The sequence below is a fragment of the Pinus tabuliformis genome, chromosome 8 (genome assembly GCF_031772625.1).
Source record: "Pinus tabuliformis cultivar Carrire ecotype Pingquan chromosome 8, CPIR1, whole genome shotgun sequence".
Classification (NCBI taxonomy): domain Eukaryota; kingdom Viridiplantae; phylum Streptophyta; class Pinopsida; order Pinales; family Pinaceae; genus Pinus; species Pinus tabuliformis.
The window spans coordinates 2,017,698,763-2,017,770,851 of record NC_142294.1 but is presented as its reverse complement, the minus strand read 5'-3'; the positions used below and the strand labels follow the sequence as shown (position 1 = coordinate 2,017,770,851).

Genomic DNA, 72,089 nt, shown 5'->3' with positions numbered 1-72,089 from the left:
AGTACTCTCAACATGCGAAAATTGAGAACATAATCAAGGTGTCTACACTCAATGGTTATTTTGCTGTGAAAAAAAAATTATTGCGTAATGTGTGGATCGTGCAAGTCACTATATGTGAAATGGGCAAACAAAAAGGACCTGCAATTCACTGTAAACTTAGTTCATAAATATCTCCTCATCAAATAAGAGAATTTTGTTGGACCAAACTCTCATCGAGTGTGCCCCCCTCTACTATAGTTTGGACTATGATTATATGACAAAGAATGGGAGCTGTATAGATGGTTAGTCATTATGATGGATTAATAGTGATGCAACCCATATCTATAGAAAGTATTTGAGAGTATTCAAAGATAACAGATTGAGTAGCAATCTGAGATCCATATGCATAAGGGCACCAAAGGGAGGTCATGAAGCAAACAAATATATATATGGATGTAAAACAATGTGGATCTGCATCAAATGATAGAAACAAAACTTGCCAAAGTACTAATATATACAACAAAAATAGTTAAACAACAAAATGGAATAGTAAAATAAGCGCAAATAACTCCAATAATCCAATGGAAACCAGATGTAAAGAATAGGTTTTATTAGATGACACCTATGAAGGGAACAAACAATGCTAACATTCCCCCTCCGTGGGATGGGTTCTTATCTATCCTCAATGTCTTCAGCTTTGTAGAGTCTCTCTCTTCTCCACAATGTGTAACCCCAGCAAAAACAATGTTTGAGCTCAATGGGAACTCAAAAGAAAAAGGAAAATTGTGAGAGATAGTGATAATAATAAGAGATGCAACAGTGAGTGTGTTAGGTTATGGTATGTTCTATGCTTATAACAGTTTACTTCCTTTTCTTATTATATTCCACAGATTAGCAATCACATGTACATAAAGTAAAGTGCAGATAGAACATTAAATGATTGACAGAAAACAAGCCAAGACAAGAGACACAAGATGTGGCGGCTAGCCAGGGACAAACCCTACAATGTGCGGGGAAACCCTTTGATCAAATATTATTTTATCTTCAATAATTTAGCAGAGAGAAATAGTACAATAAATCTGATTTATATCAGCAGTAACAAACCCTAGATTAGCAACATCAACATTAGCAGCTTCGTCATCAAAACTAGGGCAATCGATATCTCACAAACCGTCTGGCGGATCGGCTTGATTCCACCACCAAACGTTGCAGCCTTTAGAGGAGGTTCAGATGAACCTACAATGCAGTTCAGATGAGGAGATCTTCTGGTCCACGCAAGTCAAACTTCACTTCTACAGTTGCGGCTTTAGTTTCAGTAGCTTCCTTCAAACTAGGGCAGTCGATATCTTGTAAAACATCCCTCGGATCGACTTGATTCCACCACCAAAAGTTGCAGCCTTCAGAGGAGGTTCAGATGAACCTACAACACAGATCAGAAGAGGAGGTTTGATGGTCCACGCTGGTCAAAGTTTGGATCTATAGTTGCAGCTTCAATTTCAGTAGCTTCCTACTTCACATGTGTGAGAGAGAGACCCTTTTCTGCGCAGTAGAGAAGAGACTCTTTTTTGCGCAGTAGAGAGAGAGAGAGAGAGATGTGATGAGATTAGTGAGTGCAAATGAGGAAAAGTCCTCTTGTATTTATACACAATTGATCTGATGTTTGAATAGATGCGACTGTTGGGCTTTTGAGCCTACATGAGTTATAGGTCGGCTTGATAATAATTCCATAATCAAAATAAATTCATATCTCCATAAATACTTATCGGAATCGGATGATCTTTAGATCAATCCTACACCTCTCGATGAGAGGAATCTAATAAAATATTATTAGCCATGAATAAGATAACCCACATGAATTTTGGCCCTAGTTTCCAATTTAACACTCCCTCTCGACTAGGGAGAACTTCATCTGCAATCTGTCTATGAGTCGCTACTATTCATCCATCAAATGCACTACCTTGTACAGCCTGACCCTTTCCCTGCTCTGCTCTATTCTGCCTATTCTGCTTTGTCTTGTTCTGCCCTGTATTGATCTGTATTTCTCTACTTTGTTCTGCTCTGCTCTGCTTTGTTTTGTTCTACTCTGCTTTTGTTTTTTCTGCTCTGCTTTTGTTTTGTTTTGCTCTGATTTTGTTTTGTTCTGCTTTGCTTTTGTCTGAATTATGAAGAAGAAGAAATGATAGAGGATGTATCATACTGACTTAAAGTCAGCCTCAGAGTATGTACCACTGGTCCCAGACCAGTCTCAACCGACCCAAAGTTAGTGTCATAGTATGTACAATTCCTACCACTGGTCACAGACCAGTAACATCCTCCACTAACTCAATTAAGTCTGTCTCAGAGTGTGTACCACTGGTCCCAAACCAGTAACAACCGACTCGAAGTCAGTGTCATAGAAGTACCACTCCTACCACTGGTCCCAGACCATATCATTGATCCCAGATCAATGGAGGTCATCCTAGCGTAGGGAGTATGGTAGATACAACGATGCGTCCATAAGTACTACTATGGTCCCTAACTTCATTTCCCTGCTCATTGATCAGATGAGAGGTACTTCCCATGAGTCCCAGACTGCATGGGTAGGATGCCTTGTCAGGAGAACTTAATCAATCTCGTCCTCACAGGAGAACACATCAATCCTGCTACAATTGCCATGGAGAACATATCAATCCAGGCCTCACAGGAGAACACATCAATCCTGCTACAATCGCCATGGATAACACATCAATCGCCACGGAGAACACATCAATCCAGGCCTCACAAGAGAACACATCAATCCTACTATAATCACCATGGAGAACACATCAATCCAGGCCTCACAGGAGAACTAATCATATTGCTACACAGGAGATCAAATCATCCTGTTCCACAAGGGAGTGAATCATCTTGTCCCATAAGATAGCGAATCATCTTGTTCGAGTGCGCACCACCAGGGGAGGGTGAGTCACCCTGTGGTCGTATGTTGCTCCAATAAGAACCGCAAGCCCTCAGAGCTCCTAGAGCTCAATTTATGCAACATGCAGGACCCTTGTACAAGGGTTTCTTGACAACTCCAAGTCGTTTGGGAAAATCACATATTATATCTTTCCTCGGGGCTTTGAGAAGGTGTATCAACCTGTACATCATCTTAATGTGATGGAGCCTCCTTGCTCATTGACTTACCATATCCCAGATGATGTCTATTTGTTGGGGAAATTGACGAATATGGGATTCCTCAATAATCGAATCCCACCTCTGGTTGTTACAGAGAATCATAGTGGTATGTGTTCAAACAGCTCACTGAAGAGCTTCCCCAACTAGGAAGCTTTATAGGAGATTGTACTCGTAGATATGTATCTGGTCTCGGCGGTGCTTATGGCAACCAATTTCTGCTTCCTACTCATCCATTATATCAAAGCAGAATCCAAAGAGAAACAACACTAAAATGTGCTCCAGTGACCCTCCACACTACCTGCCTAATCAACATCCGAATAATCATGCAGTTTCATATTTCCAGTAGTGTATTTCAATCCATGAGAGATTGTGTCCTGAAGACATCTCAGAAGATTCTTGGCACCAATCTAGTGAGGCTCAAACAAATATGAGCTCACAATGCTAACTGCAAAACATATGTTCGAACGGAGGTTCACCAAGAACATCAACACGAATGAGTTTTTGAAACTTAGAAGCATTTCCCAAATCTAGTTCGACATCACTACCATATAACTTCTGAAAGTTAAGATCCTCGAGGTAGTCACAGGCTTACAGTCCACCATACCAAATCTTTTCATAATCTTCACCTCATATTTTCCTTAAGATAGGAAAATTTCCCTTGGCTTCTGTCACACTTCAAGTCCTTAGTTCTTCATTTCAAATTCAAAAGTCAACTCCCTGTTACATTTGTGAGTGAGAGGGTATGCACTTGTTAGAAAGAGGTCATCCACATACAACACCAGTATGAGAGGCTTGTCATCTTCAACCTTAAAGTAAAGGTTAGGATTGGCTTCACTCCTAGTGAAGCCCAACTTCATCAAGTAGCTATCGATCCTCTCATACCATGCTCAGGGTGCTTGCTTCAGCCCATAGAGAGCCTTCTTCAACTTGAATACATGAGATTTTCAATCATAAATCTCAAATCCTTCGGGTTTCTCCACATAGACCTCTTCTTTGATTGAACCGTGCAAGAACGCGGTCTTGACATCCATCTGATGTAGGTTCCGTCCTTGTGAAGCCACAAGGGCTATGATCAAGTGGATGGTTGTATATCTAGAAACAGGTGCAAATATCACATCATAGTCTATACCTTCCTTCTGGGAGAAACCACGAACAACAAAACGACCCTTATACTATTGTGTACTTGCATCTGCTATAGCTTTATCTTATAAGGCCATTTTGAAGTAACAATTGTCTTGTCCTGGGGTCTTGGAACTACTTCCTAGACATCATTCTCCATAATGGTCATATCATCCTTCCATACTTGATGCTTGACGGCATCTGAGAATGATGAAGGCTCATTTTGTATGATTGTGCTCATATTAGTCAGGTATCCCTGATACCTGTTGGGTTTCTTACTTTTACGGAAGGTTCCTCAGGGTGTAGCATGTCTTTTAGCATCATCAAGTATCCCCCTAAGTCATGAAGGCCTCTTCCTAGAAGAGGAAGGCTCAGGTGGATAAATAGGATCCATGGGTTCCTCCACATCAGGCATTGTTACATCATCTACCCATAGAGTCAGCTTCCACAATCGTACAGTTCTTCCTTTCCACCACACCATTCTGCTCAAGAGCATGTGGTGTAGTAGTCTCCCTCTTAATGCCAGCCTCAAATATGCTTGAGTGAACCAACAGTAATATATCGGAGGTCTTGCTTTGGCTTGAGGGGAATGGTCCCCTTTTGAGCTTTCCTTCGGCACATCCTGGACATACACCTTCTTTCTCTACTCGGAATTCGGGCATCCCTGTCACCATTTGTCTTACACCAAGTAGAGCTTTATAATGAAGGGGGGAAACCTCTGATGCCAAAGTTCGGACTGAAGAGATGTGTCATAAGACATGACACCTAGCAGACTTCCATCGACCTGATATAATGAATCAACACGAAACCCAAGAGTAAAGGAATCTTTAACGTTATTTTTCAATGTACATACCTTACCATCGCTGAAGGTTACCTTGTAGCCTTTGTCTTCCATTACCAAGATGGACACCAGGTTCTTTTTTAGGTCAGGTGCATTTAATACATCCTGGAATTTCTAGCCTTCTTGAATGGTTGTCCTCTTCCTTGATTCCCAGCTCTCCTCTTACCTTTGCTATTGAATTTGTCATTCCTTTTATTGCCATCAGAGGGATTTTGATCATCTTCCCGGTGTGAGTCCTTTCTATCAAGGCACTCCCTTTCATAGTGACCTGCTTTATCGCAGATGTAACATCGTCCTTTTCTGCCACCGTTAGGTCCAGCCTTTCCTTTTGATTTAGTCCCAGAATTATTTCTTTTCTTAGCATGAGAAGAAAAGGTAGCAGGAGGACCTTTAGGCATGGTCATTTCTTGCTCTTCTACACTTGTTTCTGTTATGAAACGAGCTCAAGAAAAGATAGAAAAGATAGATCAACGCCTTAGAATTCAGCCTCTTCGAGGGGGCAACCTCCTTTACATTACATAAATGAACAATTCTTTGATGATTCAAATGACAAAACCTCCTTTCTATATATAGGAGTCTAAGGAGTCACAATATAATCAAGCCGACCTAACAATAATAATATAAAGCCACAAAAATAACAATAGAGGGATTCTATGGGGCACAGTAATAACAATATGGGGGCAATAGGGGCACAACAATATTAATAAGGGGTATAACTACAATAGTAATGGGGTAATCACTAGTATTATAGGGACCCAACATGCCCCTCTCCTTCAAAAAAGTGTTGTCCTCAACGCTTGAGTAGTTTTGGATACTTCTGCATAAAATTCTCATCCTCCCATGTGGAATCTTCAGCGGATAAGTTCTTCCACTTGATAAGATACTCTGAAATTGATCGATTTCGTAGCTGTCGAGTTCTTGTTTCTGTGACTGCTTCCGGTTCCAATATAATTTTTCCTTCCTCGTCAAGTTCTGGCAATATTGTTTGAATTGGGAGCTTGTCGCCTATAACCTTCTTTAAACATGAAACATGGAAAACTGGGTGCAATCGAGAAGCTGCAGGAAGCTCCAATTTGTATGCCATAGTACCAATCTTTTGCAACACCTTGTACGGACCATAATACTTTGGTGATAATTTATTATCCTTCTTAGCTTGCTTGGGGACATTTTCTTATATGGTTGTAGCCGTAGGAATACCCAATCACCTACATCAAAACTTCTTTCACTGCGATGTTGATCTGCCTGTTGTTTCATTCTATTTTGTGCCAACACGAGGTTATCCTTTAAGAGTTGGAGGACTTGTTGTTGATGTTCGATGTGATGTTCCACTGCCTGAACCTTAGAATTTTCTCTTAAATATGATGTGATGGATGGTGGTTGATACCCATAAAGTGCCATAAATGGGGTCATTTTTGTTGTTGTATGGAAGGAAGTGTTATACCACCATTCAGCCAGAGGCAACCATTTGACCCATTGTGTCTGTTTATCAGATACAAAGCAACGAAGATATCCTTCCAAACATTTGTTTACTATCTCAGTTTGCCCATCAGATTGAGGATGATAAGATGAGCTATGAGCTAACTGAGTACCAAGACAAGAAAATAATTCTGTCCAAAAATTTCCAGTGAAAATGGGATCTCTGTCACTTACAATAATCTTTGGGTTTCCATGTAGCTTTTGAAATGTTTCCATAAATGCAGTAGAAACTGTACTGGCTTTAAATGGATGTGATAATGCACAAAAGTGTGCATACTTGGTAAGTCTGTCAACTACCACCATGATGACACTCTTTCCCTCAGACTTGGGTAAACCTGTGATAAAATCCATTGAAACCTCCTCCCAACGTTGGCTTGGAATGGATAAAGGTTGTAATAGACCCGGTGTCTTAATTGTTTCAACTTTATTTTGTTGGCAAACCAAACATTCCGCCACAAACTTTTGAATATCTGATTTAAGGCCATCCCAAAAAAATTCCTTCTTAACCCTGTGGTAAGTTTTTAAAAATCCTGAGTGCCCTCCTAAGGGAGAAGTGTGCAATTCCATAAGAATCTTTTGTTTTAGCTGGGAATTCTTACAGAGGTATAAGCGATCTTTGTACCATAACGAATCATTTTTCCAGCTAAATGTATCAGACGTACTGGAATCTTGTTGTAACTTTCGAATAAGTGCCCACACTTCTTCGTCATTCTTCCATTCCTCCCTTGCTTCGTTTATCCAATCTGGTTGGATAATAGAAATGGCGCACAACAATGCTTCCACATCCTCATCCTTTCTTGAGAGTGCATCTGCCACCACATTTTGCTTCCCTTTTTTGTAGATGATTTCAAAGTCATAACCCAACATCTTTGTGACCCACTTTTGTTGCTCTTCAGAGGATAATCTTTGTTCTAAAAAGTATTTAAGGCTATCATGATCCGTTTTTACCTTGAAGTGTCTTCCCATTAGGTAGGGTCGCCATTTCTTAAGTGCATGGAGTATTGCCAACATTTCCTTCTCATAAATAGCTTTGCTTAAAAACTTTCCCTTGATTGGACGACTTTCAAAAGCAATGGGTCTTTCATCTTGCATTAGAACAACACCAATTCCATTTCCTGAAGCATCACATTCCACAATAAAGGTTTTTGTGAAGTCCGGTGTAGCTAAGACCGGTGCTTGGCACATTGCCTCTTTAAGATGTTCAAAGGCCTTTGTTGCTTCCGGAGTCCATGAAAATGCATCTTTCTTCAATAATGTTGTTAGAGGTGCTGCTATTCTCCCATAATTCTTAACAAACTTGCGATAATACCCTGTCAACCCGAGAAATCCTCGCAGATGCTTTATGGATGTGGGGATTTTCCATTCCTTAATGGCTTTAATTTTGCTAGGGTCTACCTTAACTCCTTCATGAGATACAATATGACCAAATATTCCACCTCCTGGACTCCAAAGAAACATTTGGATCTTTTTGCATATAATTGTTTCTCCTCCAATAGTTGTAGCACCCTGTCAACATGTTCAACATGATCCTTCCAAGACTTGTTGTAGATTAGTATATCATCAAAAAATACTAACACAAATTTTCTAAGGAATGGTTTGAAAATTGAATTCATCAAACCTTGAAATGTTGAAGGTGCATTGGTAAGGCCAAAAGGCATGACCAAAAATTCATAATGACCCTCATGAGTTCTAAATGTTGTTTTCGGAATGTCTTCAATCTTCATTCTGATTTGATGATATCCTGAACGAAGATCCAACTTGGTGAAGTAAATTGATCCATGCAATTCATCCAGTAATTCATCAATGACAGGAATGGGGAACTTATCTTTAATAGTGAGCTTGTTGAGCTCCCTATAATCGGACACATGCGCCATGATCCATCCTTCTTGTGCACCAATACTACTGGAGTAGAGAAAGAACTTTGACTCGGTTGAATTATACCAGCCTCTAGCATTTCTGCAACCATACGTTCAATTTCACTCTTTTGGACATAGGGATATCTGTACGGCCTGATGTTTGGAGGAACACTTCCTGGAATCAGATGAATAGCATGATCATGATCACGCATAGGTGGGAGACCTTTGGGAGTCTCAAATACCTTGGAATGATTGTCCAAGACTTTTTGGAGATCTGGAGAAATAGATGATTCCGATGTGGAAACATCTAGCGAACATAATTGTGCAATTACACCTCTTTGCTCCTTTTTTAGAAGCTTTGTCATACCATTAGAGCTGATTATCTTTCCTGGTTTCCCTGCAATACCCCTTAATTCAACTTCCTTTCCTTCCATAGAAAATTTGATGAAAAGTTCTTGAAAATTAAAAGCTATTGTACCCAAGGATTGTAGCCATTGGACTCCTAGTACAACATCAGCACCTCCCATTGGAATGGAAAGCATTGGGCTAGTCAATACATATTCTCCCATGGATAGCTTGATATTATGGCACTTTCCAGAGCAATTTATTGTTCCTCCATTTGCAATCATCACTTGACACTCTGGTGCTGGATATAGGAAGCAATTCAATTCTTTTGCTACCTTACAATGAATAAAATTGTGGGTGCTTCCTGAATCAATCAACACTATTACCTTTTTCTTCTTGATTTGTCCTTCTATCTTGATGGTTTGAGTGGTAATTCCCGCCAATGCATTACAAGATATGGTCGGATTTATTTGTTCTTCATCTAGGCTTTGTTCCTGGAGTATATCCTCTTCTTTTGACCTTTCTTGCTCCTTTTCTTCTTCCTCTTCACAATCTATGTAGAATAATTTCTTCTCAGCACACTTATGACCTTTAGTGTATTTGCTATCACAACTGTAACAAAGCCCTTTTGCTCTTTTTTCTTCCAATTGTTGTGGTGTCAACCTTATAGGTTGTGGAAGACTAGGGGCAACAACACTTCCGTCTTTATAGTTGTGAGTGGTATGCTTCCTGGTTGCCATAATTTTGCTTTCCATTTTTCTTGCTAACCTGAATGCCTTCTCTAATGAATCAGGTTCCCAAAGGCAAACATCATGTTGGATATTATCCTTTAAAGACCCTATGAACACATCAATCCTATGCTCCTCTGGAATATCTTTTACCCTTATGTTCAATTTTTGGAACTCCTCAATGTGCTCCATTATTGAACCCTTTTGTTTGAGACTTATCAATTGGCTAAAAAAAGTGTTGCTTTTTGTATCCTCATAATGTGCTATCAATTCTTCCGTAAAAATTGCCCAAGTGATAAATTGTTTACGAGAGCAAAGCCATTGATACCATACAAACTGATTTGGTTCCAAATATAAAGTTGCCATACGTACCTTTTGTGTGTTTTGCACATTATTGAGATCGAAGAATTGCTCCATCTGTAATATCCATGTTGCGGAATCCTTGCCATCAAACTTCCTCATATCGATTTTTGGAATATGGTGGGTCTTCGATCCAACATTAGAGTCTATGGAATCATGATTAACATTTCTTTTGTTCTCATCATGAGTTTTCTTTACTACCCTTTCACCATTAGTGACCCTTTCTTGTAGCAACTTCTTCAATTCTTCCATGTCTGTCTTCAAATCTATCTTCAAATCATCCATCTTAGCTTCTACGCCTTTCTTTAAACCATCCATCTTAGCTTCTACATCTTTGTTTAAACCATCCATCTTAGATTTTGTTCCTTCTTGTGCAAGTGACACTTGTTGCACTTGGTCTCGTAATTTTGCTATATCATGTTGCATTTCTTCCTCTTCTTCATAAGTCATGCTAGAGCTTTCAGGTTGCTTACAAGGTGTTTGCATTTTCTTTCCTCGGGGCATCAATTACCAATAATAATGTTGTACTATGCCCTTTGAATTCCTTCAAACCAAGCTTACGCAAAAATTAAAAAAAAAAAATACACACCTTTTTTCACTTTGTAGAAGCCTGATATTGAATCTGATGTATCTCTGTAATTTCGAATCATCTAGTTCTGAAATTGTGACCTGCAGTAGCCTTCTATGTCCTCTTTCCAATGCCACTAGTCTGATCCAAATTGGATTCTCCAAGAAAGAGTTATGCATAATCTCCCACAGTGACCTGATTGTAGACTAGTTCAGTAGAGCGAACTTGTATGAAGTGCCACGTGTCACTGTTTCGACCTTTTGTGTCACTGTTTCAACCTTTGACTCTAAAAAACATATACAAGAAAACTACAGTCCATCCTCTTTCTGTACCTTCTTGCGAAATTTCAATCCGATGCTCAGAAAGAAAGTTATGACGATTTTCCCCAGGTCACCTGTTTGGAATGTAATTCAGGAGTCTGCAAAAGACCAACTTCCTCAGATCATATCTCCGCAAATATAGCGTGAAAAGCCCTGAAATTTGGACCCAAGGTTCAGCGCGATTTTTTCTCAAATGGGTTTTTTTTGCAACTTCTGAAATGTCGCAGAAAAAAAAGTTATAGTGAAAATGCCACGATGACCTGTTTGGAGCAGCGAAACCCTAGAATCCAAAGCTCTGATACCAAATGTTATGAAACCAGCTCAAGAAAAGATAGAAAAGATAGATCAATGCCTTAGAATTTAGCCTCTTCGAGGGGGAAACCTCCTTTAAATTACATAAATGAACAATTCTTTGATGATTCAAATGACAAAACCTCCTTTCTATATAGGAGTCTAAGGAGTCACAATATAATCCAGCTGACCTAACAATAATAATATAAAGCCACAAAAATAACAATAGAGGGATTCTATGGGGCACAGTAATAACAATATGGCGGCAATAGGGGTACAACAATATTAGTAAGAGGTATAACTACAATAGTAATGGGGTAATCACTAGTATTATGGGGACCCAACAGTTTCTTCTTGAATGCATCTAGCCATTAATTCCTCAAAACCAAGAATTATACTATTATTCAGAAGAGTAGTCCTGAACACATACCATTCAGATGGTAATCCTCCAAGAGTTGTGAGTTCCATTTCTTTGTCAGTAATAGTCTCCCCAATAGGTAGGAGATCGTTCTTGATCTCGGTGATTCTTAAGAAGTATGCTTGCATACTCTCATCTTTACCCTTCTTAATTTCCCTCAGTTTATTTCTAAGAAACAAAACTTGATCTGCATCATTAACTTTAAATATACTCACCAGTCTATCATATATTTCCTTGGAGGTGTCTAGTTCAGAGATGTAGGCCACCAACTGCTTGTCGATAGAGTCCCAAATGATCTTCTTTGTTTTGACTTCTCCATTTTTCCATTTGTTCCAGGCAGTAGCGGATGCATTTGATGGAGGCTCAACAATATTGCCTCTTACATGGTCCAGCACTCCTTGATCTTCTAGGGTTAGATCGATAGACATCTTCCATCCATGATAGTCATCTTCCTCAAGGATCTTGTCTTTGGCAGGAAAAAGTGTTGAGGACCCCATAGTTCTTTTAGGATAGCCTTGCCAATATTTTCTTCAGTGATTGCTCTTGCTCTTGCTCGGGCTTTGTCTTCACCTCAGCTCAGATACCATGTTAGGTTATGGTATGTTCTATGCTTATAACAATTTACTTCTTTTTCTTATTATATTCCACAGATTAGCAATCACATGTACATAAAGTAAAGTGCAGATAGAACATTAAACGATGGACAGAAAACAAGCCAAGACAAGAGACACAAGATGTGGTGGCTAGCCAGGGACAAACCCCACAATGTGTGGGGAAACCCTTTGATCAAATCTTCTTTTATCTTCAATAATTCAGCAGAGAGAAATAGTACAATAAATCTGATTTATATCAGCAGTAGCAAACCCTATATCAACAACATCAGCATTAGCGGCTTCATCATCAAAACTAGGGCAGTGGATATCTCACAAACCATCCCTCTGATCGGCTTTATTCCACCACCAAAAGTTGCAGCTTTTAGAGGAGGTTCAGATGAACCTGCAGTGCAGTTTAGATGAGGAGATCTTCCAATCCACGTAGGTCAAACTTCACTTCTGCAGTTGCATCTTTAGTTTCAACAGCTTCCTTCAAACTAGGGCAGTCGATATCTTGCAAATCGTTCGTCGAATCGACTTGATTCCACCACCAAAAGTTGTAACCTTCAGAGGAGGTTCAAATGAACCTACAACACAGATTAGAAGAGGAGGTTTGATGGTCCACGCTGGTCAAAATTTGGATCTGCAGTTGCAGCAACTTCCGGCTTCACATGTGTGAGAGAGAGACCCTTTTCTGCACAGTAGAGAAGAGACTCTTTTCTGCATAGTAGAGAGAGAGATGTGACGAGATGAGTGAGTGCAAATGAGGAAAATTCCTCTTGTATGTATACACAACTGATGATGTTTGAATAGATGTGACTGTTGGGCTTCTGAGCCTACATGAGTTGTAGGTCGGCTTGATAATAATTCCATAATCAAAATAAATTCATATCTCCATAAATATTTATCGGAATCAGATAATATTTATATAAATCCTACACCTGTCGGCTAGAGGAATCTAATAAAAATATTATTAGCCATGAATAAGATGACCCACATGAAGTTTGTCCCTAGTTGCCAATTTAACAGAGTGCAACAATGAAAATGATCAAAAGTGAAGAATGGATGTAAAACCCTCCAATTTATAACAAAATATTGGGTTATTCTCGAATAATGGAAAATAATATAATATTATTAACCAAAATCTAAAATTAACCATTTGGAATCTTTTATTATATTTGGTTGGAGGGAAAAAATAATTAAATTGGTTAAATACTTTTATTTAGAAATAATAAATAAATAAATGATTTCTTTATTATCTCAAGGAATATGGTTAAGGAATATTAAAAAACTAATTATTTGTTTAAGTATTCCTAGAGGATTTAGTCAAACTTGACAAGGAATCATAACTAAATAATGATTAATTAATTATTCATAGAGAAAGATAAGATAAATAATGATTTATCTAATTATTTCTCATGATTGGGTCAAATATGACAAGGAATATTACTTAAACAATGGTTTAATTAATTATTCCTAGAATATAATTAAATAGATAATGATTTATTTAATTATTTTTCATGAGTTTAACCAGAAATAACATAAAAAAGTGGTTTATTAAGTAATTTCTTAAAGTGAAAGTAATTTTACTATGGTAAAATGGGGCCGACATGGTGTACTTCGATCCATGTAGTAAGTTATGGCTAGATGATCAATTTTTGGTGATAACAACATTTGTGTACCAATGTTGAATGCTCTTTATATCAATCATATAATACCCATATGGATATCTTCATTGTAGACCATTCTGTAAGGATGAATGCTCACACTCATTCATATTCATTGAGCACATTTGCTTGTTCAATCATGCCTACAATTATACCGGCACTCGAATGGCATATGGATTCCAACGGCAAGGGAAAAATTGTTTCCCCTCTTGCTTAAGTCTGGGAGGATAGAAAATAGTGTTTACAAATTAGCAAATGATAAAAGACCTATTAATTGGGTCCAGTTACTAGATTTTCCTGGAGGTCCAGAAGCATTTGAACTTGCTGCAAAATTTTGTTATGGAGATAAGGTGGACTTTACACCTTCCAACATTGGAATTGTGCTATGTGCAGCAGAATATCTCCAAATGACTAAAGAATATGAAGAAGTTAATATTATTGCTTCGAATAGTGACAAGATGTGTGAATGCTTTAGATACTATGTCTTGTACAAACTTATTTGGATGGCCTATGAAGGCACGAGATCCTCTGCAGAGCCCTGGAGGAAGTATCTTGTGAAATGGGATCAGCAATAGTGAAAGAGATAGATGCTCTTTTTCAGATTGGTGGTATAAGGATATCTCAGTCCTCTGCCTTGCTATGTTTGAAAAGGTCATAAAATGAATGGAAGCTAATGACATGCTGACAAATATTGTTGTTGGGGCTATAATGAATTTTTGAAAAGAAAGGAGAGGCACCTTCCTAGCTTGAGTGGACAATGTTGGTGTCAGTGTGCAAGAAGAAAACATCGTGGAAGAGTTAATTACAGTGATAAAAAAGAGATTGGAAGTAAAGAATGGTCACCAAGAGCAAACCCGCTGGAAGTGTTGGGCCTGCAGGATGAAGACTACACGGAGGACAAAATCAAGGAGGCATTTCAAGCCAAGGTTAAGGAATTTCACCTAGACATTTATAAAGGTCCTGGTAATGCAAGTAGCATTGTTCAACGTGTGATAAAAGAACATGAGAACGTGGATGAAATCATGATTATAGTGGCATTACCAGCATTATGATGGCATTGATAGTTTTGGGCAGCATTGAATATGCTCATTTCCATTAATAGAGGATCATAACGTTGGATTTAACACTTCTCTTAAAATGAGCACAAAACAGACATAGAGAAATGATAGGGATTGGTGTAGGGGTATGTGATTCAGAGGATATTTAATTTTGTAAGGGTCATGTGACCAAGTCGACAGAGAAATGCTCAATGATATGATGGCATTGATATATTTGGAAAATACATTATTGATTCATCATGGAATAGAATATGGTAATGTGCAAATATTGTTGCCATTGGTAGCATTCAATTACTGTGGTATCCGTTATCCTTTCCAAAACAGGGGTATGCATTAATGCCAAAATGAATTTTAGGTTTAGAAGATATGAAGAAACAACAGGGTTTATATTACAACTCTCGTTGCAAAAAAAAATAAAAATAAAAATTGAACGTTATGATAGACCTGGACCAACAAATCCTAGATTAGACTATGGATTAAAGTTATGCAAGAATAAGAATGGTAATTTCACTGTGTGTTATTAGTGGGTAGGTTATTACAATGGAAGAGTCAGAGAATCAGTATGGCATTATCACAACGGGCAACTGAGCATGGAATACCTCCAATTATTGGGTGGTATCATCACAATGTTGCATACATTATTATTTCCAACATTTAGATGGCGTTGATTTTATATGATGTGCTAGCATTGATATTGGTAAACTTTGAGGGCATCCAACAACATAATGGCGAGCGACGTTGATATGTGGTGGCAATGTTACAAATGAAAAGTGTTATACTATGGGATTTATACGAATAAAGATGGAAACATCATTCTTCTCCCGCTACAAATCATTGTTAGTGTGATGCGTTATACTACGGCTTGGCATGGGATTGAGAGAATTATTTTTATGAAAACATTCATTTCTGTATATGACACCCACTATTGCAACGTTAGATACTCCAAAGGAGAATTACAACTAAAGTTTCATTATTCCTCTAAGGTCGAAAGGTTGATTTGTCTCAAGCCTCCTTACATGTTAAGAAAAAAATATGGTGCATTTATAATATGTGAAGTACAAAAATCAGAGGTGCACTGTTATTATTGGTGATGGAGGAGAAGATACTTGGGATTGAATCCCATTCCATTCCAATGCTCTCCGCGAATAAACCAAATCCAAAGCAAGGCATTGGCCTGCTAGCGTGGAGTCGAGATAGCCAATATTTGTTCACTCACCTTGAGCTTGTTGTACTTATGATACAGAAAGGGCTTCTCACATATTGAAACCATCGTTTTACGGATCCCTTCAGAGTTCCACTAAGAATAAAATGGCAATCATATCCATGGCGGCTTCCAATGTGGCGATGCTCCACGCAGCAAATAAAGCAATGATTAGTAAGCTTATTCCTCCTGTTCACGAGCTAGCATTTGGGAACTCTCTGTGCCAATGTCAATGCCCTTCCCCTTCGTGTTTCCTCCACCTTACAATTGAGATAGAGATCACTATGCCATGTACGAGGTGTCAAGGCTTAAGTTGCATCAATTGAACAAGCAACTGTTGAAACTCCTAAAAATGTTGAAGCCCCAGTGGCTATTGTAACTGGAGCTTCGAGAGGAATTGATAAACCATTGCTCTGTCACTAGGTAGAGTAGGCTATAAGGTTCTTGTGAACTATGCTCCGTTGATAAATGAGGTTGAAGATGTTTCTAGACAGATTGAAATTTCTGGTGGCTCAACCATTATTTATGAAGGGGATATGTCAAAGGAGGCTAATGTTGAGGTTATGTTTAAAACGGTAATTGACTCATGGGGAACAATTGACATCTTGGTAAACAATGCAGGAAACAACTAAAGTTATGATGAAAGAAAAATTGATCTACCTCACTTGCAAACTTAGGTTTTTACTGGAGAAACTCATTGTTTCAGATATTGTGGACTAGATATTCAACTTGAAATGAACTTTGGTTTCCTGTAATCCAAAAAAAAATCAATTATCATCTCCAAAATCTTCAAAAGCAGTGACTATGTTTGAAGCATCTAACAAACTAAAATGATAATCGAGATGGATTGGCATTTTTGATTATCTTGCTATCATTAGGAAAATAAAATTTCCCTTGCATCACGTGCGAATTCCACAGCCGCTTCAACATTTGCATGAAAGTAAAAACCTATAGTATCAGAGGAACCTTCACTGCCTGAAGTTATTCCATGAAGTTGGTTTATGGTGACACATAATTTTTTTGCAAACGTATTATCTCTTGGGTTTGTCGGTACATTGCTTATTCTAGTATATCGGTTGGCTATTAATGTTGCATTCAACGAAATCATTATATCATATTCTAGTATGTTATATTATGTGGGACATATGCATATAAATATTTGTGTTTGTGATTGCATTGGAGAAAAGAAAACCGACTATTCTAATGTTTATAAACTTCATAGAGTGTAGTTTTCTTTTGGTTGTTATTAATCCACTGATGACAGGTTAATTCAGTGAAATTTGAAGGTGTATATTCACATCCCTTGAGAGCTGGAACTGATGATCAACAATGCCATGCAACTCAAAATTGTTATGCTGCAACAAAAGAGCCTTTCCTACAAGTTATTATTTCCCTGGTGTTGTGTTGTAAAACAACTCCCATTTGGTGAAAATCCTTTAGATAATAAATGGGGACCCTTTAGAAAATAATTTGGTTTAAATTCATTAAAATCCAAATAAAAAAAATTCATTTACTTCACTCCAAAGTGAAATCGCATTTCGCATTTTGTAAAATGTCTTGCACAAAACTTGACATTACCATTTGAACATCGTCGATTTGTGATATGTAGAGAATCCAGGAATATTCCTTTTTGGTCAAATCCTGTTAGAATTTTCGCATCGCAAGAAAGAAACAAAACTTGTTAAAGTCTTCCTTTTATGAATTGCGATATGACGATGGCTCTAACAAACAAACTAACTGTAATATCAAAACATTTTCGCATCCGTCAGATCACAATCTCTCAAATCGCAAAATCGTAAAATTGGCAATCAAACTATTTGTGTGACGTTGTGAATTGCCGATTTGTGAGAAAATCCACGACCACCAATGTGACACATCATTAAATCATAAAATCACATTTCACATTCTAAGGATGACATTTTAACAACTTTTTAATGATCTGCTCCAAAAAGATCGTTTGCGATATACTACATTAATGAGAGTTAATCTGAATCTTACACAGTTATCATTTCAAGTTATGGATATTTATGACTCCGCGGCTCAAAAAATTTGATGTCTTCTCACCATTATGGGTGCATTTAAGTTTTTCAGTTTCATTAATTTGAAAAAGGTTTTCATATCTTCATGCCATTATATTTCCATTTTTCATCCTTTGCACTATCACTCTCATCTTCTTTGTGGTTACAAGACTATCATAGAGACTCAATTACTTAGCTTAATATTCAAGATGAATAAAGGAAATGCTACACAGTCCCCAGCTGAAGATGTGCTAGAATCATCACCTCTATTTTCTGATACAACTTGTTCACCAGAGTGTGGCGTCAGCTCCTAGGAGAATGTTTATAATATATTCAAGAAGGGAAGACAGAAGGAAGCGATGATAGATGATATTGAATCCTCAGATGCTTCCTATTCTGAGGTTGCAAGCTCTGTTTTTCATAAGGTAAAATCCATACCAAAAATATTACCCTACACCGATATGGTGAAATGGGTTATTGAAAATGTGAACATCGAAGACAGAGAATTTGTAACCTCAAGACAAGTGGTCATCAGCTCTTTTAAACTCGAGGATATCAAGAAGATGTATCATTTACCATAGCCACATAACAATTATGATAAAGCATTTGTTGAGAAATTTGTTGTTGAAAATGAAGAACCATCCCAAGTTATAAAGTAATGGAGGTCAAATCCTAACAAACACAAAATGGAAAGAACTAGTATGTATATGGTAGCCTATCTTGCCACTCCTTATTCATACGTTTCCGAAATGCTATGTAGATTATTTGGATATGCAAACGCTACCAAGTTATCCTTTGAATGGATAACTCTTATTGATACCACTTCTAATTCTATAATAATGGATTGATCCACAATATTGTCAAATAATTTAGCCCACCATGACATAGAATATAGGAAGAACTGTTCCTTTGTTTTTTATGTGTGCCTACATCATGGATGATGTGTGTTTCATCTTTCCCTTTCCGATTATGGGATGGAAGTGTATGCCTCAGGATCCCACACCAATTCATGCATATCATAAAGCCCTTTGGAATTCTTGTTTGAATGAACAAATTTGTCAGATTTTTCAGGGGGTTATGCTCCCTATCCATCAGGTTGTCTTAGATAAGAAAGCCCCAAGATTATCTAAAGAAGCCAAGTTCGATATTCAACCTGTGGCGAGATGGTTTGGAGAGGAATTATTCACATATATTAGAGTTTTTGGGAGCACCACTCCACCACATGTACTTTCGTGGTATGTCCTTGATAAATTATTAGCCGGAGAAATTTCATACCAGACAGTTAGCAGAGGTGTAACCAGGTCTCTCAAAGAATTTAAAAAATCTCTATGGCCCACTTTTTTGCTTTGGTGTGGTGTTTATTGTTTACAGGATTTCAAACATGCACAAGTTGAAGTCAAACACATTTACAGTTTAAATCTTGTTGAGTTTCGCGAAAGGCAGTATGACCCTAACCAGGTCGTGTATAATTTTACCTCATCTATTAAAGTCAAGGTGTTTATTCATCTGTTGTGGCCACAACAACCACCCTATTAAAATTTTCCTTGGTAGCAATTTTTAATGGGTCCCCTAGAAGTTGATCTTGCACCCCTCCAAATGATCTATTTTATCCCAGGGATTTTAATTCTTTTCCAAGTCAAATCTTCAATTTTAAATGGTTAAGTCCCCCTTAATAAATCCCTGCCACATGATTGTTGGAAATAATACTGAGAGGGGGGGTGAATCAGTATTATCTAGCAATAATAATAAATCTTCCTTATTTGATCTTTGAATTATTTTTGCATGTTAGTACCATAAAATAATGAGCATGAAAAACAGATAGTCACATCAAAGAACACAAGATGTAAGGTGGAAACCCAATGTGGGTGAAAACCACCTGCTGCAATATGTCTCTATCTTCTTTCAATTTAGAAACTTCTTTTACAATGATTTTGTACTGGTGCAGTCCTTTACCAGTACGCAGGCTGCAACCTGCAGAGAGCTACAACTCTCTCTCTCGTTTTCCAGTCTACTCCTGGAAGGGAGCTACAACCCCCTACTTCTTTTCATAAAGCATCAGATGATCAACAAGTACATAACAGTTACAGATTACTACAGATATCAGATCAGCAATAACAGAATTAACCCAGAACACCTTATCAACAGAGAAATATAATCAACAGAACAGAGACGCAGTTTTCCCTTCTGTGGCCTGCGACCAGACGCAGTTAACCTTCTGCTGCCCTGCGTGCCCACGCACTGTTCCTTCAACTGTGCTGCGTCTTTTTCTACAGGGACGCACCCAAAAACACTATCGCGCCGCGTCCTGTTAACCCAAGGACGCACCCAGAGATACTATCGCGCCGCGCCTTTTAACTCAGGGACGCACCTGAACCTTGTCTGTCCTGCGTCCCCACACAGATCTCCCGTTACTGAGCTGCATCCCAGACGCACCTGAGCCACGTCTGCCCTGCGTCCCCACGCAGGTCTCTCTCTGCTGCGCTGCGTCCCGGCGCACTTGCCCTTCACTGAACCTGCGTCCTTTCAGATATAAATGATATGAAGACTTCAGGACTAACCCAAACAGTCAGATCTACAGATCTGATCATGCGCCGTGGAGATCACAGTCCATTAGAAGATTCGCCCTCTTAGATTTGGACTAGATCTCACCAAATAAGATATTCAACCAAAGACAATGAATCATCCAAATGAACTCCTTTGCTTTATATAGGCAAGCTCCTCCTCAAAACATGGAACAATACCACGAGCCGACACCATAGAAACACAAAACCGTCGGCTAGATACCACACAAGAAGCCCCCACGTGCTTTTTCTCTGCCTTGAAATGTGTGCACTGGGTGGACGCACCCCCTGAACGGTTGGCCTGCGTCCTTGGACGCGGGTTCTGCATGGTATACCTGCGGGGACGCACTTTCTGAACCGATTGCCTGCGTCCTTCTTAATTTTCATCAAACTGAGAGCTTTACCACTGGAGTTGCCATCAAGTACAACATCTGTAACATACAGTCATACCAGAAAACATAATGCCAACAATCTCCCCCTTTGGACTTGATGGCAACCTCACAAACTTCAGCTTCATTCTCCCCCTTTGACATCAAGGGCAAAGGGTATGCTCCCCCTAAGCTCATGCTCCCCCTGAATATGAACCAGATCTGCAGCAACACACCACCATGAAAGAGATAGAGACATATTGCAGCTATTTCCAAGATCTCCTTCTCCATAATGCCAACAATGCATTATGTGCTCCCCCTGAGCCTGTACCACCAATAAGAAGAGGTTCAACAAGATGATGCATCAACAACCCCCAGCTTATCCCTGAGGTATTCAAACGTGTCCCTGGGCAATGGTTTGGTAAGAATATCAGCAACTTGTTCCTTGGAAGGAACATACTCCAACTTGACTTTTTGTTCAAGCACTTGTTCCCGGAGAAAATGGTACTTGATTGGTATGTGCTTGGTTTTTGAATGCATAACCGGATTCTTTGATATGCTGATTGCACTTGTGTTATCACATAAGATGGGAATAGGTGGTGTACAAGTGATTTGAAAATCCTGCAAAGTCTACATCATCCAAAGGAGTTGAGTGCAACAAGATGCAGCAGCAACATATTCCGCTTCAGCTGTAGACAAGGCAATCGAACTCTGTTTCTTGCTGAACCAAGATACCAGTCTGGAACCCATAAAGAATGCACCTCCACTTGTGCTTTTCCTGTCATCCACGCTTCCGGCCCAATCTGCATCTGTATAAGCATGAAGAGTAAGATTTGTATCTCTAGGATACCATAAGCCATAATTTTGAGTCCCTTGAAGATATTTGAAAATTCTCTTTACTGCCTGAAGATGAGTCTCCTTCGGATTTGCCTGAAATCTTCCAACTATTCCAACTGCATGCATGATGTCCGGTCGGGTACCTATCAAATATAGTAAACTTCCAATCATAGATCTGTAGGTTGGTTGATGTATTGTTGCAGATTCATCATTTGCACTGAGACTACATCCTGTGACCATGGGTGTACATACTGGTTTTGCATCTTCCATGCCATATTTCTTCAAAATCTGCTTGAGATACTTGGTTTGAGATAAAAAGATTCCTCCTTCCTTTTGTTGGATTTGTAAACCAAGGAAATATGTCAGTTCTCCTAGCAAGGACATTTCAAATTCTTTCTGCATGACCGAGGCAAAGCTTTGACTCATAGCTTCTTCATTGCTGCCAAAAATAATGTCATCTACATACACAACAAGTATTAGCAATTTGTCATTTTCAACTTTTATATACAGATTGCTATCTGCTGAACCTTTTGAGAAACCTTGTTGATGAAGATATTTGTCCAACCGGTAGTACCAAGCCCTTGGAGCTTGTTTGAGACCATACAGAGCCTTTTTCAATCGGCATACAAGATTTGGATCATTTCCAAGAATGAACCCATCTGGCTGTTCAATGTACACTTCTTCTTCCAAGTCTCCATTCAGAAAGGCTGATTTCACGTCCATTTGAAATACTTTGAAGTTTTGAAAACTTGAGAGAGCAAGGAACATTCGAATGGCCTCAAGTCTTGCAACAGGAGCAAAAGTTTCTTCAAAGTCTATTCCTTCTTGCTGCGCATACCCTTTACAAACAAGTCTGGCTTTGTTTCTAATTACTTCTCCATTTTCATTCAATTTATTTTTGAAGACCCATTTTGTTCCGATAACATTCTTATCCTTTGGTCTAGGAACCAGCTCCCAAGTGTTGTTCTTTTCGATTTGCTCAAGTTCTTCATTCATTGCTTTCACCCAACATTCATCTTTGCATGCTTCTTTCACATTTTGTGGTTCAGTAGAGGAGAGTAATGCCAAATAGCTTGAGGCTTCTGCAACTGTTCTTCTTGTTTGTACACCTGCTTCTTTCTGCCCCACAATCTGAGATTCTGGATGATTCTTCTGAACATATCTGGATGGAGTTTTCTCTTCTATTCTTGTCTGCTCCTCTGGTTCTTCTTGAGGTTCTCCTTGGGGTTCTTCTTCTTCATCATTCTGTCTTTGAGGGTAGCCTTCATCTTCTTCTATATCTTCATGATGTACTTGTCTAGGAATATATCCCTTCTCATCAACCACTACATCAATGCTGTCAACAATTCTGCCAAGTCTTTTATTGTAGCATTTGTATGCTTTGCTATGTGGAGAATAGCCAAGAAGAATGCCTTCATCTGCTCTAGGTTCAAGTTTGCCAAGCTGCTCATCAGTATTCTTGATATAGCATTTGCTCCCAAAGATTTTGAAGTGCTTTACCGAAGGAGTTTTACCACTCCAGAGCTCATGAGGAGTTTGAGTGCTGTTCACCCGGACATTTGTCTTGTTGAGAATAATAACCGCAGCATGTGCAGCTTCACCCCAGAAAGTTGCGGGAGTTCCTGATTCATCAAGCATAGCACGAGCCATTTGTTGGATTGTTCTGTTCATTCTTTCAACAACTCCATTTTGCTGAGGAGTTCTAGCTGTAGAGAATTCTCTCCTTATCCCATGTTCATCACAGAAATCGAAAAATTCATTTGAAGTAAATTCCCCACCTCTGTCGGATCTGAGGCACTTAATTTTGTGACCTGATTCATTTTCAACCAAGGCTTTGAAGGACTTGAATTTTTCGAATGCTTCATCTTTGTGCTTCATAAGTCCTAACCAGACAAACCTGGAGAAATCGTCAATAAATAATATCAAGTATTCCTCTCCTCTAGGTGTTCTTTTCCTGAATGGACCACATGTATCTGTATGTACTAGCTCAAGAGGCATGCTAGCTGATCCTTCTTTCTCTGGAAAGTTAGTCCTGGTTTGTTTTCCAAACTGACATGATCTGCATATGGTGTTGTCAGGAATTTTGATATCTGGAAGATCGCGAACTGCCTGATATTTGCATGCTTTCCTTATTTGTGAGAAGCTTAGATGTCCCAACCTTCGATGCCATAACCAGTGCTCTTCATCCTTGCTTAGATAGCATTGTTGTTGTCCTTCTTCAAATATGTACAGATTATTTGGAGTTCTTTTGCCTTTGAGTACTATTTTACCTGTATCAAGATTACGAACGAGACATCCATCTGATCTGAAAATAACCTCGGTTCTTTGATCACACATCTGGCTGACACTTAGTAGATTATGCTTCAATCCATCAACATACAAAACATTTCCAGCCTTGACCTTTTCTTTTAAAGGAGCAATACCTTTTCCTTTTATAGTTGCAGGAGTATCATTTCCAAAAGAAACTTTCTTTCCTTTTTCTAAAGTAGAATAAGATTCAAGTTTTTCTTTATCACCTGTCATATGTTTCGAACATCCACTGTCAATGTACCATAGATTTTCCTGTCCTTCTGCATAAAATGCTATCCCACATCTTTCTGTTTGAGGTTCCTTTATTCTCCATGTTTTGGTGCTTGTGGCTTGTTCCTTTTTCCCTTCTTGTTCCTTTTTCTCCTGAAACCTGCTCCTGCATTCAGAGTCTTCATGACCAAAATTATTGCAAATAGAACATTCAACTTCATTTTCAAGAGCCGAAAAGTTGTTATAGGTCCTTTTTGTAATCATACTTCTTTGTTTTTGAGCTTCCCTAGTCATGATTGTTTTATATGCAACACATTGAGCTGCTTTGTGACCAAAGTTATGGCAAGAAAAGCATTGTCCATTGAAGAAGTTTCTGCGGTTATTGAATCTACTAGCCAACTGATTGTAATTTCTATTTTCATCTATTCTTGAACCAAACTGAGAAGATTTTACCTGTGGCTGGTTGTAGCTTTTGTTCACCCTTAAGATGGATTGCCCTTGATAGTTTCTGTTTGTAATTCGTCCCTGCTTTACCTGATTATCTTCATTGTTCTTTTGTTCATTTCTTCTTGCTGCATCAAGATAACTTTTTGAGGTGGATGCTTGAGAGGTTTCTCCTTTATAGCCCAAACCTGTCTTGTTTAGAGGAGACCGCTGCACATTGATAATCTCATCCAAAGTTTCAGATCCTTTGACAAACTTAAGATTAATAGCTTTTTTTTTCTCAATTTCTTTTCTGAGACCGACAATTTCACCTTCTAGTTTTTCAAGATGTTTTTCCTTTTCATCAATTTGAAATTGTAGAGTATCAATGATCACATTATTTTCTTCTATACATCTCTTGAGTCTAGTAATTTCATCATAGAGATTATCCACATCTACAGCATCCTCATAATCATCATCTTCAAAAGCCATTAACAGCGTATATTTATTACCTTGTTCATCTTCATCACTGTTTGATAAGCCATCACTATCTTCATGGGTGTAGTAGCTTTTCTTATTTGCACTTTGTTTCTTGTTCCATCTAGCAGGTTCCTTTCCTTTATCCTTATAAGGACATTTTGCAGCATAATGACCTACTCTTCCACAAGCAAAGCATTTGAAAGGTAGCTTACCTCTGAACCTTCCAGAACCCCTTTGAAGATTTCTGACAAAATTTGATTCTTCTTCCTCTTCTTCTGGAACATGTCTTGCTTCATAGTAATCTTCTTTGCCTGATGCCTTAAAAGCAGCTTCCCTTCTGTCTGATGAACCTCCCTTTCTCATTTCATAAGCAGTTAGAATTCCATGTAGCTGAGACATAGTGAGAACACGGAGATTTTCCTTTTCTTCTATTGCAGATACTTTAGATTCAAACTTGGGGGATAATGATCTTAGAATCTTTTGAACTACTATAGCCTCTTTTATTTCTTCACCCAAATTTTTCATACAATTAACAATCTCATCTACCCGAAGAAAATAATTAGCCACACTTTCATCATTATACATCTTGAGAGTCTCATATTGAATCCTGAGAGTTTGAAGTTTAGCTTGTTTTACCTGTTCATCTCCTTCATAGCTCGTGACCATTTTGTCCCAAATCTCTTTTGCTGATTTGAAGTGCATTACCTTCATGAATTCTGTTTGGGATATACTTCCTAATAGAGTACTGACTGCTTTTTCATTTGTTTCATACTTCTTTTTCTCAGCTGGATCTGTAGGAGTAGCTGAAGGAAAAGCATAGCCTGTTTCTACAATGTCCCAAACTTCTGTACCAAGAGATTGAAGATATGCAGTAACTCTTACCTTCCAATAATTGAAGTTTGTCCCATCAAAAATCAGTGGCCTGATTGATGCTTCTCTCTCGTAGTTGCTCATGATGAACGATCTACCTTCAAGCGATCAAGCTTCTCTGAAGGACCTGCTCTGATACCAATTGTTGGAAATAATACTGAGAGGGGGGGTGAATCAGTATTATCTAGCAATAATAATAAATCTTCCTTATTTGATCTTTGAATTATTTTTGCATGTTAGTACCATAAAATAATGAGCATGAAAAACAGATAGTCACATCAAAGAACACAAGATGTAAGGTGGAAACCCAATGTGGGTGAAAACCACCTGCTGCAATATGTCTCTATCTTCTTTCAATTTAGAAACTTCTTTTACAATGATTTTGTACTGGTGCAGTCCTTTACCAGTACGCAGGCTGCAACCTGCAGAGAGCTACAACTCTCTCTCTCGTTTTCCAGTCTACTCCTGGAAGGGAGCTACAACCCCCTACTTCTTTTCATAAAGCATCAGATGATCAACAAGTACATAACAGTTACAGATTACTACAGATATCAGATCAGCAATAACAGAATTAACCCAGAACACCTTATCAACAGAGAAATATAATCAACAGAACAGAGACGCAGTTTTCCCTTCTGTGGCCTGCGACCAGACGCAGTTAACCTTCTGCTGCCCTGCGTGCCCACGCACTGTTCCTTCAACTGTGCTGTGTCTTTTTCTACAAGGACGCACCCAAAAACACTATCGCGCCGCGTCCTGTTAACCCAAGGACGCACCCAGAGATACTATCGCGCCGCACCTTTTAACTCAGGGACGCACCTGAACCTTTTCTGTCCTGCGTCCCCACGCAGATCTCCCGTTACTGAGCTGCGTCCCGGACGCACCTGAGCCACGTCTGCCCTGCGTCCCCACGCAGGTCTCTCTCTGCTGCGCTGCGTCCCGGCGCACTTGCCCTTCACTGAACCTGCGTCCTTTCAGATATAAATGATATGAAGACTTCAGGACTAACCCAAACAGTCAGATCTACAGATCTGATCATGCGCCGTGGAGATCACAGTCCATTAGAAGATTCGCCCTCTTAGATTTGGACTAGATCTCACCAAATAAGATATTCAACCAAAGACAATGAATCATCCAAATGAACTCCTTTGCTTTATATAGGCAAGCTCCTCCTCAAAACATGGAACAATACCACGAGCCGACACCATAGAAACACAAAACCGTCGGCTAGATACCACACAAGAAGCCCCCACGTGCTTTTTCTCTGCCTTGAAATGTGTGCACTGGGTGGACGCACCCCCTGAACGGTTGGCCTGCATCCTTGGACGCGGGTTCTGCATGGTATACCTGCGGGGACGCACTTACTGAACCGATTGCCTGCGTCCTTCTTAATTTTCATCAAACTGAGAGCTTTACCACTGGAGTTGCCATCAAGTACAACATCTGTAACATACAGTCATACCAGAAAACATAATGCCAACAATGATTTGTCTATAATCCTCTCTAAGCCCTTCATTCATATCCTCATCGAGACTTTTTCGACCCATGAAACCTTCTATCGCTTCCTTATTCCCATTATAACTCTCTATAGTGGAAATGCTTCACAAACATGCCTAAATCACCCTTTTTCCGCCTATCGCAATCAACTCAACGCATACCATAAGGAACCGAACCCGACGGCATTATTAACCACATTATATATATTTTGGGTCTGGAGCCCCATCGCATATCGCAATCGACCAGCTCCAAGGCTATGTATATGGCGCGCCACTGTCTACCGGACCCGATGGCTTTATTAACTGCAATATATATATATATATATATATATATATATATATATATATATATATATATTTCAAGTCTGGCCTTATGGCCAGATGTGGGTTTTCCGTGTATCCCTGTGTATTCGATAAAGTATTGAGGCCCGGGGTTTTTCAAAGGGAAGTCATCCATTGCAGACCCACCGATAGTATATATATATACATATACATATACATATACATATACATATATATATATATATATCGTGTCCGCTAGCCCCAATCGCTTATCGTAATCGGTGACGCCCAGGGGATTGTGTAATAGGCAAAGGAGTGATATGGCAGACCCAGTGATAATTATATGCCCGTGTCCATAATTTTTCAAGTCCAGCTATATGGCCGTCCGTAGGTTTTCCCATGTTTTCCTCTGTATTCGATAAGATGTTGTGGTCTCAACTTTTAAAAGAAAATTAGGTAAAGTGAATGGTCTACCTATTGAAGCGTTGTCAAGGGATTCTTGAATAATAATGAATATTATGGGAAATGGGAATAGAGGTTATAACAGGTTCAACGACCTAATAATCATGATTGCTCTGCATTGTGAGATTAATAGAAATGGTGGCTGAAGGCAAGGTTTGTGTTTTTAAGCATTTCTGTTATATTTTTTATATCCATAGCTAATGATTAAATATCTTTGCAGGTGAGGATCAAGAGATGAGAGGTGAAATTGAAGCACTCATGGCAACGCTGATCCATCAAGATGTCATTTCCTCCAGATACACCTCAAAGCATGCCAGATGTGGGATGATGAGTGCAACATCTTCAGTTTCCTTTAGGAAATGATAGGGAATGATAGCCACTCCACACAGGTGCAAAGAAATGATACGCAGTCATTCTCTATTCCATCGGCATCCATTCATTCCCCTAGGAAGTAGAATGCTCCAACAAAGGTGACCTCGACGTGTCAGTAGTTTCATCGACCATTCTCATATGTATATTTTGATTTGTGTAATGAAAAGATGGGAGGTGAAGAGAGGGAAGACGAAGGGTCATGGCCTGAGGCATAAGTATTACTTCTAGATAGGAGAGGGGGGCTTTTTGTTTAGAAAGAACAACTTTGATTTATTATGAATAAAGAAGATTGTTTGGTTGAATGAGGAGCCTTTGGTTTTAGATTTAAGGTCCTTTGCTTTTATATGTTTTGAAACAGGGTGTTGTTGCTGGCATAAATACAAATGTGTTTTGTTTTTGTGCATATTGATAACAATACAACTTATGATTAGCCTTGGTTGTTTGAATGTAATTCTTCATCATAGTTAATTCATAAGTAGTCCTGGATTTGAAACTATGCTAGACATCAATTGCAAGATTTATTTGTATAAAAGGGAATGTGTATTCCTGTATGACTAATTGGATTGCAATTTAGATTTGATGCAACCTTGTTCTTATGTGAGCCATTAATTGATTCGTTTGGACTTGGAATTTACCAATGATGTTTAACCTCTCTTTTGTTATGCTCCTGTAGGATAGATTAGGATAGTTAGGATAATTAGGACTAGATTAGAGTAGTTAACAGTAGTGTAGATAGGATTTGATGCATATAGGTTAGCTGTTTCTTTTGTTGATTTAATTGAAGTCTTCCTCCAGGAAGCAATGTCTCAACACCTATAACAGTTCACAGGGTCCTTTAAAATCTATTGGAACTAGCCACTCCAAACGAAAGAATATCTAATTGGGGTCTGTGATTGGGTTAGTTGCCCTTGTTGGTATAGCGAAAATTCGCATGTCAACAAATTGGCGCTAGAAGGAGGGCCTGAACTTCCGTCCACAACTTTTTATGATTTCATTTGTAAATTTCATGGATTCGAAAAGATTAATGCATGGATTGCAAAGGTCAAAAAGATTCTTCCTCCTATTTCGAAAAGCCTCATTTTGAAGAAGAGACACTGTGGGAGTATCCTGTCACTCAGGAACAACCAGTCAGAGTAATTACTTGGGATTATGCTCATTCCCTTTCTTAGCTCCCCATCTTTCACTCTTTACCTCTGAAAACTAAAAGAAAGCCAAGGATCTGTTCCATAAATGAAGAGACCTCTGCAGCCCCGTCTCTTGAAGATATTGTACTAGAGTCCTTGCAAAGTATAGACACTCCCTAGGAAGAAATTCCTGAAGATCCACTCTCTGAAGGTAATCCCTGGCCCAATTTAGGAAATCCTAATAAAGAAAGCCTCGAAGAAACCTTCAACTAGAACATCCCTATCCACAATATGGCTAACGTTCCTCTTCCAGGTGGGAACTAGCTTCAGCTGGGTGGGAACCAACTCCCACCTCCTCCAGGAGCACTCCTTCCTAGCTCGCTCAGGATGCCGTAGCGGTACCTGGGCAACAACATCCCTTACCCAAGAATGTAGAAAGAGTACTACCTAAATTCAACCCTGAGAAGGGAGACACCATTGATAACCATATTCACTCTTTCTTCCTGGTCGTGCACATGTTGGGGTAGCTGATGAAGATATAGTATGTCGTCTATTCCCTTTTACCCTGATTGGTGCAGCTTCCACATGGTACTTTAGCTTGAGAACCGGATCGATCACCTCGTGGGCTACCTTTCAACATGACTTTTTAGACAAGTGTGGCGATGACAAAACACCTGCGACCTTAGTTTTAGAACTATCCCATTTGAAAATGGAAACCAAAGAAAAGGTCAAGGATTTTAACATCTGGTTCAACACTTTATTCAATAGAATTCCAAAGAATACCAGACCTACTGAGGAGGTGCTCATGGAATTATACATCACTGCTCTCCCTGTCCCTACTGCAATTTGGGTCAAAAGGAGTAATGCACAAACCTTACAGGGAGCTATCGATGAAGCAGTAAAAGTCGAGAATGAAATGATCAGTCTCACAGCATGTCATCATACAACTGGAGAAAAGAAAGCCTCTCAAGCATCCAAGAAGAATAATGGGAGTGATAACAAAGGGATTGAAATCAAGGAAAATGATACCACAGATGTGGAAGTTTTTCATTGGATCATCAAGAAGTTGACAAACAAAGTCATCGATATGAAAAGGAATTCTTGCGAGAGTACAAGTGGGAGTGGAGGAGAGTATAACAATAGAAAATCTTTCAAACCTTTCTATCGTAAGAAGACAGAAGGTGGTCATGGTCAACTTGCACTGCCCACTCCACCCAATGAAGGGAATTTAAATACAGAGGAGACGGATCTTATTGCATCAATCCTTAACCAAGAAGAACCTATAGTGGATCTAGAGCTAGAACAAGAAAATAAGGAAGAATACCAAGTAGAATAGCCCTTGGACTAAGAATCTCAAATCAATGTACTGTTGGATTTCTACACAAATGAGAATGATGACGATGAAGGAGATAGTATGGCAGAAATCCACACTAATGAAATCCACACACGAAGTAAGGGGCCACTTGCGGGTGTGATGAAGCCTGTAGACCAGACCAAGAAATATGTTCGCCCTGTGAAGGCATCTGCTCCCAAAGTTCTTGTCGAGAAGGGTAGACCTAGTAGTGAGTCCAAGAATACCCCTGTTGCAAACTATTCAGAGAAAGCGAATACATCTCCAACTGCAACGAAGGTGACACAAAATGGTAAAACCCCACCTACGAATAGAAAAACCATTATGTTTACTCTGCCCTACCCTGTTTATAACATTGATTACAACATTGTGGATGATCTTAAGAAATCTAGGGCTAATATCACATACTTTGATTTGCTAAAATTAACGTAGTAAAGAGATTTTCTCTTGAAAGCTATGAATGAGCGGAACTACAGAACTCCCACCATCCCAAGCAGCCAAACTTGTTAGTACTCCCAGTACAACCCAAAGGCCAGCAACCATGGAAGCCACTCTGTCTAAAATGAATCAAAACCCCCAAGATGACAGTGCATCCATGATAGGGAGGAAATCAAAATCCATGACTCCACCCTTCCTTATCACATTTGATCCTCAACATGAACGTACACAATTGCCTTGTAGATTTTGGTGCCTCGTCCACTGTGATGCCTTACGTTGTTGCTAAAAGACTACATGTGATACCCGAGAAAACTCAGATTTGAATTATGCAATTGGACAAGACAAATGTAAAATTAATTGGGGAATTGAAAGATGTGCTAATTCGAATGGCTGCTAAACCACAATACACACAAGTCATTGATATAGTGGTAGTTGATATACCTGAGGCTTATGGAATGCTGCTTAGTAGGGATTGGTCAGCAAAAATGAATGGATATTTCTCAACTGATTGGTCCCATCTCTTGCTGCCTCAGAAGGGGAAGGGTGATATGCTGAGAGTTGATCGTGAAAGATACATGAATTATGTGGTGACAGAATTAAATGGCCCCAATGAACCTGTAATGTTTACCAACTCTATCCTTGGGAATTATAGTTTCAATGTTTGTGCCACGAAAACCTGTTTTGGAGAATTCCACACAGAAACAATTGAAGAAACTCCAATAAACACACAGTTGGAGGCTCTCCCCTCTAGTCCAACTGATGAATCACCCTGTAATATAGTAGATGATAGAACTAGTTTCGTAGGAATCAATTCAATTGATGTAACACTAGACTCTATATTTTGGACACTCTATTTTGATGGCTCTAACTACCTTGACGGTGCAGGTGCTGGGAGCATTCTCGTTGATCCACAAGGGAACCAACATCTGATGGCCATCTGATTGGAGTTCACGAGCACCAACAACATGACAGAATATGAAGGCTTGCTGCAGGGACTGAAAAAGGCCATTGATGCGAAGGTAAAAAATATTAAAGTTTTTGGTGACTCGCAGATAATTGTGGACCAGGTAAGGAAGAGGATACACTGCAATTCGCCTGGTAAGGTACCAACGTGACATATGTAACTTAATTGATAGTTTTGATTCCTTTAATATCACATACATACCTCAAGGACAAAACCAAGATACCGATTTGATGGTTGGTATGGTTGCAAAACTTTTGCCTGATTTTAGATTAAAGAAGAATAAATGTTATGTTGAAATGATTTTCAGACCATTCGTGCCTGATAGCATCTCAAACTGGCAGGTGTTCAAAGATGACGAGCAAATATTGGAGTTCTTGCACTGCGAGAAGACATTCAAGAATGCATTCATCGATGAAAAAAAACATGATAGGCTTATGAATGAGAGGGAAGGTGAGGAAAAAGATCAGTTCAATACAATTACCAAGTCAGTTGTCAAGATGGAGCAATTGTATGACCTATATGAGAAATTCAAAAAGCCAACGAATTGAAAAATTCATAGCTCATCCATGAATTATGAATCCGTCAACCTTGGAACCAAAGAAGACCCAAAAACTGTTAATTTTGGCTTCAGTTGCTCTCCACAAGAAAAAGATGCATTTGTCAAGCTATTTAAAGAATACAAGGACATCTTTGCATGGACATATAGAGACCTAAAAACCTTTGATACCAACATTATGCAACATGTAATTCCTTTGGAAAAGGAGGCTAAGTCCTACCAAAAAAAGCATCCCAAGATGTATCCAAGCTTGGAACCATTAGTGAAGAAAGAATTGAACAAAATGCTGGATGCTAAAATCATTTTCCCAGTCTGACACACCCGCTAGGTAGCCAATCTCGTACCAGTGAGAAAGAAAAATGGAGACATTAGGCTATGTATCGATTTTAGAAACCTGAACAAAGCATCACAAAAGGATAACTACCCTGTCCCTTCTATTTAACACATTCTTCAGTGCATTTTTGGGTTTGAAATGTTGTCTCTATTAGATGGGTTTTCAGGATATAATCAAGTATTGGTATCTAATGGGGATCAACTGAAGACAACCTTCAACACTAAATGGGGCACTTATGTAGGTTTTAACCCCGTACAAAAATTACCTGCATACGAATTCTAAAACACATAAAATAAACAATACGAGAGCATAACACATAAAACACATATACATAAAGATTTTCCCCTGGATCCTAAAACTGGGACTACCAGCTTGATTTTTCATTATGTTCCTTTCAATGTTACAATACATATTTATACATGCAGAAGCATCCAATACCATGGACCAAAAACCATCGTGTCCAATACCATGGACCGAAAACCATCGCATCCAAAAACATGTGCGAAAATCATGCACAAAACCATAGGTGGGTCTGTCCAACCTAACATAGGGTCCAAAACCAAAATTTTCCGGGGCACTGCCCCTGACCCCATAAAGTGGGGTTACGAGTACACCTCAAAACCCCTGTGACCCCCACCCCTCTACACAATTGGCACAATGAAGGGGGTCTCTACCCCCCTCTAACCCCCCGGTTAACTACGTGGGCTAGTCGTGGAAAGAATATAACACAACCCAAAATTCTCCCACTTGTTGTTTTATTTCCACAGGGGGCCACAAGAGAGCTTAGTCATTTTTCCAGCCCTGAAATGCCCATTGTCTCTCTACACCAAGAGAACTTCTCAGAGCTCACAGATTTTGTCAATGCATCTACAATATTCTTCAAAGTGTCAACCTTTACCAGCAACGCCTTTTTTTCTTCTATCATATCCCTCACAATGTGATACTGAACATCAATGTGCTTTGTCTTTGAATGATATGCGGGGTTCTTTGCCAAGAAAAGTGCACTTTGGTTGTCATAGTCTATCCTTATAGCTCCCTGTAATAACCCCATACTTGAACACAATCTCTGCAACCAAACTGCTTCCTTGCTTGCATGAGTGGCTGCCATGTATTCTACCTCTATAGTTGATAGTGCCATTATATATTGTTTCTTACTCATCCAACTGACTACACCTCCAAATAGGTTAAACACATACCCACTTGTAGATCTTCTTTGATCCAGATCTCCAGCCCAGTCTGCATCAACAAAGCCATGAATATCCAACATTCTATCTAATCCTGGTCTTCCTTGGTAGTACAAACCATAATCACTAGTGCCACGCAAATAGTTGAAAACCCGCTTCACTGCTGTCCAGTGCTCCTTCCCTAGTTTTCACATAAATCTGCTCAATACTCCCACTGCATGTGCAATGTCTGGTCTAGTACAGACCATTGCATACATCAGGCTACCGACTGCACTTGCATATGGAACACGGGACATGTCCTCTTCCTCTTCTTATGTCTTGGGACACTGTTCAGCAGATAACCTCACACCTACTGGAATAGGAACCTTCACCGATTTACTATCCTACATATTAAACCTCTGAAACATTGTCTCGACACTTCCTTTGGTTTAACCAGAGCTTCCTCTTTGCCCGATCTCTTTTAATTTCCATGCCCAAAATATAGTTTGCAGCACCAAGATCTTTCATGTCAAATTTGGAGGACAATTGGGTCTTCAAATCCTGGATAATTTCTTTGTCATTTCCAACCAGCAACATATCATCCACATACAAGACCAGATAAATAACACAGTCACCAATTAATTTAAAATACATACAGTGATCGGCTTTGCTTCTAGTGAAGCCAAGTCCCTGTATAAATGTATCAAATTTCTGATACCACATCCTTGGTGACTGTTTTAACCCATACAAAGACTTCTTTAACTTGCATACTAGTTCTTTCTTACCCTTCACCGCAAAGCCTTCAGTTTGTTTCACGTATATTTCCTCTTCCAGATCCCTGTGAAGAAATATTGTCTTCACATCCATCCGTTCTACCTCAAAATCAAAAGCATCAACAACAAAAGTAACATAATAGAAGTTACCTTGGCAACAGGAGAAAAATATCACCAAAATCAATTCCCGGCACCTGGGAATAACATTTTGCTACCAACTGAGCTTTGTATTTCTCCACCTTTCCTTCTACATTTGTCTTCTTCTTAAACACCCATTTGCTGCAACGGGTTTCCTTCCAGCCGACAACTCTACCAAATCCCAAGCCTCATTTTTGTGCAAATATGCCATTTCATCTACCATGGCCTCTCTCCAGAGTTGTCCATCCTCTGAATCTACTGCTTCCTTCACAGTTCTGGGATCATCAACAATAACAGACAAAGCAAAATTTGAACAGAAAGCAGATGGACTATACCTTTCTATCTGCCTTCTTTCTCGAACTGATCTTCTCAAACCCGGAGTTTGTGGCTCTTCATCTTCTGATTCCTCCTCTGCTGTAGAGTCCTATTCTTCCTCCTTTAGCTCAAACTCTATCTTCTCAGGTTCCTTTGGTTGGACTTCATGTTTAATAACATCTTTCACCTCTCTGAACACCACATCTTGGCTTTACACAACCTTCCTTGTTACTAGGTTCCAAATCCTATAACCCTTTAAACCATCCTTATACCTAATAAAGATGCACCTTTCAGATTTACTATCCAACTTGGTTCTTTTCTCCTTTGGAACATGTACATATGCATCACATCCAAATACCCTCAGATGTGAAAGAGAAGGTTTCTTACCAGTCCATACCTCTTGTGGAGTCTTATCCTCCAACGTTGATGAAGGTGATCTGTTGACCAGGTAACATGATATCTCCACCACCTCTGCCCAGAGTTCTTGTCCTAACCCGGCACCACTGAGCATTCTTCTTGCCCTTTCCATCAACGTCTTGTTAATTCTTTCTACAACTCCATTTTGCTGAGGTGTATATGGAGTAGTCTTCTGCTGTGCTATACCACACTTCTTACAAAATTCTTCAAATTGATTACTGTAAAACTCTCCACTATTATATGTCCTCAACACCTTTATCTTCTTCTCTATCCGGTTTTCCACCAGAGCCTTAAATTCTTTAAACCTATCAAAAACTTTAGATTTCTTCTTAAGGAAATATATCCATGTATTCCTTGAGAAGTCATCTATAAATGATACATAATACACAGAATTACCCAGTGATGGAACCTCCACAGGTCCAAACACATCACTGTGCACAAGCTCTAATATCTGTTTCGCCCTCTTACCACCAAAGGGGAAACTCATCTGATTCTACTTCCCATATACACAATTTTCATAGAAATCAAAATCTAGAGAGCTATTACTCATATCTTCTACCATACCTTTACCATGAAGTATTTGAAGGCCCTTCTCTCCAATATTTCCAAGCCTTTGATGCCACAGCATGGTCTTCTCTCTAAAGACCACTAGATTTTCTACTCCACTTTCAGGAACCATATAATTGTTGCACCCATCAATAACAGTGCTACCTTGCAGCTTGTACAGAGTTCCAATTCGAGCTCCCCGCATCAATACTAGTGCTCCCCAAACCATTTTGCAAGTATCCTTCTCGAACACTGTTTTTACACCTGCATCATCTAGTTTGCTTACAGAAATCAGATTTCTGGCCAATGCAGGAATATGCAGAACACCTGGAAGTTTTCTAACTCTTCCACCTTGCAACTTCAACTTTACTTTTCCACGACCAATGATTCTAGCCTTCCTACCATCCCCTAAGAAGACATCACCAGCATCGTATTTCTCATACTCGCAGAACCACTCCCTATGGGGAGTGAAGTGAAACGATGCACCTGAGTCAATCAACCATGCCTCATGATCAATATGTGTACTTGAAGAAGCCAAGTATACATCCCCACCTTCATCTGAGGTGGTTTTCGCCTCTACAGAAGGAGCATCATTGTTACACTAAAAAATGTCACCATGGCTATTTACAGTTAGTATGGCTCTATCAACAGTCATGCTATCCTCCTCGGCAAGTCTTATGCCTCTGCTCTCCATGTCAAACTCCAAAAAGAGAGAAAGTCTTTGTAAATATGTTTATCTCTGGGTACGCAGATTCTCTCGGCCTTACCTGCGTATACGCACCTAGTGTTCACAAAAACTGCGTACTTGTACGCTCTGTATGTAAAGGGGCAGGTGCGCACCCCTGTAAAGGTCAAAAGGCGCAAGTTTCACTCCAAAAAAGTTACTTGTGGTCATTTCTAGAGGCTTCTAGAAGTATGTTTGACGTGTATGAAGCGCCTCCAGATGGTTCATGTACCCCTACCAAAGAGGAACTTATCCCATCAATAAGGGAGCTATCCCATCCAAAGAGGGGATTATCCCATAGATGGTGGACCTGATTAACTTCCTCTTGAGCACTATAAATACAGGCATTGGGCCAGAAGGAGGAGAGGTTGGAAGCTAAACATTTCTAAGGGTAGATGCTGCTGGAATTAGGACTCCCATTTAGAAGCTTGTGAGGAGAGATTGCCATCTTTGCTTGTTCTATTTGGAAGTGGGTGAGCTTTGTCAAAGTAAAGGAGAACTCTTGATGGACCCTGGGAGGGACTTGCACAACACCAAGGCTCAGGTTGTAATTGTTCCTTTTGTTTCCTATTAATGCAAATGAGTCCATTCTTCTCAATAACTTGTTATTTATGAGTTGTTTCATGTACTCCTTGGTCTATGTGTTAAATATGTTTTATTTTATGAGATTATCATGTGTTATTTAATCGTTTGATTGTTAGTGAATGCAGGTTTCGAAGTGAAGGAGGAGCTCATCCGGATCAGCGAGGCTGGACTGCTACAACAGCGTTGGACTACAGGTAGGATCTAAACACTTGATTTCTCATATAGTAAATGCATGTTTAGAGAAGGATTGCTCTTGTTTGTCTTGTTTGTCACTAGAGAGTCTTAGGCTCCTAGGGAGGTTGGTTGCGTTCGCACTATCGACTCTTTCCGCCTGACAAAATGGCGACTCCGTTGGGGACTCCATTGATGAGAAAGTTTTTTCCTTTGTATGCAACTTTGATCTGAGAAAAGTCATTTATTTTCTGGTTTTTGGCTCTGTGACTTTGTATTTTGGTGGGTTAGCTTAGGGTTAGATTGAATTTAGTTTTTCTTGGTTTTTTCAGTAGTACGCACCCTCTGAGTATTGCACAGTGCGTACCTGTATGCACTGTTGTTGTGTGCACAGAGCGGGCCCGCACCTGTCTTAACAGGTTGCCTGCGTACCCTGCTAAAAAATTAAGAAACTTCCATTTTTTTACATTTTTCCTCTTAGATTTTGCTTTTTCTTAGTTTTTACTGCCCATATCCATTAGTCTCTTGTCAAAAATCTTCACCTGAACTTGTTTCGATAGCATTGAGTGTTTTAGTGGATTTCATAGAAGTTTAAGCCCTAGGGTTTGATTTTTGGAGTAGGTCCTGTAGTGACTTTGACAGTAGAAGTTGTCAAGCCTTAGATCTCTCTGGTTTTGTCAGCCTTCTTAGGAGTCGGACCTATCATAAAGTCTACCTGTGAGAGCAACTTACCTTTGAGTTGTCTCTTTGGCAAATTTCGAAGTGCTTATTGATTGAGTATTGAATTCCATTTTACAAAAAGAACAAAAAGATTTGAGTTTTGTTTTGACTGGTCTTTTGATTCTGCATTAGCTGGTCCTTGGCTTGATTGTGGTCAAGTAAAACAACCTAGAATCATCCTTGTAGGCTTTTGCCTCGTTAGGTTTGCTTTAGAGTAAATTTCTTTTTGATTTGCTTGTGAGTCAATTTTTCATAGATTTTATAGATTTTGAGATTTGATTTTCGTTAAAATAGATTTATATGCTTTATTAAATAAGAGAAAATACAAAAACATCTCCTTTGAAAAGTTTTGTTTCAAGTAGCTTTGAGGTATTTTGAAAGAAAAATAATTTTTCGTGCACGTAAGGAGTGGTCATGTTTGTATGCTTGGAAAGATAAAGAGAATTGTTTTTTTGATTGTCTTTACTAAGAAAGTTGTTTTCTATAAAATTTGCATTTTCCAACTCTCTTAGTTAGGAGTTTCATTGAAAGAGAAAAGTAGCGTAAATCATCTTAGGTGCATCTTTGTAGTGGTTTGAGTCGAGTCTACACACCATTGGTTTCATTCCCGCTACCTTTTGTCTTTAAGAAAAACCATAAAATTAACGCTTAAAGTAAAATCAACGTAGTAACTTTTATTTACTAGGGCTCTGAAACACCAATTTAGATCAGGCTAGTGTCTTGGAGTAGGAGAGTAATTAACTCTCCAAGACAACAAAACCAAACAAGTAGCTTATCTTATGATAGAATAAATCCAATTGTCTCATTTGTACTCTGGGAAAGCTCCTCTTAAAGGAGAAGCACGAGCTCGTGTCCGAACCAGTGAGGGGATCAATCCTCCCTCGTTGGGAACGACGCCAGACACGCACGTATTACAAACGGTAAACCTCGGATTAACCATTGTCGAGGAGCCAGGGTTCACTTGTCGGTAAACCTTGGATTATTGTCAAGGAACCGACAAGGGGATTGAGCTTGATACTCTGCCCTTGCGTGCTGTCGGAGTGTAGACTGTTCCCCCAGGTGCATTTGTTGCGGTTGGTAACCTTAGTGACCATTATCTTTAGGATTCTACCGGGGTGACGGTGGAGGAAAGATCCCACTGTACTTGGAGCAGACGTCGGCTAGACTCACTTGGATTTTCCGGGGGGTTCACTTCACTCGAGACGGTTAAAGTGGAGGAACTTGTGCCGGTCTATTCATTAAGCAGGTTGCCGGGGTAACTGTTCCACCCGCCACTTCTGTACTGAATCCGGCAATGTTGGGTTTCATCTCCAACTAGCGTTTTCGGTCTGGAAGGCTACTGTTTGTGCTTGGTTTGACGCCCTACATTCTTTAGGCGTGTGATTCAAATTTGTTTGGTTCTTTAGCGACTTTAGGTGGTTTGATTTGAGATTTTACTTTGTTTTCGTGTGTAGTAGTTAAAAGTTTTTAGCTGTGGCGGAATTACCGAGACAGTCCCGTAGACTTCGGGGCAAGTCACCTGAGATTGTTACCGGAACTGATTTGTTGAGGAAACTCCGTAGATCACGGGGTGGATCTCCTGAAGACGTCCCGGGTCAGTACGAAGGATTGAAGGTCCTTGTAACTCCTCCTAGTGGCAGTAGAGTAGGTTCACCTAAATAAGGAGAATCTTCCTTGGTAGTCCATCCATATTACCAAAGTCTAGAGACAGGTTATAATCCCGAAGTTGTTACAGTTTCTGAGCTTGCCGGTAGTTTTTCGTCTACTAGTGATATAGGCGAAGAACCTGAAATATCTGAACCTGTTACTCCAACTTCTAGTGTTCCAGATTCACCAAGAGTAGAACGAGTTATCACCGAAAATCTTCCAACTGGTTTGATTGCTATTGAAGAACTTGCTCCAGAGGAAGAAATAGGCGTCTCTAACCTTGAAGATCAACTTACTATTGAGCTCAGGGAGCGTGAATCTATCTTTTACAGTCCTCCTAGAAGTACTACTTGGTACCTTTCGTTAACCAATTATTTAGACAACTCAGGGATAGGTTTTTCTACACCTCATACTCCTTTTCCACCTGGAGGTATTTATACTCCTGTAAATATGTCTGGTCAGTCGTCCGTGTTTACTCAAACTCCTGAATCTTTCTTACACGGCGGTCCTTCTGTTCCCACCGGGTATCAGTCACTTTCTGGTACCTTTGCGGGGGCATCTCCTCAACCCGTCGATCATGGGTTATTAGCTGTAAACAATGGTAATAAACCGTTGGGTATAGGGGACATTTACATGATGTCAGGTTCAGTTCCCGTTTCTCCACCTCAAGGTGGTCAATTACCGCCTGGGGGGCAGCCTCAATTAACGCCTGGGGGGCAACCTCAAGGTACACAAATTGTGTCTGGGGGGCAGCCTCAAGGTCAATATGTACCCATGGTGCAATACATGCCTCAAGGTCAACCCCAGCCTCAATATGTACCCCAAGGTCAACCTCAGTATCAATATTTACCTCAAGGGTATCAACCCCAAGGGTATCAACCTCAAGGGTATCAACCTCAAGGTCAAGGTCAACCCCAGTATCAGTATTTACCCCAAGGTTATCAACCTCAAGGTCAATACTCGAGTCAAGGTTATCAACCACCTCAAGGTGAGTCATATGTTCAAGGTATGGGAACTGTACCTTTCAGTTATCAATCCTATCCTCAATCCGGTTATGGATCTCAGTATCCTCAACCTGTTACGGGTCAATACCCCGGAATGATAGTGTGGGATCCATCACAGGGTCAACAGGTGTTGCAGCCAAGTATACAGTTGGTACCTCAAGCTGGACAACCCGTAGTTTCTGGTCCACCCCAGAAACCGCAACCTATCCAGTCAAATGTTCAAACTTCTGTAACTTTGGTAGTTACTCAGCCGCCAATTGCACCTAGTACTCCATCTCAAATGGCTGCTGCAACTACCGCAACATTTGCCGCACTTACTTCTGGAGTATCGACAGCTCCGGTTTCTACTGTCTCTGCAACCACTCCTCAGGCATCTTTACCATTGTCTGGATCTACGATTCAAACCACGGTCCAGATGCCTACAGGTCAGCCTGGTATAAGTACGGTTGTCACTACTCAACCTCAATTTGTTCAACAACCGTACCAGGGACAGTACCAATATGGGCAAGCTGTCCAGCAGCCGGTTTACCAGTATCAACCGTATCCTGGGTACACTTATCAACAACCTCAACAACCCCAGTACGGTCCAGTTAATCCTGGTTTTCCGGGAGGATATAATATCCCTAATGCGATCCCTGTTCCTAGTTATCCTGGATATCCTCCTCCTGGGACTGGTCTTGTGACCCAGAGTTTTAGAGATCCTAACCGGCAATTATCATTTATCGCAACTTTGGATTTACCAGACTTGACGCGCCTAACGAACGATCCAATTCAATATCTTCCGTTCTGGCCGCCAATGCCAAATAAGTTGCCCAGTGATATACCCAAGTTCGAAGGTAAGTCTGGAGAAGATCCGTCTAATCATGTGATGACTTACCGAGATTCGCAGTAATCATTTTACAAGAGATTGCCCTCATCGGGCCAAGGTTGTGAAAATAGTCAAAGGTTCTCCCACTCCTGCTGTGTTAAAAGATCCATTTCCAAAGCAGGAGAGTAAGATGATAGGTTCTTCCTCGACTGCCAGTGAAGAACCCATTTTGATGATGTCTCATGTGAGGATTGCGACTCGGTCGCAAGATTATGGTGGTAAGAATCCTGTTGATGGTAAGGAAGCAGAATCTTCTCATTCTAATCCATCAACCTCAGCTCCTGGTTCCGATCCACTACAGATCGAAAAACCTAACCCGGACTTAGTAATCAAACCGCCCGCCAAGGGTGTACTTCGAAGGTCTGCTTTCAATCCACATGCGAGAGCGGCCCAGAATTACAACATTGTTGAGGACTTAGCTATTTCACCCTCAGCAATGTTGGCTTTAGAAGTGCTGCAATCATGCCCAGCACAGCGAAAATTACTTTTGTCGGCTATCGGAGCTGTTGATGTTCAGGACTCGAATATGATAATCTTCGATCTAGAAAATAGTACACCGCGCCTTCCCCATCAAATGGCTTTCCAAATTCCAGTGATAGTCAAAAACAGGGCTATTCATCGGACTGTGATTGATGAGGGAGCTTCTACATGTATTATGTCGATTCAATGTTGGAGATCGCTTGGTTCTCCTCCGCTGAACCAATCCCCGACCATCCTTAAGGCCTTTGATGATCGTGGGTTCCGTCCGTTTGGTATTCTATAGGAATTGCCTATAGGGGTAGAAGGGAAAACCGTTAGTCTGGATGTGGAGGTGGTTGATGCCCCTCTAGACTACAACCTTCTTTTGGGTCGAAGTTGGTCATATGCTATGACAGCAGTCATTTCATCGGTCTTCAGAGTAATAAAGTTTCCACATAATGGTAAGATCGTGACAATTGATCAGCTGACATACTTTTCATCCGACCCAGCCTCTTCAGAAAGTATCCAGCATGTCGGTAAGACGACAATCCCTTATAGGGACGTTGGCGTAGGTTTAGTTAAAGATTCCGGTTTACTGAGAACTTTTCCTTTCCCTCCAATCAACGCAGACCCTTCATTTGCATCAATTCATATGATTACATCAGACACCATTATTTATGATGATCCTTGGATTGTCCCATCTGAATCTGAGCTACACTCATTCGGTGATGCTATGCCTTTGAGTCCATATAAAATTGCTTATGAAGCCATCATGTCTTTCACCGACTCGCGTTCAACCCAAATCGACCAAATGAATGTGGTCAGTGAAGAATCACTTTTCACATCAACCTCAGAACGGATAGCGTTTCCCGAAGTCGTGTCATCTGACGAGCAACTTCGCGAAATCCTAAGTGTAGACGATCTACCATGGGAAGATCTTCATCATAGATCTTCGTTTTTACCTGAGGATGATGCTTTTGAAAATGATTTTTCATCTATTTTTACCGCTGAATATGTCAAAGATGCTCAGAATCCAACGAAACATTCTGATTCAGAGTTGAATTTAGGGAATATTTCTCGCACTATTCCCATTGACATTTCAGTGAAGCCCGGAATTGAAGAAAACATTCATAAAGGTGCCTCATGTACATAAGATGAAATCCAAACTTACAAGGCCCTATTCCAAGAAGTCCGCGATGTGTTTGCCTGGTCTTATGAGGAAATGCCGGGAATCGATCCTGCCATTGTTGTTCATGAAATAAAGACCTACCCGGATGCTAAACCCGTCCGTCAACGGTTGCGTCAGATTCACCCTCGGAAAGCGGCTGCGATTAAAGCAGAAGTCGAAAAGCTGTTGAAAGCAGGTTTCATTTATCCAATCCCGTTAACGGATTGGGTATCGAATATTGTTCCGGTTAACAAGAAACAAGGAACAATAAGAATTTGTATTGACTATAGGGATATAAATCGAGCTTGTCCAAAGACAACTATCCAACGCCTTATATCGATCAAATCATTGATGATTGTGCCGGAAGTGAAATGTTTTCCTTTATGGATGGTTTTTCGGGCTATAATCAAATCAATATTCTACCTGCCGATCAACCAAAAACGACATTCATTTTTCCATGGGGGACATTTGCTTATTGCAAATTACCTTTTGGGCTTAAGAATGCCGGAGCAACTTTTCAACGGGCGATGTCTTACGCATTTCATGACATCAAGCACATTGTGCAACCGTACCTCGATGATTTGCCTGCTCATTCTTTACATCGAGCTGATCACCTTGTCCATGTACGAGCAATATTTATGAGGTGTAGGCATTATCGTATTCGGTTGAATCCCCACAAGTGTGTATTCTGTATAGAAACGGGTCGATTGCTGGGATTTGTTGTTTCAAAAGCCGGCATTCGCGTCGATCCCTCGAAGGTCGAAGCTATCATCAAATTGCCTCCTCCTTCGAGTTTGCGTCAACTCCAAAGTTTGCAAGGGAAAGCAAACTTTTTACGCCGATTCATTCCAAATTACGCCGAGGTCACTAAAGGTTTTACACGGTTGTTGAAACAGAACGCTCAATTCTTGTGGGACGAGATTGCCCAACAATCTTTTGATGCACTTAAGCACGCGTTGACCCATGCACTGTTGTTGCATCCTCCCAACTACAACCAGGACTACTTCTTATACCTCGCAGCTTCGCATTCCACTATTGGAATGGTGTTAGTTCAAGAAGATGAATTCGGAGCGGAACATGTGATATATTATCTTAGTAGGACATTAAACCCCACTGAGCTAAAATATTCGCATGTGGAGAAATTGGCCCTAGCAGCCGTTCAAGCTCTCCAGCGTTTTCGTCACTGCATTCTTCTCCGTAAAACTACAGTTATTTCGGATTGCAACCCTATGATTTATATTTTGACAAAACAACTGCTAGGGGGAAAGTACTCTAAATGGATCGTTATCCTGCAAGAGTTCGACTTGGAGTTTGAGAAGTCCAAGTCTAAGAAATCCTTAGTTTTTGCGGAATTGATGTGTGATTTCCCGCGTGCTGACACAGAAACTGTGGCAGAGGAGTCCATTGCGGACGAATCTTTGTTTCTTATCAGTACTTTAGATCCGTGGTATGGGGATATAATCATCTATCTCCAAACCCAAACCTTTCGGCCTGAAGCTTCAAAGTCGGAACGTCGAAAAATTCGGTTTCAATCCCAACAATACAAAATTATTGGAGATACACTTTATCGCCGGGGGGCAGACTTAGTTTTTCGACGTTGTTTAACTCACGAAGAGGCTGAGAGGGTTTTGAATGATTGTCACTCTGGAGCATGTGGCGGTCATATGTCTGGGTATGCCACAGCTCAGAAGGTGTTGCGCGCTGGCTATTTCTGGTCGTCCATGTTTAAAGATTGTATCATTGCGGTCCGAAAGTGCCACAACTGTCAAGTGTTTGATCGCAAGATGCGCGCACCACCTGCTCCTCTCCATCCTATAATTGATGTTGGTCCTTTCGCCAAATGGGGTATCGATTTTATTACTTGTAACCCTCACTCGGCCGGGGGGCATGCGTATATCATCCTCGCAGTTGATTATTTTACTAAATGGGCCGAGGCGATGCCTACATTCGACGCAAGCGGAAAAACAGCTGCGGTTTTCGTATTCAATCACATTATAACTAGGTTTGGTGTCCCACAAGCAATCATCACTGACCATGGGAGCCATTTTCGAAATATCATGATGACTGAGCTTACAAGCCAGCTTGGTTTGCGCCACGATAGCTCTACTCCTTATTGTCCGCAAGCCAACGGTTTGGTTGAGTCTATCAACAAAGTTCTGGTTATCATGATCCGACGAATCATTGGTATTCATCGGTCGAATTGGCACAACATGTTATTTTCAGCGCTATGGGCATACCGAACTTCAGTGAAAACTTCAACAAGGTTCACTCCTTTCCAGCTAGTTTATGGCTTGGAAGCTGTGTTACCCATTGAATGCAAAATCCCATCACTTCAAATGGCTGTCGAATTACTCCCAGCTACTTCCGAAGAGGAGAAACGTTTATTATACTTAGCTCAGTTAGATGAGACTCGACGTGACGCTGCATTGGCAATCAAGACTCACGCGAAGCGAATGAAAGCTCAGTATGATAGAAATGTGACCCCTCGAAGTTTTTCGGAGGGAGACCTAGTGCTATTATATGATAAAGCCAACGATAAGCTAGGTGCTGGGAAATTCGTTCGTATGTGGCATGGACCCTACATTGTAAAGCGAAAGCTAGCAAAAGGGGCCTACGAGTTGGTAGATTTTGATGGGGACTCTTTGGGTAAACCCAGAAATGGACTTTACCTAAAGAGGTATTATGCTTAAATGGTGGGTATGGAGAATTTTTAGTTAGGTTAGGTTTTCTTTCTAGCTAGTATGTTTGTTAGTTTAGATAGTGTGCTTAGCTTAGAAAGTATGTTTTTCGTCGTTATTCTGGCTTATCTTGGTTTTACTCTTGATATTGTAGATGTCGACGCCTCTCCAAACGTACATTGGATTTGTCGATGGTGCTTGTCATAGTACACGGAATATCTCTTCCGCAGCTTGGGTTATCTATTCGCCCTCTGACGAGTTAGTTTCTATGCATGGGGTGAGCCTCGGTCAAACGACGAACAACATTGCAGAATACAGTGCAGTGGTTGAATTATTGTCTGAATCTATTTCATTTGGAATTCGACGTTTGATAGTGAGGTTAGATTCTGAACTAGTTGTATTACAGCTTAATAGAGTATATGCCATTAGAAATCCTGTGTTATTAAGCTTGTTTTTGAGAGTGCGCCTCTTGGAACGTGAATTTGATTACATTGAATATCAGCATATTCCAAGGTCTTTGAATACATTAGCAGATGCAATTGCTTCTCGAATGTTAGACAGACATTTACGATAATCATGCAAGTAAATTTAAAAACATTTCATCACATATGTTAAACAATATGAGCCGGTAATAATGATATATATATAGATAGGAGTGTGTCAAAAAATATACATCGTCTTCGATCATAGGTTCAAAACACCTTATGATCGGCAAAATGATAAGTACAAAAAAGTCAAAATGTCACATGTGACTACAAAAGGTGACCATCCAGTCACTAGTGATGCTCCCTATAAGACACCATTGCACGGGCTACCCTACATAGAAATCTCCTAAAAGGCCCCGGGACTGCGACTACGTAACGCTGCAGTCTGATAGGAATATCATCTATGGTCGTCTCCGGTATGTCTACCGTCAGACGCTCTAGATCCTGCTCCAACTCAGCTAGCGTGTCTGCGGCCGCATCTTGTGGGGCCGGTGCCGGTACAGCTGGATGTCTCCTCTCAAAAGCCCGGAGATTGGCTGGACGCCGTGGGCCTACATCTGCATTTTGAACATTTTTACTGTCAGTTTGAGACGATATATATAAAAAACAAAAAAAAAATAGATAATTTAAAAACTTGTGAAAAATGAAATACCTCTGTCGTCCCACTGTTCTCCCTGTGGAAGAACCATGTCCGGGTCATTCCGAAAATCCATTCCGGCATAAGGAAAGTCCTGAATAGCAAAGACCTGGCCCTCTAGCCAGTGAAAGTAACCATCAGGAAATCGAACCACTGTCGTGCCCTCATCAGGATGCCGGGCCATCACTGTAACCCATCTCGTCAACTTAGGCTCCCGAGGAGCCCCAACTGGAACAGTAAGCTGCTGAGGGATCAACATAGGAACTCTCTCTAGGGCAAAGCTCACAACCAAAGGCCCATACCCAAAGGTCTTTAGTTTCCCGGTCTTTACCCTAGTTAGTTGGGCCTTCATGTTGGCCAACACAGCTTCGCACCAGTTGAAAATGGTGCCTTGGTAGCAATCTATCGCTATCCGCATTTGGGACCCGGTGGCAATGTGCAAGGCGGCTGCGCCGCAGAGTCTGGTAACTGTAAAGGCAATTACCATAAGTTCAGGCAGGGATATATATTTGATTTCTATCCCTTTCTCCTGGTTCTGATTGTTGCACCACTCTAGCCGGAGGCTAGCAAGGGATTGGCCACCCGGCCTAGTCCCGAAGAGAGTCAGTTGCTCGCCCCTGTTGGGCAAACCAGTGAGAAAATATATATCAGAGGGCTCTATCTCGAGCTGGTGCTCTCCGATGTAAAAGCATTGTTCCTGGACGTTCCACCTTTCAACCAGCCACTCTAAGAATGGCACCTGTGCCCTCATGCCAGCTATGGCCCAGTATTTGTATAGTCTGCATGCCTTCAAAGCATCAATGGAGGGTTGATGATTGATTGTGGCTAAATCAACGTCCTCGTGCTCTCTTTCGCGCCAATCAAGCATGATGTGCTCCCTACACATCATAAAACATCAGTTAGGATCCATAAAATTTAAAAAATTTGGTCTATTTTGGAGGTATGAGGGTTTCAATTTGCGTTTTGTGGGGTACGCACCCCGGCCTTTAGGAACAGAGCGTCTGGACGCAGCTGCCCTTAAGGCCGGGTGCGTACACCCCGTAATTTTCTCATTGAGAAAATTGATCCAGGTGGATGTTGGTGGCCACCCACCTATCCCATTTGGACCCCCACAACTGTCTCTTTCAGTCTTTTCAGTTTCCTAAATTGTAGCACAGTTTACTATTTTTAGCAGTTTTTCGAGTCCTGAACTTCCGGAGCCGTTTTGAGGCCCTAAACGACGTTTTTTTGGGAATCTGGGGCAACATGGGTCCATGGACCCATGTTGCCTCCCAAAGTGGTAGTACTCGGATAGATCTTTCTAACGAGCTATCGTACACGTCAAACGGAGATCGTATGCCAAAGTTACGACCCCGGGAAATTGATGTACCAATTTACCCAAACGGGGCCCACAATTTGGCGTTTCATCTTCTAGGGTTAGATTTCAGAATGTTAAGGGTTTTCCATTGTTTCTCAACAATAAATAGGCCTTCGAGCCTCATTGTAACACAGTTCGGAACAGTTCAGAGGCATGTAGCCGCACATCTCTTCTCAGAGATAAGCTACCATCGCCCTAGCTGGTTTATTTCCATTTCTGGTTGTAAGCATATTTCGGTATTTTCCATTAATGAAATGAAGTATTATTTCCGCTGCATCTCTGTATTTATGGTTATCGCATCTCTGTATTTATGGTTATCTCTGTAATCTATTGCGTTCCTGTTTAAATCTGGATCAGTGGTATCAGAGCGGTCTGCTTTTTCTCTGTTTTTCTTTGCATGTCCCCAACGAGGTCGGGATATAAGGAGTTAGGGCTTGAACTGGTTGAACCTTTGCAAGACCAGCCTCGAAAATCCCGACGGCCTCCCATGGCGGATGAGAAGAAAGTCGAGGGGGCAGGAGATCCTATCAAAATCTTGCTCGAAGAAGCGCTCGAGCGACAAAGGAACGCGATGATGGATAGCTTTGCGCAGATCCTTCAGCGGCTACCCAGAAGCGACGCATTGGCTTCCAACAGCAACTCTGGAAATGCCACACCCTTCAAGGTACAAGTTAATTTTGAAATCCCCATATTCGAGGGTCAAATAGACGCAGATGTCGTAGATAAATGGTTAAATCTGCTAGATGGGTATTTTTCTATTCATGAATTTTCGAGTCGGGAAAAGATTGTTTTTGCTCTTCTCAAAGCAGCCCCCCACGTCAAGGACTGGTGGGAAACCTACTGCGAGCAGAAGGATGAAAGTACAGGCTCAATATTTTCAGCTGCACCCACTTGGAATGACTTCCGGGATGCCATCAAGGAGCAATACTACCCTGTCGGAAGCTATGAGGACAAATACATCAAATGGACCACATTGCGGCAGGGGCGAGACCAAGATGTGCCAGAATTCACAAACATTTTTCATACCCTTCGCACACAGTTGGGTATCAAAGATTCTGAGCTGCATCTGGTACTCAAATACCGCGGCTGCCTACACAGATACATCCAGGAAGAGATGGTGTTTTTGAACATCCCCTCACTCGGCACAGCATACCGATACGCTGTCAAAATCGAGCAAAAGTTCAAACAGAAGAAGCGAGACTTTGGATTTGCAAATCTGAAGCCCAAAGGACAAAGCCAAGGTGGGGTGACCCAAGACAACCTGTCGAAGCCGCAAGAAAAGAACAACACCACAAAGCCGAAGAAGGACACAGGAAAGTGGTGTGAGTTCCACAAAAGTCCCACTCATAACACAAGTGAGTGTCGGACCAAGCAGTCGCTGGTGGCTGAGTTGAAGGCTTTCGAATCAGATGCATGTTCCGACCCTGAGCCAGAACCCGACAAGGGGAATGGCAAAGGGAAGCAGATCATTGATGCGGATCCGAGCGCCATTGTTGCCACTGCCAAGATCCAGAAGAACGAACCTACAGATCCAGAAGAGGGGGAGCGTCTTTTCCACTCACAGATGTGGGTGAAGGGTTCGCCGCTGCAATTCATTGTTGACAGTGGTAGCCAAAAGAACCTCATTTCAGCAGAGGTCGTGAAGCGTTTGGGCCTACCGACTACACCACACCCACAGCCGTACAGTATCGGGTGGCTTCATGAAGGACGAGATCTGAAAGTTCGCCAGCAGTGCTGCCTTCCTACAGCATCAAACCCTTCACAGACGAGGTATTGTGTGATGTTACACCTCTGGATGTTTGTGATGTACTATTAGGCCAGCCATACTTGTGGAGGCGACATGCTGTGTATGAGTCAAGGCCTCGTGCTGTCGTTATTTCTTTGAATAATTCATTATACAGGATACCAAAGGTAGCCCCACCTACTGCCACATCCTTGATCACTACCAAGAAAGGCAGCAAGCTCATATCACAGACCAGGAAATTCATCTGTCTGGTTCACTCCCAAAATAAGGGGAAGGTCGTTGCTACATCCATGACCCCTGCAAAGGGTTCCTCCACGCAGCAGCAGCAACAAAGGGATACGGTCATGACAGAACACAGGAAAAACTTCTCCTCACCCACAGGGGTACCACATAAGTTTCAGGTGGGCAACAAAGTCTGGTTGCATCAACAGAAAGAACCCCTTACTAGAACCCATCAGAAGCTCAGACCACTCCGACATGGTCCTTACATCAGTACCAAGGCTATGGGGAACAATGCTTTGGAGCACATCATTCCTCCATTCCTTCGCCTGCACCAAATGTTCAATGTGGACCATCGTCAACCATGCTTCCCACCATCACTGGACACATCAAATATTGCAGGACAAGTTCAGCAGATGGAGGAACTCAACGCAATGGGGACCATTGCTTCCTAAGGGGGGAGGAATGATCCAGGTGGATGTTGGTGGCCACCCAGCTATCCCATTTGGACCCCCACAACGGTCTCTTTCAGTCTTTTCAGTTTCCTAAATTGTAGCACAGTTTACTATTTTTAGCAGTTTTTCGAGTCCTGAACTTCCGGAGTCGTTTTGAGGCCCTAAACGACGTTTTTTTGGGAATCTGTGGCATGGACCCATGTTGCCTTACAAAGTGGTAGTACTCGGATCGATCTTTCTAACGAGCTATCGTACACGTCAAACGGAGATCGTATGCCAAAGTTACGACCCCGGGAAATTGATGTACCAATTTACCCAAACGAGGCCCACAATTTGGCATTTCATCTTCTAGGGTTAGATTTCGGAATGTTAAGGGTTTTCCATTATTTCTCAACAATAAATAGGCCTTCGAGCCTCATTGTAACACAGTTCGGAACAGTTCAGAGGCATGTAGCCGCACATCTCTTCTCAGAGATAAGCTACCATCGCCCTAGCTGGTTTATTTCCATTTCTGGTTGTAAGCATATTTCGGTATTTTCCATTAATGAAATGAAGTATTATTTCCGCTGCATCTCTGTATTTATGGGTTATCGCATCTCTGTATTTATGGTTATCTCTGTAATCTATTGCGTTCCTGTTTAAATCCGGATCAAAAATATCGGGGTACGCAGGTCAGCAGTGCATGACCTGCGTACCCCGAAGTGCGCATCTTGAAACCCCAAGACCCCCAAAAAATCAAATAAAAGCTTAAAAATGAATTCTAAACGGATGGAAATCAAGAGAGGGGTGTTGTAGAATACCTGGTGAAACGGCGTTCGATTCTGACGGTCGGATTCTCCGCAATCTCCACGGGAAGTTTCTTGCCAAAAGCCCTTTTCTCAACCTCAACAGTAAAATGGTAAAAATGACATGGTAAGAAGTCTTTTTATAGGTTTTTTGGATAAATAAATGCTAAATTTGTTTATTTTTCACCATGAAAGGATATTTTCGATGTATTTTTGCCCATCTTAAACATGTATGAGTAATGTGTTGTTTCTGTGCAGGACAAAGGGACTTTAGGGTAAATTATCATTTTTCACGTCAGAGTCATCTTTTAAGCTCTTTTCTGACTCCTAAAACATGAAAAGATTGCCGAGCGTTTCTTTTACACTCGTTAAAACGGAATTAAAAGACAGTCCCCTTATAGCTCTTTTCTGAAGGTAAAATCAGGAAAAGATTGCCGGGTTTTTGTCGTTTCAAACTCGATACGGAAATAAAACGACGTGTCCTTGATCGCTTTTTACTTTTCAGGTCAGAGACACTAATCATGAAATTACTCCTTGGTCGCAAGATCAAGCGGTTCTCCCAGGTATTATTTTATACTTTTTCGGGCTTGGGGGACACAAATTTATGAAAAAGTTCAACCTGGAGTCTTCTTAAGTTTTTCAGACTCTCTAAAATTGAAAAACGCCGAGTTTCTCCTATACTGGGCTCGTTAAAATTTCACAGTAAAGGACCTGTTCAATTACAAACAGGAACGAACCACTCCTTCCTAGGGTTCGAATCAAAACTAGGTTGGACTCATCTGAAGGATGAGCTTATAATCAAGCATATGTTATCCTCCTCAAGCTTGTTAAAAATAAAGAGGTACTTGCCAGAAATGGTGGGGGAAAAGAGAGAAGAATGAGCCTATTTGTTATCCTTTGTCTCAGAAGAAACCTTATTACCACTCTTGAACACGACACTTTTCATTCACCTGGGTTGGGAAATCCTTTACCTCACAGTTAATCAAACCACATTGAAAGCCTTCAGCCGGGTTCCGGGAATTAACTTTGAGTCATTCGTCACCAAGCCATCTGTTGTGTCGTTATGTTTTCAAGAGGTCTGCAAGCAAAACTTTCATCTGCAAAATACTTGTCATCCATTTGACCATCCCTGAGTCAGTCCTTACAGCAACATTTCTTCAACTTGAACAATGATTTCGTGTTGTGGGCTTGCCTGCAACGGGTCGCTTTCTATCGACATCAGCACATTATCTAGAGAGATGACTTAGAAATCGTCAGTACCTTGAAGTCTGCATGCATCAATGGCAGGTTTCTCGCCTTTGACGTCAGTTTACATCATTGACTTTCGATTGAAGGATTCCGTGAAATGTTCGACATCAACTCATTCATTCACATCTCATGGATTGTACTGGGTACTTTGACAACCATTGACATTACTGGTGGTCTCTCTCACACTTGTTAACAGTTTACATCATCGACTGGTAATCAAGTGGTTTCTACCATGTTCGACATCAACTCATTTATTCGCATGGCTAGAATCGTACCAATTCGGGAAGTAAAAATGAAGACCCTAGATCTAGTTTCCACCATCCAGGCTGCGAGGAGTTTTGTATTCATTATCTAAGTAGACTAATCATAAACAGATGGTTGCGCCCATACTGTGTCTACAAAAGTCTATGATTATGATGTACTGCAAGATCATTCCTGTATCAAAGTAGTTAGTCTGTTAGTTAAAGTTTTGATTTGAGTATGGGAATTCCTACTTCAACGATGATATAATCTTATAAATGTATTTTGTGTTGAAAATTGCAGGTTCTGACTAGGCTCTCCACGAGATAATCCTTGAAATGATAAAGCGCTTCACCCTTCCTAGATAATACAAAACCCTAATCTACTACAGGCTTCGCACTTTAGGGGGCAATCTGTTACACTAAAAAATGTCACCATGGCTATTTACAGTTAGTATGGCTCTATCAACAGTCATGCTATCCTCCTCGGCAAGTCTTATGCCTCTGCTCTCCATGTCAAACTCCAAAAAGAGAGAAAGTATTTGTAAATATGTTTATCTCTGGGTACGCAGATTCTCTCGGCCTTACCTGCGTATACGCACCTAATGTTCACAAAAACTGTGTACTTGTACGCTCTGTATGTAAAGGGGCAGGTGCGTACCCCTGTAAAGGTCAAAAGGCGCAAGTTTCACTCCAAAAAAGTTACTTGTGGTCATTTCTAGAGGCTTCTAGAAGTATGTTTGACATGGATGAAGCGCCTCCAGATGGTTCATGTACCCCTACCAAAGAGGAACTTATCCCATCAATAAGGGAGCTATCCCATCCAAAGAGGGGATTATCCCATTGATGGTGGACCTGATTAACTTCCTCTTGAGCACTATAAATACAGGCATTGGGCCAGAAGGAGGAGAGGTTGGAAGCTAAACATTTCTAAGGGTAGATGCTGCTGGAATTAGGACTCCCATTTAGAAGCTTGTGAGGAGAGATTGCCATCTTTGCTTGTTCTATTTGGAAGTGGGTGAGCTTTGTCAAAGTAAAGGAGAACTCTTGATGGACCCTGGGAGGGACTTGCACAACACCAAGGCTCAGGTTGTAATTGTTGAAATTTGGTACCGGAGGACAGGTGGTTCCCTAAGGCTTTGATCTTTGGCCTAGGGAAAAGTGTCCAAAAGAATTTAATTTTTCTCCTAAAGTAACTTTATAATTTTTATAAAGTTAAATCTAATTTGAAAGTGACTTTAAGTGATAAAGTTACTAAGTCTAATTTTAAAGTGACTTTATAAAGTCAATGAAAAATTAGAAAGGAAAAGTGACTTTGGAAATAAATGACTAAGTGGGTTTTTATTAAAGTGGGGTGAATTAAAAAATAGAAAGTGAGATTTAAATGAGCATTTAATCTCAGCCATTGATCTAAATCTATTTCAGCCATTGGATTTAGGGATCACCCAAAAGTCATTTAGGGTTGGGTTAAGGGAGGAAAAGGAGCAAAAGATCATTAATTCTTTCATGAGCAGATTGGGAGAAGGAGAGCAAGAGAGCAAGGGAGATTTCTGGACAAGGAGGAGAAAGAGGCAGCAGTTTGGCACACACACCAAGGCAGCATTTCAGCAAATCTGAACAGCATAAAGAACAAGCAGAAAAAGGCAGATTTAGTGAGCAAAACAGTGAAAAAATTGATTTTCAGCACGAATATCGAGGAGGCGATTTTCTGCACGAATTTCGAGGTCTGTCCGTACAAGTCCGTACGGCCGTCCGTACAGTCCGTACAGTCCGTACGGTCCGTACGTCCGTACGTCCGTACAGTCCGTACATCCGTACGGTCCGTACAGTCCGTACAGCCATTTTCAGACTGTCTGTTAGCTGAAAAAACAGATAAGTTTGCTTGCTGGAAAATTTCTGTTTTTGCTGATTTTTGCTGAAAAATATTTTCTCTGTAAAAGGCATTTTCCAGAAATAAAGAAGAGCTCTCAAACTGGTTTTCCCCAAGAGTTGTAGGGGGTTTTTCCAGGGTCAAGTTGACCAAAAATCACTGAGTTTAAATGTGTTTTTATTGCTGTTTTAATTGCTGATTTTTTATTTCTGCAATTTCCAGCACTCTGAAAAATTTCCAGAATTTGTGTTTTCAGCAATATTTATTTTTTCAGTCTGTTAAATGTATGGCTATGGGAATGGGCATTTAACTATATGGGAGAAATAAGGTGAAACTGAAAACCGGGGTGGGAAACAGAAAATTTTACATGGTATCAGAGCTTGAGTGCTGAAGGGCAGTTTGGGACAGCAAAAGAGAAAAAATACAGCTGCTGATTTTTTCACTCAGAAAATTCCAGCAAGCTGATTTTTCATAAACAACAGGTTTATCTTTACAATAGCAGTGCTATTTTTCAGTTTTAGGACAGCAAGATGTCATTGGGATTGAGGGTGGAGGATAGGTTGGATGGGCATACAAATTACAGCGTTTGGAAGGAGAGAATGCAGAGTATCTTTGAGGAGGCAGAAGTCTGGGATATCATGGTGCATACAGCACAGCACCCTGTTGTTGTGCCTACTGATGCTACTCAGTTGGCAGCTTATAATAGAAAGAACAACAAGGGTAAAAGGCTGATTCTAGACGGAATCAAAGACCATTGCATTCCTCATGTGAGAGGAAAGAGCAATGCCCATGAAATGTGGACAGCATTGTCCAATCTCTACCAGAGTACCAATGAGAATCGGAAGATGGTCCTGAAGGAGAAGCTGAAGAACATTAAGATGGGGAATGATAGTGCAGCTGGATATCTCACAAAGATTACCAATGTGAGAGATGAGTTGGCAGCGATTGGAGAGGCCATTCCATCCACTGAGTTGGTGCGTATTGCAGTGAATGGCCTCCCCCGTTCATGGTTGAACTTTGCTGATGGGGTTTGTGCACGTGAGACCCTTCCCACATGGGAGAGGTTTTGGGATGATTGTATACAGACAGAGATCAGGAAAGGACAGCTTGGGGCAGCCAAGCCAGTTGAGCAGGATGAGGACGTAGCACTGATGGCAGGAGGCAAGAAAGGCAAAGGGAAGAAGCAGGCTTCCACAAGCGGTGGTGGAGGCAAAGGCAAAGGTAAAGGTAAACAGGGTAACTCACAAAAGGACTATTCCAAAGTGAAGTGTTGGAATTGTCAGAAGATGGGACACTATGCAGTTGTGTGTCCGGAGAAGAAGAAGAAGAAGGGGAAGACCCAGGATGTGGCAGCGTCAGCTGAGATTGAGGACTTTGCAGGTCGTTTTGACCGGGAGTTTGCGTTCACTACATGTGAGTCCTCTAGTGCAGGATCACCTGCCACACAGGTTCAGAGGGAGCATGCTTTTCCCTCGATTAGCGGAGCATCTACAGGTATCTGGTATGTGGACAGTGGGGCTTCACGTCACATGACAGGAGTCCGGGAGTACTTCTCAGAGCTTTCAGAGAGTGGCACTGATATTGAGGTAGTACTCGGTGATGACAGAGTTGTTAGAGCAGTCGGGGTGGGGACAGTGACATTTCAGAGGGAGTCCAAACCTCCCTTGAAGGTGTCAGAGGTTCTTTATGTGCCAGGGATGAGGAAGAACCTCATATCCGTCTCAGCGTTGGAGGACAGAGGATATGAGGTACTGTTCAGAGAAGGACAGGTGTTGATGTATCCCAGGGGCTCTCCAGCTGATTCAGCTAGAGTGATAGGTGTACGCCATGCAAAGGTGTACAAGTTTGCATTCCAGCCCCCTTTGGCATTGAGTTGTAGTACCGACAGCAGAGCTAGCAGTTCTGAGCTATGTGAGATTTGGCACCGCAGGATGGGGCACATGTCTCATGGAGCCTTGAGGACATTGCGGGAGATCACTACAGGTGTGCCAGATTTCAGTACTGATCACCATGATACTTGCAGAGGTTGTGCGATGGGCAAGTTTGCCAAATCCCCTTTTCCCAGCAGTGACAGCAGAGCGACGGGGATACTTGATTTGATTCATTCCGATGTCAGCGGTCGGATGTCTCATGTTTCCTTGAGTGGATATGAGTACTATGTCTTATTCATTGATGATCACTCCAGGAGGACCTGGATTTATTTCTTGAAGACCAAGAGTGAGGTCTTCAAGCAGTTTCAGGAGTTCAGAGCTCTTGTGGAGACTCAGACAGGTCGAAAGATCAAGTCCCTGAGGTCGGACAATGGAGGAGAGTACACCCTTGGAGAGTTTGTTGACTATTGTGCAGAGGCAGGCATTAGGAGGGAGTTCACTGTTCCTTACAACCCCCAGCAGAACGGGGTTGCGGAGAGGAAGAACAGATCCATCATAGGGGCTGCCAAAGCCATGTTACATGATCAGGGGTTGCCATTGTTCTTGTGGGCAGAGGCCTGCAACACAGCTGTTTACTTGCAGAACAGGAGTCCGCATCGTGCCTTGGGGCACATGACTCCGGAGGAGGCTTTCTTTGGGAAGAAGCCTGATCTTGGTCATCTTCATATCCTTGGATGCATTACATACTCCTATATACCCAAGGAGGAGAGGACCAAACTAGAGCCCACCGTAGAGAAGGGTATCTTTGTGGGCTACAGTGAGACCTCAAAGGCCTTTCGGATTTACATTCCTGCACAGAGGAAAGTTGTTGTCAGACGGGATGTGAAGTTCGAGGAGGACAGGGCCTTTAGGAGGTCACGGGAGTTAGAGTATCTGGATCAGCCAGACCCTCAACAGCAGTTGAGTCAGTCGCAGGGATCCAGTGGGCAGGGATCAGGAGGATCCGGAGGTACATCTATGAGGATGTCAGGTCCATCAGTGAGCAGTGGCTCGCCGAGCCAGAGGGGTGGTGCTCCGGGCAGCATACAGAGCAGTTCACAGAGCAGTTCACTAGGGAGTCCACTGATGGACAGTTCACACGGTACCTCAGCTTCTACAGGTTCAGGTGCAGGCAGGAGGACAGCAGACAGACAGTCAGGAGTTCAGGCTACTGATGGGGATGAGGAGGAGGAGTTTCATTCTCCTATGGGAGAAGCATGCTCAGGGAAGAGGAAGCCCAAGTGGCTTCAGGACACCTTGAGAGATGCCACATCCGTTGCTGAGCCGAAGAGGCCGGTCAGAGAGAGTAGACCACCTGAGAGGTTTTGTAGCTATATGGCGATGGTTACCAGCATCCTTGACTCTGAGCCTTCTAGCTATGAGGAGGCAGCTAGCGAGCAGGTCTGGAGAGAGGCCATGCAGGAGGAGTATTCTTCTATCATGAAGAATGATGTTTGGGAGGTGGTGCCGAGGCCTGAGGGCAAATCCGTGGTTACTTCCAGATGGCTTTACAAGGTAAAGCATGCTGCAGATGGCAGCATTGAGAAATTCAAAGCAAGGTTTGTGGCTAGAGGGTTCTCACAGGTAGAGGGAGTTGATTATGAGGAGACCTTCGCTCCCGTGGCTCGATATACTTCGATCCGCTCCATTATATCGATAGCAGCAGAGATGGGTTGGAAGATCCACCAGATGGATGTGAAGACCGCATTTCTCAATGGCTTCATACAGGAGGAGGTGTACATTGAGCAGCCACAGGGCTTTGAGGTGCATGGGAAGAAGTCCCATGTGTGCAGATTGAAGAAGGCCCTTTATGGCCTGAAGCAAGCTCCCAGAGCTTGGTACTCCAGGATAGATGCATACTTGCAGGGGATGGGTTTCACAAAGAGTGAGGCAGATCCGAACCTTTACTTTATTGTGATTGGTGAGGAGCCTCTCATTCTGGTGCTGTATGTGGATGACTTGATCATTACAGGTGCAGAGAGACTCATAGAGCACTGCAAGAGAGATCTTGCAGCGGAGTTTGAGATGAAGGACATCGGCTTGATGCATTACTTTTTGGGTTTGGAGGTGTGGCAGGAGGAGGGGCATTTCTTCCTGGGGCAGGGGAAGTATATTGTGGACATCCTTAGCAGATTCCACATGGAGGATTGTAGACCCATGTCGACACCGATGATCACCAACTGGAAGAAGCTTCATGCTTCGGATTCCGAGTTGGTGGATCCCACATTGTACAGGCAGCTGATTGGTTCCTTGATGTATTTGGTCAACACCAGACCAGATATCTGTTTTGCAGTCAACACGATGAGTCAGTTTATGTGTGAGCCTAGGAAGGTTCACTGGGTGGCTGCAAAACACATTTTGCTGTACTTGCAGGGGACAGTGGATTATGGTCTGGACTACAGGCAGGGAGATGGAGTGAGATTGGCAGGATACACTGATTCTGATTGGGCAGGTTGTGCTTCTGATAGGAAGAGCACTTCAGGGTGTTGTTTTGGGTTGGGTTCAGCAGTAGTGTCATGGTTCAGCCGGAAGCAGCAGTCAGTAGCACTGAGTTCAGCGGAAGCAGAGTATATGGCAGCCAGTCTAGCTAGTTGTGAGGCCATCTGGCTTCGCAAGATGTTGTTTGGCTTATTTGGTCAGCCGTTGAGACCTTCAGTGATTTACTGTGATAATCAGAGTTGCATTAAACTCACGGAGAATCCAGTATTTCATGACAGGTCAAAGCATATCGGGATCAGATATCATTTCATCAGAGACCATGTTCAGAAGGGAGCTGTAAAGCTTGAGTATATTTCCACTGATGAGCAGGTTGCAGATATTCTTACCAAAGCCTTACCACGGGGCAAGCATGTCTACTTCAGAGACAAGATGGGTGTGGTGAGGAACACCTTCCTCGGTAAGAGGGAGTGTTGAAATTTGGTACCGGAGGATAGGTGGTTCCCTAAGGCTTTGATCTTTGGCCTAGGGAAAAGTGTCCAAAAGAATTTAATTTTTCTCCTAAAGTAACTTTATAATTTTTATAAAGTTAAATCTAATTTGAAAGTGACTTTAAGTGATAAAGTTACTAAGTCTAATTTTAAAGTGACTTTATAAAGTCAATGAAAAATTAGAAAGGAAAAGTGACTTTGGAAATAAATGACTAAGTGGGTCTTTATTAAAGTGGGGTGAATTAAAAAATAAAAAGTGAGATTTAAATGAGCATTTAATCTCAGCCATTGATCTAAATCTATTTCAGCCATTGGATTTAGGGATCACCCAAAAGTCATTTAGGGTTGGGTTAAGGGAGAAAAAGGAGCAAAAGATCATTAATTCTTTCATGAGCAGATTGGGAGAAGGAGAGCAAGAGAGCAAGGGAGATTTCTGGACAAGGAGGAGAAAGAGGCAGCAGTTTGGCACACACACCAAGGCAGCATTTCAGCAAATCTGAACAGCATAAAGAACAAGCAGAAAAAGGCAGATTTAGTGAGCAAAACAGTGAAAAAAATTGATTTTCAGCACGAATATCGAGGAGGCGATTTTCTGCACGAATTTCGAGGTCTGTCCGTACAAGTCCGTACGGCCGTCCGTACAGTCCGTACGATCCGTACATCCGTACGTCCGTACGGTCCGTACAGTCCGTACAGCCATTTTCAGACTGTCTGTTAGCTGAAAAAACAGATAAGTTTGCTTGCTGGAAAATTTCTGTTTTTGCTGATTTTTGCTGAAAAATATTTTCTCTGTAAAAGGCATTTTCCAGAAATAAAGAAGAGCTCTCAAACTGGTTTTCCCCAAGAGTTGTAGGGGGTTTTTCCATGGTCAAGTTGACCAAAAATCACTGAGTTTAAATGTGTTTTTATGGCTGTTTTAATTGCTGATTTTTTATTTCTGCAATTTCCAGCACTCTGAAAAATTTCCAGAATTTGTGTTTTCAGCAATATTTATTTTTTCAGTCTGTTAAATGTATGGCTATGGGAATGGGCATTTAACTATATGGGAGAAATAAGGTGAAACTGAAAACGGGGGTGAGAAACAGAAAATTTTACAGTAATTGTTCCTTTTGTTTCCTATTAATGCAAATGAATCCATTCTTCTCAATAACTTGTTATTTATGAGTTGTTTCATGTACTCCTTGGTCTATGTGTTAAATATGTTTTATTTTATGAGATTATCAAGTGCTATTTAATCGTTTGATTGTTAGTGAATGCAGGTTTCGAAGTGAAGGAGGAGCTCATCCGGATCAGCGAGGCTGGACTGCTACAACAGTGTTGGACTACAGGTAGGATCTAAACACTTGATTTCTCATATAGTAAATGCATGTTTAGAGAAGGATTGCTCTTGTTTGTCTTGTTTGTCACTAGAGAGTCTTAGGCTCCTAGGGAGGTTGGTTGTGTCCGCACTATCGACTCTTTCCGCCTGACAATCATCAGATCCCTTTCCTTTATCAAGAGCTTTAGATTTACAGTCCCTTTTGTAGTGCCATTCCTTTCCTCATTTCTAGCACACCACCTTTACAGGTTTTCCTGGAGATTTAGATCTCCCACTCGATGACTTATTTTTGTTTCTATTATGGGATCGTCCTCGTACAGACAAGGCATCACCATTCTGGCTCTCCATTTTTTTCCGTCTCATCTCCTCCGTCAACAAGGATGAGACTATTTCATCAAACTGCAAGGTAGTTGCATTGCTACCTATTGCAATAACCAGATTATCCCACAAATCTAGTAGAGAACACAACAAACTGATGCACTTATCTTCATCTGAAATTTTAATATCAACAAACACTAACTGACTTACCACAGTATTAAATGCATTCAGGTGCTCCGTCACCGAGTCTCCATCATTCATCCTCAAGTTATACAGCTTTTTCTGCAGGAATAGTTTATTCACCAGAGACTTAGATTGGTACAAAGTCCCTAACTTATCCCACAAAGCCTTCGTCGTAGCTTCCCCTGATACATTCAGCAATACTGAATCTGAGACACACAATTGTATTGTGCTCTTTGCCTTCTGATCCAACTTCTTCCATTCTTCATTGGACACTCTCGTTGGTTTAGTACCCAGATCTACCGTGATCCACTGATCTTTATCCACCAATAGATCCTCCATCTTGAGTTTCCACAACTCAAAACTTTGACCATTAAATTTCTTGATCTATATCTTTCCACTGCTTGCCATCTTCTCTCACCACCATAATCGATCTCGTAGATCTCCCACTGAATAGGGTCTACCACAGTCCCGAGCGAAACCCCTCTACAACAAATGAGTCCCCTTGAAGCCAAAACAGCTCTGATACCAAATGTAGATTTTAACCCTGTATAGAAATTACTTGCATACGAATTCTAAAACACATAAAATAAAAAATGCGAGAGCATAACACATATAATACATATATATAGAGATTTTCCCCTGGATCCAAAACCAGGACTACTAGCTTGATTTTTTATTATCTTCCTTTCAATGTTATAATACATATTTATACATGTCCAAGCATCCAATACCATGGACCAAAAACCATCACGTCCAATACCATGGACCGAAAACCATTGCATCTAAAAACATGTGCGAAAATCATGCACAAAACCATAGGTGGGTCTGCCCAACCTAAAGTGGGGTTACGGGTACACTTCAAACCCCTATGACCCCCCCCCCCGCTACACAATTGGCTCAACGAAGGGGGGCTCCTCCCCCCCTCTAACCCCTCGGTTAACTACGTGGGCTAGTTGTGGAAAGAATATAACACAACCCAACAACTTACACATATCATAAAATGCCTTTTGGACTTATTAATGCGGGCGCCACATTCTAGAGAGCCATGGACATAGCTTTCCGAGGGTTGATTAACAAATCAGAAGTGGTTTACATGGATGACATCATTGTGTATTCATATCACAGAAGGGATCATATTTATCACCTGAAACAGATCTTCGAAAGATGCCGAAGGTATGGAATATCGTTGAATCCCAAGAAGAGCGCCTTTGCAGTCACATAAGGGAAACTACGGGGTCATATCCTCTGTAAAGTAGGGATTGTTATTGATCCTGAAAGAGTAGAGACTATCATGAGAATACAACCCCCTGCAAATAAAAATGCAATGCAATCTTTCTTCGGGAAAATTAATTTCGTTAGGAAATTTGTTTCAAGTTTCATAGAAATAGTGCATCCTATGTAGCTAATGATGAAAAAGGATGTTGTGTATAACTGGAGCGATGAAGCTAAGAAATCGTTTCAGCGAATCAAGGAAGCCATTGCAGAAGCTCTTGCATTGGTCAGCCCCAATTTCGGTAAGGAATTCTTCTTGTATACTTTTGCTTCTGATCTTTCATATGTCGTGATCCTCACTCAAAAAAATGATGATGGCAACGAAGTCCCTATTTCTTATATGAGATCTAATCTTCAGGGAGCAGAACTGAACTACCCAAACATGGAGAAACAAGGCTTTGTGGTTTTTAAATCCGTAAAACACTTCTGCCCTTATTTATTAAAGGCCAGGACTAAAGTAATCGTTCCCCATCCTATTGTAAGAGCCCTCTTCATGCAGAAAGAAATGGGTGAACAAAGAGGGAATTGGATCACCGCACTTCAAGAATTCGACCTCGAGATTAGGCAGGAAAAGATAGTTCGAGGGTAGGGATTGTGCAGGCTAGTAGCAGAAGCCTTGGTGGATAGAGAAAGGGCATATGAAGAATCAGAAGCGCAGAGCATGCAAAATGAAAGGAGCCCCTATGGATTAATGAAATGCTGATATATGAACATGAAGTGTTAGAAGCCCTTTTGGATCCTGAGTCGTGGTATTACGACATACGCTTCTATCTCACATGAGGAGCATGCCCTGAGCACATGGATGCATCACAAAGGAGAGCACTCAGATTGAAATCTAATCAGTATCATTTGGCCAATGACACATTATACAAGAAAAATTATGATGGAATTTGGTTGAGGTGTTTGGAAAAGGGTGATGTTGATCATGTCTTGAAAGAAATGCACGATGGCCAAGAGGTGGTCACTACGGTGGAGAGACCACTACTCACAATATATTAAGAATTGGATATTATTGGCCCATAGTGTTCAGAGACTCACATGCCTACGCTTGGAAATGCAAAGCATGTCAAACTGCCCTAGGACGAGAAAGAGAGCCAGCCATTCCGCTCAGACCCGTTATGATTTATCGCCCATTCTAGCAATGGGGCCTAGATGTCCTAGGCGAGATCACTCCAAACTCTTCACAACAGCATAAGTATATACTCACAGTGACCAACTACTTCACTAGATGGATCGAAGCCATGGCGGTTCGGAAGGTGAAAAAAGATGAGGTAATATCATTTATTGAGAAATTCATTATCAACAGGTATGGCATTCCTGATGCTCTCATATTTGATAATGCTTCTTACTTTTCATCATTGAAATTGACTGAATTTTCTATTGATAAATCAATTCACAGAAGGTATGCATCGAACTATTACCCCGAGGAAAATGGAGTTGCAGATTCCTCAAATAAGAACCTCATACGCATAATCCGTAAATGAGCTGTCGACAACCAGAGGAATTGGCACAACGCTCTAACAAACACCCTTTGGGCCGATAGGGTCACCCCAAAAGTGGCCTTAGGAAACTCCCCATACTTTCTCATCTATGGACACGAAGCCATCTTGCCCCCAAACGTTACCCTTCCCTCCCTACAACTCTCCCAAGCTTCAAGAGGAACCCCTTCAGCCTTACTTCAAAAGAGGATCAACTAACTGATGAGGTTCGAGGAATTGAGAGATAAAGCGAGAAATAAATTCAGAAATCACCAAATGATTGTGAAGAGATGGTTTGATCACCATCTGGCAGGTGATAAAGATTACCAAGTGGGAGAGCTAGTCTTGAAATGGGACAAGTTGAATGAGCCAAAAGGTAAACACACGAAATTCCAACACTTATGGCTGGGCCCATTCCAATTTGTGGAAAAAATTGGTCAGGGAAATTACAGATTGAAAATTTTACAGGGAGAAACTGAAAAACTTCTTGTTAATGGCCAACATCTCAAGAGATACTTCTAGTAGCCACCACATGGTGGTTACCTCCTAAGTAGGTTAGAATTCATTTTATTTTTGTTGTTCGTTTAGTTACATTTCCGTCTTTTCCTTTCTTGTTTTTCTACAAAGCTTATTTTCCTTTTGTTTTGAATTGCATTCCTTTTCAGCCAACTGATTTCGGTCCTCCAGTCTTGTTTTTACCTTTTCAGATTGTCCTCATTCACCACCTTCAGCTTTCACCTCCCTCATTAACTTGCTGATGAGTCTATTGATTCTAAATCCATCGTTACTTTGAAAATCAAACAAATTTTCAATGAGCCCATGAGAATTGGAAAATCAACAGTGGAATTCAAGCCGAAGCCACTCATTGGCATATGTTGGGAACTAGGTAAGATATGTTGATAACATGGATATTTGGAGCATGTAGGGGCATCTTTATAAAACAAAAATGTGTAACTATAGCTGGACTGGAATGGAGGAACACTGCATTTTGAATAAATCCCACTCAGACCTAGCCCATACTTGCCAATAAGGTTTGCAGTTATTCTCCATTGGTCCCATCCACCACACTAAATTCTCCAACACTTGTCATCTACAAGTATACCTCCTTTCATGGGCTAAGCTCACTGTCATATACCCTGTGGCAAATCCAATTGTGCTCTAGTCCTTGTGCCTGAAACTGGAAGGACTTATTTAAAAGAAAATGAAATGTCAAGTCCTTGTGCCAATCTGGAAGGACAGGTTGTTTGGGAAGCCGGTTAGATTAAGGACTGTTGCTGGGCTCAGAGTATCGATTGACACAGCAAGCCCAACCTTGCTTAAGTGGTTTAAAAATATGGCATGATCCATGACTGTGCCCCATTCAATCATATGAAAATATAGCACTGAAATTCTTATACAAAGTGCAGATAAACATATCTACATCAAGTTTGATGAGCAATAAAGAGCTGAGGTACACACCTAAAATAGGTATTGACATATCAATGATGGCCCTGAAATGATTTTGAAAATAGGAAACAGGTAAAGGATGGTCAATAAATCCCATAATACTACCATTGGAGAATGCCTGTCAAAACCCTATCAGTAAGTAGAAGCTATTTGTATTTTTCCCACCTGAAGCAATTAATGTTGAAGTGGAACCCATGCATGTCCATCTATACAGTGTGAATTTCAAGTTTATCTTAACACTCTAATGTTCTATTGATCCAAGGTTTATCTGGAAACAGAGATAATTGGTTTGCCCAATGGTTCGCCATTTGTTGTGGCCACAACAAACACCCTATTAAAATTTTCCCTAGTAGTAATTTTGAATGGGTCCCGTAGAAGTTGATATTGCACCCCTCTGAATGATCTGTTTTATCCCAGGGATTTTAACTCTTTGCCAAGTCAAATCTTCAATTTTAAATGGTTAAGTCCCCCTTAATAAATCCCTACTGCACGATTCATCTATAACCCTCTATAAGCCCTTCATTCATATCCTCATCGGGACTTTTTCGACCCACGAAACCTTCCATCACTTCCTTATTCCCATTATAACTCTCTACAGTGGAAATGCTTCACAAACATGCCTAAATCACCCTTTTTCCGCCTATCGCAATCAACTCAACACATACCATAAGGCACTAGACCCAACGACATTATTAACCACATTATATATATTTTGGGTCCGGAGCCCCATCGCATATTGCAATCTGCTAGCTCCAAGGCTATGTATATGGCGCGCAACTCTCTACCGACTCGATGGCTTTATTAACTGTAATATATATATATATATATATATATATATATATTATCGGGTCTGGAGCCCCAATCGCATATCACAATCGGTGGAACCCAAGGGTTATATATAAGGTGCGTTATGATCTACTGGACCCGCCGACAACTATGAATCCGTGTATATAATATTTCAAGTCCGGCCTTATGGCTGGATGCGGGTTTTCCTTGTATCTCTGTGTATTCGATAAAGTATTGAGGCCTAGGATTTTTCAAAGGGAAGTCATCCATTGTGGACGTGCCGACAACATTAACATATATATATTTCGGGTCCGCTAGCCCCAATCGCTTATCGCAATCGGCGGAGCCCGGGAGATTATGCAATATGCAAAGGAGCGATATGGCGGACTTGGCGATAATTATATGCCCGTGTCCCTAATTTTTCAAGTCTGGCCGTATGGCCCGTCCGTAGGTTTTCTCGTGTTTTCCTATGTATTTGATAAGATGTTGTGGTCCCGACTTTTAAAAGAAAATTAGGTAAAGTGAATGGTCTACCTATTGAAGTGTTGTCAAGGGATTCTTGAATAATAATGAATATTATGGGCAACGGGAATAGAGGTTATAACAGGTTCAACGGCCTAATAATCATGATTTCTCTGGATTGTGAGATTAATAGAAATGGTGGATGAAGGCAAGGTTTGTGTTTTTAAGAATTTATGTTATATTTTTTATATCCATAGCTAATGATTAAATATCTTTGTAGGCGAGGATCAAAAGATGAGAGGTAACATGGAAAATTTTAGGGGCTAATGTTCGCCCAGTGGGCTAATTTTCCATGATTTTTCCACGAAAAAGATTCGCCAATTTCCAATTTTATAAAAGACGATTCGCCCAAATTTTAGAATATAAAATTATTATACCTTAAAAATCGCCAACATTATATAGAGACTATATATAAAATAATTATAAATTTGATTAATTTTACAAATATATCAATAAACATTTATAATTTGCATATTAGGGATTAGTGAGATTCGCCAATGTTTTAAACTTCAAGAAAATTTTCCATCCTTAAAATTATCCTTGAGAGGTAAGCTTGAAGCACTCATGGCAACACTAATCCATCAAGATGTCATTTCCTCTAGATACACCTCAAAGCATGCCAGATGTGGGATGATCAACGAAGCATCTTCAGTTTCCTTCAAGAAATGATAGGGAATGATAGCCACTCCACATAGGTGCAAAGAAATGATACGCAGTCATTCTCTGTTCCATGGGCATCCATTCATTCCCCCAGGAAGTAGAATGCTCTAGCAAAGGTGACCTCGACATGTTAGCGGTTTCACCAACCGTTCTCATCTGTAGTGTAATGAAAAGATGGGAGGTGAAGAAAGGGGAAGACGAAGGGTCATGGCCTAAGGCATAAGTATTACTTCCAGATAGGAGAGGGGGGGTTTTTGTTTAGAAAGAACAACTTTGATTTATTATGAATAAAGAAGACTATTTGGTTGAATGAGGAGCCTTTGGTTTCACATTTAAGGTCTGTTAGCCCCCTAATTTGCTCTCTTTTTTCCATTTCCCCTTCCTAAATCATAACCATTTACCATTGTTTTACCTCTTTTATACGCCCTCATATTGCACCACAACACGTGACGTATTTTGCATAAACTTTATTTTTCATATTTTTAACTTAACTTGGCTTTAATTAATCATCTATTACATGATTTCTTACTTTTAATCACTCTTTGTAACTTATCATATCTCCAATGCTAATTTGGTAGTTAGAGTACTCACTGTGATAGTTGATCCTAGTGCAGGATCAGATCTTGCACAGTTGCCTACAATGTTTACACCCGTGCTAACAAAGCATGTACTCTCAACTGCTTTGCGACCTCCTTCAAAATAACGAGGTGCTAAGGATGGGAGTCGTCTTTGCTTTTGGATTCATTAGAGCCATACGCTTACTTGAAGAGTACTGGAAAAAATTTTGCCTCGACGTAACAACTGGCATTCTCAAGAGAGAGGTGGCAGACCCATCAGTAAGAGAGGCCGTTAGGGAGCTTCTGCACCCGAATCTAGAGTTAGATGATTTTATTGAAAGGTAGTGTTCAGTAGATTCTTGGCAAGGAATTATAACTAGGTTGTGGCCGAACAGTAAGTATATCGATGTGATTGTGACCGGTGAAAATGCTCAATATCGATTACTACAACGACGAGCTACCCTAGTATATTGCACGATGTACCCTTCATCAAAATGCTACTTTGGACATAATCTGAAGCCTCTCTTCAAGCCTTCAAAAGTGTCATACACTTTACACCAAAACATGTCCTATTTTGAGTTCCTTCTCGGTCACCGCAAATGAGAAGCAGGTGTCACATGCTCGATTCACAAAATATCCTCGACGAGAAAGAGCGAGAGGAGCTGATTGAACTTGTAGATGTGAAGGCAAGAATATGAGCTTGTGGTCACCACATATGCTGGTTATGTATGCACAATATTTTCAATTAAACATTTATGTGTATTATATTGGAGTGAATGTTCCTTTAAAAGTCGTTTTATGCAGGTTTGAATTGTTACAGAGCGGGGGATGTTCTACGTGTGACTGGCTTCCTCAACGCTGTGTCTCGATTCCATTTTGTATGCAAACATAATATTGTGCTGAGTATATACTTAGACAAAATGGATTAAGCAGAGCTTCATAGTGCCGTACAGAACTATGTTAAGCATGTGGAGTCGTTCTACAAAAATCTATTAAGCATCTGGAGTCGTTTGACGAACAACTGATAGAGTATACAAGCTATTCTGACACAACTACAATACCTGGTCACTACATGTTATACTAGGCGCTTCGGTTCACCACGAAAGTAATTGCAATGACTCCTTTGGTTTTTGAAGATTGCTGTCAGTCTGCAACAACCACATCGGACTCCCAGATGCATAGATTGGGCATAACTCAATGCATAGATTAGTAATAACATGATTTTATGTGATTAAATTAGAATTCTAATTACATAGGTGGGATATGGTGTGATGTTGGGATGGTATGTGTAGCTTTTTTATATATATTTTATTTTTTTCTAGTTAAGACTAACCTAAGTACCCATGGGGGATTTGAACTGGTGACCTATCGCAAGGAGTGCCTTCATAGCACACCCATTCACCGTCAATCCAAACTCCCCTTGTAGCTTTCTTATATTAATTAAAAGGTATATTGTTATTACATTGGGTTAACATAAAAATGGTTGAAATTTCATTTGGGTTTGAAATTTGGTTTATCTTGGCTTATGCGTTGTTGGTTAAAGTAATAAATATGGAGAGAATTATTCAAATTTCATGAATGATAGGTGACAGGTTTACCAAGAAAATTTTCTAAACTTGATTTTTTTTCAATTTATAAGTTATTTAATTTAGTTGTGTAATTTGTATGATTATTTATAAATTTTGTAGATATATTTTATATTATAATTTAAAAATACCTAAGATTTTTAATTTATATTTATTTATATGATTTTTTTTTTTATGTTGAGAATTCATAGAAAGAAAATAAAGTTATATTCACAAAAATAGTTTTCACACCTTTAATCCCAAATATGATACATATATATAGTTGGAACTAGATCTAACTAATTCTAAATTGGGAGACTGTAGTTGAGAGAATATCTCAACCATATACAACAACTCAAAGCAACTCCAAACCAATTCTAGCATACTGCATTGATTGAAGCATTATCTTCAACAACCTCCCTTAATGCTTACATTACAAACTACAATCACAAATTACAACATTGATGTCAACACTGGTCTTTGTTTGGTCTCGTCATCATTAGAATTTTCACCCACTTTGACATCTCACATACTCCACTCTTTCTCCACCACAACATTGAGCTTACCACTTAACTCATTTAAGACAAAATTTCCTCTAATAGGACTAATGCTCCTTAACATAATTTCAATTGGTCGTTGTGCCAATGAAGTTGACACTATACTAAACCATTATATTAAAAAACTCCTATCTGATGAAGAGATAGCACACTGTATTCATCAATTATATAGGGAAGGTGTTTGAATATTGAATGTATTCATCAATCAGTCTTACAAAGTTACCTTCTTTACACAAACCTATTTACATACAAATTATAGCTAGTAGCTATTGTTCTTGGGTCATCACATCCCCCAAGGACCACAAACTATAACAAATTAGATATAATTAAATGAGTAATTGTTCTTGTGGCACCATATTCAATAACAACCACTAGTTTAAATTACACCACTCTGTTCAATATGGTTGATTCTTCGTATCTCACAAACAAACCTAACTAAAGTATGAGAAAAAAAATTGTTTAAGAAATAAGGCAACACAAACCATGGTAGAAAAACCACTCAATCGTTCCCCTCCAAATAGAAACCATATCCATTGTCTCAAGTTCGATTCTTTGTGTTGTCTACTCAAGAATCAACAATTTTGCTCTAGCTAGATCAGAAATCAAGCCTCCAAGGATTTTTAGTCGTGGAAGATAGCTCCCTAAATTTCTATGAAAGAACTTTTACACACATGTTGTACGTTGAATGCACTGAAATGGGCACTACCAATCTCCTTACACCATTACAAACAACATATGATTGGGCA

At 40.7% G+C, this 72,089-nt stretch overlaps 2 pseudogenes; both read left to right on the top strand.

Moving 5' to 3' along the window:
* The first annotated feature begins 16,080 nt into the window (after positions 1 to 16,080).
* Positions 16,081 to 16,605, top strand: LOC149244509 (3-oxoacyl-[acyl-carrier-protein] reductase 3, chloroplastic pseudogene; annotated as a pseudogene).
* A 15,935-nt stretch (positions 16,606 to 32,540) lies between these two features.
* On the top strand, positions 32,541 to 70,305 carry LOC149244508 (indole-3-acetic acid-amido synthetase GH3.5-like; annotated as a pseudogene).
* The last annotated feature ends 1,784 nt before the right edge of the window (positions 70,306 to 72,089 follow it).